Raw genomic sequence first — 68,144 nt, forward strand, 5'->3', positions numbered from 1 at the left:
CCCAAATTTTCTGACAAGCTTACATTTCTACTATAGTATTTTGTTCTTAGGCGTTATACAACATCAGCAATGTACAATAAATGTTTTTTTTTTTTTTTTCAAACACCCAATAGCATGATTGGACTAAAAATCTAGCTAGAAATTTAAACATTAAAGTTCATGCGTTCGAAACATATTCAAGGCTACAGCATCGGAGAGTGTTGTTTCATAACTGTTAACTATTAATTTGTTATGTAACTTCTTAATACTTAAGTTTATTACAACAGGCATTTACATAACATTACACAATTTGGCTCTTATCTCAATCTATGGCCGTATGACACTATGGAACAGTGTCAAAACAAAACTCAGAGATTCAGACATCACGACATTCATCCAATCAGCGACAAGCAGCTGAGTAAATTAAGTGCAAGTTTGCCAGGTTTAAAAAAATCGACTATAGTATACCTAGTCTGGCCCTACTGATCAGCATTTTTTCAGTGTTGCCATACCAGATTTCTTCTCTTATGTTTTCTTTATATTTTCTGTAGATTCTTAACTTTGACTTTTTATTCATTTCTTTCTGCCATGTTTTTCTGTCCCAATTCTTTATTATTTCTCTTAACTGTTTGTCTTTAACTGCTTCAATTTTACTAAGTTTATGTTTAGTTCTTTCATATACTCTTCTACTTGCATTATCCAGGTTTTTATTTTTTCATACTGATTCATTGTTATCTCATAGTCCAAATAAGGAGGTACAAGGTCCTTTACAGCTAGAATAGAAGAAGAAAAGGACCTTGACTACTGGGATAGACTACAATTTTTTAAATGATATAGTCTAGAAAGGAGAAGAGAATGCTGCATGGTAATACAGGCTTCGAAACAGATAGAAGGAATTATCGAAAACATTATGGTGCTAAAAATATCAGAAAGAGCAAGCAGAGGTAGATTAATAGTGCCCAAAACTATACTAGGAAAACTAAGGAAAGCACACGGGACATTAATCCACTAAGCACCAGCATCGATAATGCAGTGTCCATTCAATGTGTTGCCAGCTATTCAAAACTGTCTTTTTTTAGTTTTACATGACTCCAAAAGCATTCAAGTTTTCGCCTATTCTTTCTGTCACCAGTAAAGACGCATTCAATTTCCAAAATCCTTTCCCTTTTTGCACATCGCCTATCCTGAATTTAGCAATGACCATACAATGATCAGAGAAGGCCACAGGCACTGTATCAGTACTTAACATATTATGGAGTAGCTGTTTAGTATATAGGCGATCTATCCAAGAACTATAACCTTTTCTAATGTAGGTATATTTTGGAATGCCTTTACAAGTGCAAGTTACATCTTTTAATCCAACATTTTTTATGAAGGTCTGCAATGATTTTGACACTAAATTATCCTTCCCTGTACTAACATCTCTGTTGGATGTAACACAATTAAAATCCCCTCCGAAAACTACATTTTCAACATTTTTACGAATATAATATAAGATTTTATTGTTAAAAAATTCTTCTCTTTCTTTCTTTGTATCTGTACATGAAGGGGCATAAATATTCACAACTGGAATTTCATGATTTAAACAAGATATTTTAGCTCCTATTATCTGTCCCTCCGTATCCATTTCCTTGCTAATGACAGACAAAGATTTAAACTTATTTATACAAACTGCTGTACCTCCTTTAAGATTATTACTTGGGTTTAACAAAACATCATAGTAATTTGTGAAAAAACTCAGAGCTTTTAAATCCTTCACATTATGCTCTTGCAATAACAAAATATCTATATCATAATACCTAGACAAGGATAACAGCTTCATTTGTTTACCAACGTCATTTAATCCGTTCACATTTAAACACCCAATTGAGAGATTGAAGGCGCAAAATTAGTTAGATTCCAACTTTTTCCTTTTCTGGTCTCTCCATTTTTTCCAATTTTCCTCATCACTATTGTCTTCAGATCTTGAATATTTTTGAGTTCCTATTTTTTTCTTTGAGTTTCTCATCTTGACGTCATTTTCCATCTGAATTTTCCATTTTCCGTTTCCAGGCGCAATTTCCAAATCTCCACCAGTTTCCATTAATCCATCTTCCATATATCCTGCCATCAGTTTGTCCTTCTCTTCCTTGATCAGTTCCGTGTCCCAGGTTAAGAGTTATCTTTCTGTCCTCTTCATGAACGTCCGTAGTCGTCGTGATAACAGTGAACTCACCAGGTGCAGTTTCTTGCGGCATAATCACCACTTCAGACGCTTCCAAACTTAGTCCACTATGTAGTTCCTCATCATCGATAGATATCACCTCCTCCTCCTTATTTGAATCCTTATCCTCACATTCTTTGATTTCTTCACTATCCTCAAGCTGAATATTCATCCTTTCTGTTAAAACATGTAGCTCGTTGTTGCCATTTTCCTCTGTTATACTATTGATATCCTGAACATTATTTCCATTTGGTGTGTCTTCACCAAGTGACTCTTGCCTTTCCTTCTCAAGGTTGTGTACGTTCCCTTGTGTTTCGTTCCCTTGTGTTTCGTTCCCTTGTGTTTCGATCCCTTGTGTTTCATTCCCTTGTGTTTCGTTCCCTTGTGTTTCGTTCCCTTGTGGTTTCGGCAGACTTGGAAAATCCTTCTCATGCTCAAAAATGTTCACGATTCTGTCCAAGGAGCAATCTACAGCAAAATGATTCTCACACTGCCACACTAAGAACATGTCTTTTTCTGTCCGTTGTACATGAAAGAAATAGTATGTCCTCCTACGAAAAGCGCCGATGGAATGTTTTTCTTAATTTCCATTTTAGCCGTCCGTATTCCGTTTAACAGTCCTTTACGTCTGCCGAGTGTGGAAGCAATATCACGTATCCCAATAACTTTCCCGTACGAGCTTAATACATCGCTCAACATACTGTTTTGCATATCATACGGAGCGTACCTTATTGAGACATGTGAAGACACCGCTGAAATTAACTACTTTCACTTCCAGACCATTAGGTAAACAAATGACTTTTTCATCATAATTATTTAGAAAAGTTTCATATACACACTGATTCCGGAACTTCAAGATCACTTTATTACCTCGCATTTCTTGAACACCAATCAAATCTTCAATATCAATTCTCAGCTTTTCAAAAATTACATCATCAACATCATTTACGTTCGGTTTACCCGAAAATATTAAACCAACGGAGTCTTTTCTCCTATTGGGTGGAGTATAGAATGAAGCCATTTTCACTTCGTCCGAACGCTCTTAACGTCACTTCAATTACGTCACAGCCATAGCCGAGGGCATATGGCCTGCCCGGTCTGGCCGGACCAGGAGTATGTTTTGAAAATTTCTTCTCCTATCTACACTAATTTCACTGTATACAAGGTGTCCACACTGTCTATGCTATCCCTGATACTTTAAAGGCTTCATGACATGACCTTAGACATTCATATTGTCCTCGTTCACAGATAAATCGAGAAAAAAAAGGAGCTTGTGAAATGTCAACCTTTGTTTACATTCTGCTCTTCTTCCTCTCGCACAAATTCACGATGAGAAACTTTCAACGTTTCAGATTTGACAATAGATGGCTCCAGTAGTTCCGTTTTTGACAAAAAATATGGAATAATTCCTCTTCAGACAAGAGACTGATTTTGGCCCACGTGGTCACATGATGGGAACCAAATAACCAAATAATCTTAGTTTAATTTCAATATTTGATTTAGAAGATTGATATACTATTTCCTTCGTTCAAGGGATTATTAACGATATGAATGGGTTTTGCAATAATGCAGATATTAACAGCCATTATCCCCAATGCAATCAGTACTGCTAAGAAGCTTATCTTTTTTCTGCAATTAGATAAATTAATTAACCAATACTAATAAAGATTGTTATTGTTTGTAAGGCTTATTGTAATTACAGAATATCAGTATCAAAGCAGAAGGGTTCTGATCTTGAGTTTTGAAATTACTGGGATATTAATGTCCCGTTTTGATGTTTGCAACATGTCAATATCTTTATTTTCTAAATGAAATTGTTCGCAGGTGTTTTTTCCCTACCCTATCTGGGTAGGAGACAAGCCATGTGGGCAATTAAATGCTATACAGAACTCCCTCATAACTCCTTAAGTTACCTTCCCTTTTATGAGTAATGTCCGTCAATCCTTTTATGTTGCATCAAAATCCACATTCTCCCGAGGTTTCAAAGTGTGACACTGTCCAGTGTGACACTATACAGTGCCACACTGTCCAGTGTCACACTGTCCAGTTTCACACTGCCCAGTATCACACTGTCCAGTGCCACACTGCCCAGTGTCACTCTATCCAGTGTCACACTGCCTAGTGCCACACTGCCCAGTGGCAAAGATCTAGTTTGTCACACTGCCCAGTGCCACACTGACAAGTGCCAAAGATCTAGTTTGTTCTATGATGTATAATTAGTATTCTGCTGAATATAATTCCCCCCAGTAGCCCTCAATAGCTAATACTCTACCAAGCAACTCATTCCACCCAAATATATTCATTTTATGAGGATTTGTTTCATCGTTTATCTAAATGTTAAGGATAGAGACCATGAGACATTTTTTTCCATTTGGAATCAGTGCCACTGGGCGTCTTCAACTTTGGTCATCTCAGGTCTTAGACAGCGGTATAGATTGGCATCAGTGCCAATGAGCATTCTGCAATTGTGTATTAGTACCCTTGGTATATCCTTGTGCATTTAAGCAATTAGTCATAGGTGCCTTTTGTCATCAGTGGTCTCGGGCATTCGAAACTCTATGGGTATCTTTGCACTGTGACATCTCAATCCTTTGGGCATCAGTGCCCTTAGTCATCAGGACCTTGAGGTATTGGTGCCCTCGAGCAAATAGGCTTCATTTTGTGCTACTGATATCCTCTCCGGATTTCAAGTCATATTTGCATTTGAGTGCCATTTTCATCTACTTTTTATCCAATTCAAGTTTTTCAGAGAGAGAGAGAGTGAGAGAGAGAGATAGAGAGAGATAAAGTTCTCTGGTGTCGTGATATTAAAAGTCACTGATACCGAGAAAAAGGGAACAGATTCCCTTCTCTGTTGATGTCTGTGTATAAAAGATGTTAACACTGAATTGTCTCTGAGTTCTTTGAAGCCTGTCCTTTACATACTATATCCCTTGTATATCAGAACTTTTGTGCTGATGGATTCTTTAATAATATTATCATTATTTACATTTTTTCATTATTATTATCATTATTATTGTATGCTGGAAGTAAGCCCTCTTTTAAACATGTTTTAGTAAAAATTATTGCAGCATAATTTTCATTATTATTTTTATTATTATTATTATTACTATTATTATTATTATTATTATTATTATTATTATTATTATTATTATTATTATTATTATTATTATTATTATTATTATTATTGTATGCTGGATGGAAATCCTCTTTTAAAAATGTTTTATTAAAAATGACTGCTGCATCAGCTACATTCATTCTATGGAAGTTCTACTCTATTTTTTCTAATTGGGGTTTTCTCGTAGTTGCTTAAACTGGTGTGCAACCCACCGAAGGTTGTTGGCATGTCGAAACTGACATTTATTGCTTCCTGATTTTCGACACCCTTCGGTGGGTTGCTCACCAGTTCAAGCAACTATGAGAAAACCACGGTTAGAAAAGTAGAGAAAAACATCTATAAAAATGAATGCAGCTGATGCGGCAATAATTTTTAATAAAAGTTATTATTATTATCATTATTATTATTTTTATTTTTATTTTTAGATTTTTAGATTTTTAAAGTTTATATTTACTTTATTATTATTTGTATTTATTTTTAGTTGCGTCAACATGCTATGAACTTTGGGAAAATTGTCGTAACTGCACTCAAACAAACGCATGTATATACATTTGTCACTCATACACGGATGACTTATGTTCACTAATATTAAGCCACAAAAAATCGTTTCATATCCAGCTCACTATTCCTCGGGAATAACTTACAGAGTAACTTACACACCCAAGGGAAAATTACAATCGATAAGTGCTTCGTCCCTGGCAGGATTCGAACTGTTGCCTGGTTTAGAAACAGTAATAAACAGTGATTTTGACCACTTGTATCTGTATGTGTGCTCGTGAGATCTTGTCTCACAGACCTTTCAGCTCGTTCGGGTTGTCCCAGGTCCCTTACTCAGTGTGAGGCACCTCTAATGTCTAACCGGAGAATTGCTAATGCATCTTCCGGTATATTTTGCATCTGCCAATCTTGGATGGTCTGCGAGAGAGAGAGACAGAGAGAGACAGAGAGAGACCTTGCCTTACAGACCTTACAGCTTGGTCGGGTTCCCCCAGGTACCTCAGTGTGAGGCACCTCTAATGTCCAACCAAAGAATTGCTAATGCATCTTCCGGTATATTTTGCATCTTCCTATCTTGGATGGTCTGGGAGAGAGAGAGACCTTACAGCTCGTTCGGGTTGCCCCAGGTCCCTCAGTGTCAGGCACCTCTAATGTCTCCCGGAGAATTGCTAATGCATCTTCCGGTATATTTTGCAACTTCCAATCTTGGATGGTCTGAGAGAGAGAGAGAGAGAGAGAGAGAGACCTTACAGCTCGTTCGGGTTACCCCATGTTCCTCAGTGTGAGGCACCTCTAATGTCTAACCAGAGAATTGCTAATGCATCTTCCGGTATATTTTGCATCTGCCAATCTTGGATGGTCTGAGAGAGAGAGAGAGAGAGAGAGAGAGAGAGAGATACCTTACAGCTCGGTTCGGGTTAACACATTTCCTCAGTGTGAGGGCACTCAATTTCTACCAGAGATTGCTAATGCATCTTCCGGTATATTTTGCATCTGCCATCTTGGTGGTCTGAGAGAGAGAGAAAGAGAGAGATAGAGAGAGAGAGAGAGAGAGAGAGAGAGAGAGAGAGAGAGAAATATGATGAGTGTCAATTTCTTCAGATATAATAGGGTCAAAATTCAAAATACCCAGCATGTATGAGTCTCTTTATTCAGAGTCTGACGAGTCATGGGGCAGAAACGGCTACTGCATCAAATCTTCAAATCTTTCAGTCCTCCGGCGGCAGCGTCCTGACAAATCAATGTCGGCTGGCCTTCGATTCCTTATGGACGATCATCTCCACCAGCAGCGCCACGAAGGATATCCCGAATCCCAGAAAAAGGATTAGGAAGATGCCAATCAGATGGACCACGCGGAGCTTCAGCGTTCCGTCGCTCTGGGATGAGAGATTGGACATTTATTATTTTCATTTCTTTGGAGTAATTGGGTTCATCGACGACAAGTGTGTTATTGATAATGGTAATTATCAGTATTGTTTTCAAGATGATAGTAGCTCAAGAGGCGTAACTGTAAGAGTGCTGTTCTATAGTCGTAGGATAGACGACGTATGCACATAGATATGTATATATGTATATACGTATATATTATATATGTATATGTATATTCCTATGTATATATTGTTATCAATACAACAGTGGCTCAAAAGGTGTGACTTTAAAGAGTACTATTTCATAGTCGTAGGTTAGACGACGTACACGCGTAGATATATTATATTTTTATATGTATATACGTATGTATTGTATATATGTATATGTGTATACTTATGTATCTATATATGTGTGTGTGTGTGCAAGTATGCTTACACGTAGGTATAGCCGTATCTAATCTCGTTTTTTTTTCTTTTGTTTACCAATCTCTCTATGGATCTATCGGCTTCAACGTAAAGCGAGGATCCAAGAATTTCCACGTACGTGAATGATAAAGTAGAAAGAAAGAAATGTGGCAGGAGATCTGACACTTTCCTTTCCAAGGAGAAAGTCTGATTGGTCGGACTGACAGAAAGCAGAATCTGACTTTTTATCATGTCATTTCATTAAGAGCGTCTGATTGGGCCTGTGCTTGTATTTTTGACACAGTCTGTTAAGCCTGACTTGTCTTTGCGTCTGTGTGCACCAATCTGCCTGTGGCTCTCCTGGCTTCGAAAAAAATAAATTAAAAAAAGCAAGAAAATAAAAAAGAAAGAATTCTGTGTACGTATATAAAAAACAAGAAAGTAAAAAAAAGGGGGGGGGAAGAATTCTGTGTACTTATACATAAAAAGGCAAGAAAGTAAAAAAAAATTTTTTTAAAGCAAGAATTCTGTGTACGTATACAAAAAAACCAAGAATTCTGTGTACGTATACAAAAAAAGCAAGAATTCTGTGTACCTATACAAGACTGTAATAGTAGATCCATTCATTAAAACCCCCGAATACTTACTGACTGTCTTTTGATTTGGAAACCTTTGTTGGTGCCCTCCTTCATGGCGACCTCCTTCCTGTTTTCCTGCACCGCCCAGTACATGACGTCCCCTGTCCAGTAATCGGTGATCCCAGACTCGAGAAGTCTGTTCATGATCATGTTGAAGCGGTCACGAAACGGCGAGCCTTTCCTGGAATTGAAATAGGTATTTGACGATACGTTCGTCTTTCAAAATATACTCGAGCGGGTCAGGAAATGGTGAGAATTTTCTCATTTTGAAATCGATTATTCTAAGAATGTTTGTCTTTCAAAATATAGGTCTTAAATTCAGCAAGTAACGCGAGCGGGTCACGAAATGGGGAGCTTTCCTTGAAGTCGAAATTGTTTATTTGACGAATGTTTACATTCAAAATAGGTTTCAAATAGGATTACATTTCAAAATATGTCTCAGCAAGTAGTACGAGATGTCACGAAGCTGCGAGCCTTTTTCTGAAGCTGAAAATTTTTATTTTTAAGAAAGTTTGCATTCAGAATAGGTTTTCACTCAGCGAGTAGGACGAAAGGAAAGTAAATGATGGTCATTGGCGCTTTATTTTTAGAACTTGCTTTCTGCTAAATATGAAATAAATATGACCTTAAGTATAAGATAAATTCCAGTGAATTAGAAATTAGTCTTCCTCACGTAATATGACAATATTTTATTTTTTCATTTGCTCCAATTGTTATTTGGGAAAAAATTCTGTATATAAGGAAAACAGCTCGCAGTTTTGTGGCACCTCACAAAAAATAAAAAGTTTATAATACTTTCCGTAGTCACTCTTAATCTTTGACTTAGTTTGCTATATGTTTTATTATTCGACTGTTTTATTCAAAAGGCAAATCATTCACCATACTGCAAAACCTAATTGCTCAAGATACGTATTCGAACAAGGATGTTCATTTGTAAAGCGAATACATATACATAGCTTAAAATTTTCGTGTCAACCTATCTCAAGCTGGACGCTGGTTGGGCTTGGCCTGGATCAGGAGATAATTATACATCTATTCAAAAGCTTAGTTTTTATCAACCTTCTCTATTTTCCTCAGATTTTTTAGTGAATTGGTTTAGTTCAGTCAAAATTATAAATGCCTTAAAAAAATTCTTTGTATTCATGAATGATGTCTTAGTTGATTTCTCGTCTACACAGGTCAGGATATTACTGTCTGTGCCTAAAACGTGGTAAATTTGGAGTTATCAGAATAGCTGCTTTAACTATTCCAAAATGGACTCTTTTTCCTCATTATCATTTTCTTGGATATGTGTTTTTACCTCAATTGATTATGCTTTTCGCCTCCTAAGTATCACCACAGATCTTCAATAACTACCATTGTTAATTATTATTATTTACCAGAAATGAACACGTCGTGTTCATTTGCTGTCTATTAGAAAACGGTCATAGTTATATGAAGCAGTATCCAAATAACACTATTTTGAACGTTATTCCAAACCTGTCATTTAATTGACTACTTAGCAACTGTCGAAGCTTGCAGAAGTTCACAAAAAATGCCGATTTCTTATTGATTCACTGCGTTGGTTTAGAATGGAATATAGAATGTTGGCCCAAGACCAATCGCTGAGACGTATGAGATCATTCAGCGGTGAAAGGGAAATGGATAATCGAAAGCTTTGGAGGGTTTAACAGGAGGAAAACCTCAAAGCAGTTGCACTGAGAAACAGTTGTCAGGAGAGGGTGGAGGTGGAAGAAAGAGACTATGAACGGAGTTACAGTAAAAATGAACGTACCCGTAGCCCCACCCAAAGTAGGGGACTATGCGATAACCTTCCTTACTGACGTAAAAAGGCGTATTCCCAACGTTATCTGTGTAGTAGGAGTCTATCAGAGTGTAGGCCAGCTTCTCGAAAGTGATCATGGCGTATTTGCCTTGGAGGATCTTGTCGAAGGCGATTTCGTAACCGTCGAGGTACTGTCGTGTTTTGGGAAGAAATGATCTTGGATTAATAGTAAGGCATCGTATTCTGTGATTCTGTTTCTCGTCTGCAATACATTTGATTTCTCCAAAGATGGATGATGTGATGTTCACTCTGCTATTTGGTAGGAAATGAAGTTACCAGGAATTTATAAGTTGTGAAGTTCGAGTACCTCTTTATTATAACTCGATACCATTTCATATGGAAGTTCAAAAGATAATTATCAAGCAGAAAGCTTTGACAATTTCGAGGATCGTTTCGACTGAATCTTTAAACGGCAAAATCCAGATCATAGATCAGCGCTTTTTGGAAAAAAAGATTTTTGGACCCGTGTTCTAGAAAATAGTATGTAGGTATAACATATATTCTTCAAAATGGTAATGATTACAAACAGTAAGCTTGAACGCATTACTAAACCCTATAATAAAATGGCAAAAACATTGAGGCCATGGAGATTCTTTTCCGAACTCTTTCAGATACAGTATCAAACAAAGTGTTTATAATAAATCCATACAATTCCAAATTCAAAACACCGTAAGATTTAATGAAACTAGTTGACCTTCATACCTCGATGTGCTTATAGATGGTCTTGGCTACAGGGTCACTGGTCGTCATGAAATAGATGAGGGATACTCCGGTGAGGTATCGAGCCTCCATCCCCCACTGGTATCCTCCTCGTTCGACGAGGTCCCGAAAGCTGTCTAAGGGCTTCGTTTTTCCTTGCACGCCCAGATGAGAGACCAGGGCCGCTTGGAATCCCGTCGTCGACACGAGACTGGCAATCAGCCATACGCCCCATAGGATCTGTAGGATGTTGAGGAATAGAGTTTATCATGCAACCCATAGGATATACAGGATGTTGAGGAACAGAGTATATCATGCAACCCATAGTATGATCTGTAGGATGTTGAGGATTAGAGTATATCATACAACCCATAGGCTCTGTAGGATGTTGAGGAATAGGGTATATCATACCCCCCATATGATCTGAGGATGTTGAGGAATAGAGTACTATATCATACAACCCATAGGATCTGTAGGATGTTGAGGAATAGAGAACTATATCATAAAATCCATAGGCTCTGTAGGATGTTGAGGAATTGAGTATATCATGCAACCCATAGGATCTATAGGATGTTGAGGAATAGAGTACTATATCATACAGCCCATAGGATATGTAGGATGTTGAGTAATAAAGAACTATATCATAAAACCCATAGGCTCTGTAGGATGTTGAGGACTAGAGCATATCATACAACCCAAAAGATCTGTAGGATGTTGTGGAAGGGCGCATATAGAATTTTGGCCCCAAGGCTAAGTGCTAGGATCTATGAGGTCATTCTGCACTGAAAGGAAAATTGATTGTCGAACAGTTTGAAAGGGGTAACAGGAGGAAAACCTCAAAGCAGCTGCATTATGAAACGATTGTTAGAAGAGGGTGGAAAGTAAGATGGAAGAAAGAGAATATGAGCGGAGGTGCAGTGAAAGGAGTGAAAGGGGTTGCAGCTAAGGGACGAAGGAATGAATACAGCACACCGCAGGAGGTGCACTGACGGCACTCTACGCCCCCTAGGGTTAAGTAGGATGTGAAAAGGGGTATATAATGGTGAACTGTAAGAGATGATTTACCGCCCGCACTTAGTAATAATAATAATAATAATAATAATAATAATAATAATAATAATAATAATAATAATAAACTTGCTGACTTTGCATGTTATTAATTTCCTTTCCTGTATGCAAAGTCAAACGTAATAATAAAGTATTTTCATAAGTCGACAAGTTCAGTCATCCATTGAGCTGTAACATTCAAGAATTGCAGAATTGTCAGCCCAAAAATTAATCTAAACACTCGAAGATCATTTACTCCTAAAACTTATGGTCTGTTAGTTCGAATTCTATTCAAGGAGGTTATTAATTATTGTATGTGACTCGATCGAAGACTACTGTTGTAAAATGTGATGAAATTATTGTACGCTGAATGCTTGTACAATTATAAAAAAGAAAAAGGCTATTTAAGTTATTAAGTGCTGTATATAAAAAAATTTAATAGTGTTCCTCAACATAATATGTAATAAAATAATGTAATGTGTACCTTAGATATTTTGAATAAATAAAATAAAAACTCCTGTCAAGAACTTAACTAACCCTTCCGCTCGTGTCAGTGGTGGGATCTCGTGGGGGATCGTCCAAAATCATCGCCCAGCTGAAGAAGAGACTCTTGCCCAATGAGATCGATCGTTCGCCGGTGAAGGAGGATCGAAGACCCTGAAGGAGCCACAGGAAGACAGCCCAGACGACGAGGGTGAAGAGGAAGCAGATCCAGACCTCCACTGGAAAAATGAGAGACATTAAGGAAACAAGTGAAAATTTGCGGCAACTTCGGTGCCACCATCGAGTTTTCTGTGTAGCGCCTAATCAAGGCCTCCGAAAATAGTAATCTAACTTTCGGTGGTCTCGGTATAATGCTGTTTGTTTGTTTGGTTGTATGGTGTTTTTTTTACGTTGCGCGGAACCAGTAACGGTTATTCAGCAACGGGACCCAACGGATTTATACGTGACTTCCGAACCACGTCGAGAGTTGAACTTCTATCACCACAAATACACACATCTCTGACCCCTCAATGGAATGGCCGAGAATTGAACTCGCGGCCACCGAGGTGGCAAGCCAAGACCAAACCGATCACGCCACTGAGGTGCCATAATGCTGTATGAGTCTCGGCCCGTGGAACCTAAACCACGGCCCTGTGGTTGCCTGTCCTATATCGTTGCCAGATGCCCTATGATGGCTAACTTTAACCTTGAATCTAGTTCCTCGTTGGACGAGTAGTTTACGTGCTCGCCTACCGATTTGGTAGTCCCGAGTTCGATTCTCCGCTCCGCCACTGTGGAATCAGAGGAATTTGTTTCTGTTGGTTAGAAATTAATTTCTCCATATAATGTAGTTCGGATTCCACAATAAGCTGTAGGTCCCAGTTGGTTCCTAGCCACGTAAAGATATCTAATCCTTCGGGCCAGACCCAGGAGAGCACTTTTTTTTTCTTGTAAGTGTTTAATCTGTTCAAAATTAGGAAGGTGGTGAACATTACAAACTTCAGAGTCTACTGGTTCCTTTTAACCAGATGCGTACGTAAAGTTAAGTATCTTAGTTTAACCAGACCACTGAGCTGATTAACAGCTCCCCTATGAGGGCTGGCCCGAAGGATTAGATATTTTTACGTGGCTTGGAACCAATTGGTTACCCTGCAACAGGACCTACAGCTTATTGTGGGGTCCGAACCACAATATATCGAGAAATTAATTTCTAACGGCTAGAAACAAATTCCTCTGATTCCTTGTTGGCAGAGCGTGGAATCGAACTGGCGACTACCGAATCAGTAGGCGAGCACGTAAACCACTTGTCCAACGAGGAACTTGATTCAAGGTTAAAGTTAGCCACAATCGTGTATCTGGCAACGATATAGGACAGGCCACCACTGATTGCCTATTGGCAGAGCGTGGAATCGAACTGGCGCCTACCGAATCAGTAGGCGAGCACGTAACCCACTCGTCCAACGAGAAGACGCCACTTACAAGAAAACGGTCGGATAATGATTAGGTACTGAGGCAACAGATCAGGTTTCAGACCCACGACGGACAGGACATCCGAAGTGTACGCCTTTGTTGTATCGATGACGACGTTTCTCTCCGGCGTCGGTGCGACGGTGGTGGTAAAGTCCGCCTTGTTGTACTGGATGGTCCCAATGAGGCCTGTGAAGTTACCCGACTCCGTGGCCACGCCCCATTTCAGATCCCAGGGGGCACGCGTTTCGTACCTGTGGAAGTCACAAGGAGAGAGTGCGATGCTCGAAAAGAAAGTGAATGGTGAAATGCGCAAGGTTTGGAAATTGTTTCAATTATTCCTCTCGTATGATTTAGGTCCAATGATTGCATAGAAATAGTAATAACAAACTGTAAACAAGAATGAGACCTGAAAACTTCAGAATTAGTTGTTTTCGCTCGTTTTATGATTTTGGCGTCTCTTGGTGCATAAAAAAAAGGTAACAAAAGGCAGTGAAGAAGAATGTCTAAAGACAATCAAAATACTAGTATGCTTTGAAGACAGAAGCTAAATATTCACAATATATTCCTGCAAAGTTTCTATTGAAGAATCACATCAACCGTGCATCTGAAGTCTAGGCCAGTCCCTTATGAGGCTCCTGATTGGCTGTTGATAAACCAGTCACAGGGCTGGAAACTCTCAGTCTCTCGAGAGACTTCACATGGATAGGATGTGTCTTCCACCCCTCCTGAGGGATACGTCTTTCAAAGGTATCCCTCAGGAGAGATGGTGGAACATACATCCAACCTATGTAAACTGTCTCGAGAGACAGAGTATACAGCCCTGTGATTGGCTTATCAGCAGCCAATCAGGAGCGTCATAAGGGAATGCGCTATAGACATCAAATGCACGGTTGATGTGAATCTGCTATGGTACGCACGCAGATCACCGACGCCTGAATAAACTGAACTCACGTGAAGTTCATGTGAGCAGCTAAAGTCACGAGCAGCCTCTTATCCAGGGAGTCCAGCAATGTGACAGTCGTCGCAACGTCATCAGAGTCTAACCTCTGAGCATTATATGGAAATGTGGGCATGGTTACTACTCTGAAGAGGTGGCCTTGAGTATCGAGGTGTTGGTCTGAAAGCCGGGAGATTTAGAGGCATTACGTAGTGAATAAATCTGCAAAAGTGTAATAATATTAAATGTGAAAATTTCCTTGATTAAGCTAACAATCTGAGTGTAGATATGTTTAATTAAGAAAATAAGTGAATGTTTTCTTTAAGCTTCATTATTACCAGACATAGTAACTTATGGGGTTGGTAAAATGAGGACAAATTACCCGCTGAAATAATATATATATATATATATATATATATATATATATATATATATATTATATATATATACTATATATTAATATAATATATATATAGATATATATTTATATATACATATATATATATATATCTATATATATATATATATATATATATATATATCTATATATATATATATATATATATATATGTGTGTGTGTGTGTGTGTGTGTGTATTTGATATCGTCTTTTACTAACATTCGTCGATAATGATTTATTCTATGTCCACTTTTGTGAGATAGTAATTAGGCACAATAGTGATAAACAGAGAATGGGAGGAGTGAAAGTGAAAAACACTTACTCTAAGGAATTTGTTCCAGGAACTATTCATAATCATTTGGAATGGTTTTGACAATTCTGCTCTAAAGCCAAGAGCTTTGATGCTTTCAGCAACTCACTGCTTTAGTGAAAAGCTGAAGTTGGAATGATTGGAGAACAAAATTAAAGAAAGAAAGAACCTAAGGGGCCAAAAGTGGTCGCGGCTATATTAGATTCACATCAAAACAGTGCATCTGATGTCTAGGCCCGTCCCTTATGACACTGGATACTCTCAGTCTTTCTCGAGAGTTCACTTAGGCAGGATGTATGTTCCACCTTTCCTGAAGGATACTTTTGAAAGATGTATCCCTCAGGCGAGGCGGAACATACCTCCTGCCTATGTGAACCCTCGAGAGAGACTGAGGAGAGTTTCCAGCTTTGTGACTGGCTTATCAACAGCCAATCAGGAGCGTCGTAAGGGACTGGCCTTGACATCAGATGCACGGGTGATGTGAATCTACTATAGTGGCCGAGGGGAGATTGTAACCTTTTATACAATTTATACTGCCTACGTTGTAGCAAGAGAGGTGAACTAACACCCCTAATCCAACCTCCTCCCCCGGCAAGTTCTTGAAGAGTTGACTTCGTTAGGCCAAGGTAAACCGGCTGAAGTGTATTTCGAAAAACGTTGTGATGAAGTCTGTATTGAGCCTCGGATGCGTCTCCGATTATGACAACCCACGCCTCTGGCCATCTCCAGATTTGCTGAGCGTCCAGAAACCTTGGAAATTCAGTACGTACAACAGCTGAGTTAAATAGCGTTATCTTCTCCAGAAGCAAATGCTAGGCCGATGTGAGAGAACCTAGCACCTAGGCAGGAAATTCTGCTTTAGGTATTTTTTATAGGTCCACCAAATTGACCTAGCTACTTACTTCTTTTTTATTTATTCAAGGGATGAATGTTTACAGAGAAGGCTAGTCTTGAAAACAAATTATTTCGTGCTTATTAACCACTATTCTAGGCTTAAATGCCATCTATTTAACATGAGAACAGTGGTGCGTAATGTGAAAAAGAATGACTCAACACGACTCCACAAAGAACAATGAAAGCAGAACCTTGATCGATGAGCACTTACCTAAACATGACACCCTCTTCCTCAGATGTAAGATCTATGATCACTGCCCTGCATACAGTTATAGCAACTCCCCAGATGGCTGTTCGAAGGTATTTTGAATCTTTATCTTGAAGATTCGTTATGTCTACCACGACCAGTGACTGAGATGCGACTGTGCTGTACCTAAACACGTAAAAATGAAGATGTTAGACATAATATAAAGTAACAATTAACTGATCATTAATCTGCAATGAAAAACCACCCTGTGTAAGAATACTACCACCGTAGGTCCTGCGCGTCGTAAAAGGCCACTAAAAGGACAGATGCTGCCTTGCAGTCTTACTTTTTTAGTTAAAGGTAAGGCCCACCGCCAATAACTATTGAAACTGCTGCCTTGCAGGTGGACATTTTAGTCAAAGGCGAGGCCCACCGCCAATAACTGTGGAAACTGCTGCCTTGCAGTCTTACTTTTTAGTAAAAGGCTAGGCCCACTACCAATAACTGTGGAAACTGCTGCCTTGCAGTCTTACTTTTTAGTAAAAGGCTAGGCCCACTACCAATAACTGTGGAAACTGCTGCCTTGCAGTCTTACTTTTTAGTAAAAGGCTAGGCCCACTACCAATAACTGTGGAAACTGCTGCCTTGCAGTCTTACTTTTTAGTAAAAGGCTAGGCCCACCGCCAATAACTGTGGAAACTGCTGCCTTGCAGGTGGACTTTTTAGTCAAAGGCGAGGCACAGACAATAACTGTGGTTGATGACAGCAAGGGCATGCGGTCGTAAAAACCCCTTTGCCCAGCAATAAACCATGCCTGATGTTGTAAGGAAAAAGGCGCATCAGGCAACCGACCCCGTTGTGTAGGGATAACGGTGGGAAAGAAGAAGAATCTGCAATGAAAAAAAATAGTCCAATTCTGTACTGTGGTACACTAAATTTCTGCGTTGTAAATGAAGCAAACTTTCTCTAGCCTTAAGTGATCAAATGAAACAACCTGAAATGACTTGCCTGATAACGTGAGAAGCAATCGAACGGTGAAGATCAGCAGTGATGAGAACTAGCTGGCATCCCCTGGCATAATGCTCGGCAGCCTGCCACGCCATTTTCCCAATTTCGGACCCCAAAGTCCCAACGCCGTATCCCTCATTAGGAATCGTATGGCTGTCGAGATTTATCGCCTCTCGTTTGTTCTTGGGATATGCTGCAGCTTTCCTTCTTGCAGAGATGTTCATGCTGCCGTTGAACTCCCCTTCAAATTGGAATGGTTTTCGACTGCCGTTCAAATCATCAACTTGGACTTCTCGGAATATTACTAACAGGAATATGAACCGCCAGTTAGTCACCCTAAGGAAATAAGTCAGATAGTGGGTGTTAATGTTCCTTCTTCAAGCACATACGAATTAAAATGTTATCATTAATTCCTCTTAGGAGTTACCTAGCAATAATTTTGAGGGCATGCAATTCTCAACGTGCCATATGACCAGTTCAAAGCCATTTACGCTAACATTGTGATGCGTAAATGAAGACAAATAGTAATACTTACTGTCAAAAATAATATTTGTTCTCTGGAAGTGTATGATGAAGAAAAAAACTGATGGGAGTTAGACAATTTCTAACAAGCGTTGCAATGTATGTCTGATACGAGAAACGATTCGGAGTACACGGCTATGGAATCTTATACACATAATGTATATTTTCACAAACACATACATACATATGTATATATTTATACACACACACACACACACACACACACACACACATATATATATATATATATATATATATATATATATATATATAATATATATATATATATATATATATATATATATATCATATATTTTATATATATATATTATATATATATTATATATATGTGTGTGTGTGTGTGTGTGTGTATACTACATATATACCAACATTCTTTTCAGTTACAGGTTACTCCAGAAGGTACCTATTACCCCTCCGACTTCTGTCAAGTGCTCCGAGATTGGGGTTTTGACCCCATGCCCTGTCCCACAGATGTCCGCGGGGCTTGCTTGTACCCAGGCAGCATCTGGAATCTGTTAATGGTACTCCATTCAAGGAGGCAACTGGTTCAACCTGTTTCTATTGAAACTCCAGGCGTTGTATACAAGTGGATAATAACCGCTTGGGAACAAAATCAATGACAGTTTTGTTATCTAGCGCTGTAGTTAGTGGAGGGCGAGATGGTCATTCATTAAATCCTCATTAGCCAATATCAGAAATGCCTTAGTAAAGAGTTTAAGTGAGCTTTATTAAGACTGTCACCCTCCCAGTGTACTTCTGGATTGCTCTAGACATTTCATCGACCAGACAGCAGCTGCCTTTATTTTTATACCATATTTCTTGGCAGGGACAAGAGCTACCCAAAAGCGATGTCTGACCCAAATATCTCAGAGGAACTAGAAGCTCAGATTTCTCAAAATATTCCACTACCATGTTTTTGTAGTCTTTGGGACTCCTATCTTGTACTCCAATTTAAAATGTAATTTATCTTTGCTTTATCTTTATACGCTAACACGTCTAAGACTATCGGTTACTGTTAAGCTTAAGGCATAGAGGATCACTGATATTCGGAATGGATGATTCTGATGTATAGTATACTCCAAGCATATCATTCGGGTTTATATAGCACTGAGCACTTTTTATCTCTCTCTCTCTCTCTCTCTCTCTCTCTCTCTCTCTGCGTTGCGTTCTGTACAAAAGAAGATAAAGAACTTTTCTTTCTTTTTCTCTCTTGTTTCTGTTGTAGGAAGAATGAGAATCATTGTAATATAACTAAGTTTTTTTTTCTTTACAGTTTGAGCAGCTATGGGTATTGCTTATACTCATGGCTGTTCAAACTGGTCGTATACAGAATTCAATTTCATTACTTGAGTTGTGATAGGTGTAAGAGGTGTGAGGAATAGCTTTAAAAAATAAAAAATAAAAAATAATATATTTTTGCTATCTTCATTCACTAACCCCTCCAGAAGAACCTTAATTACCGGTAAACCTAACTTTCTAACGTTCAAGGATGTTTTGTTCTTACAAAATTGAGCTAAATTGTCATATTTCCGTTTCTTGTAACAACATCTGCCCAGCCAACGTTAAGACTGCAAGCACTTTTATACCTTTCATCTCATTTAAATAAGACGAGTTGCATTATTAACAAATACTTCTTTTATCATTTTAAAAATTATTTTCTCTCCACCAACCATTCCTTCACAGTAATCAATCTTGTGTGTCCTCAGAAGTATTGTTTCTTTTGACGTCTGAAGAATTAAGTAAAACATTTTACTACTCGTTGTTGGAGAGGTCAATGAAACATTCAGATATTAGAATTAATAACACATGTTTATTAGACCGACCTTAAAAACATTACCGTCACGAACGGCTTCTATCTTATTCTTTTAATCAACGTTATTGTATTTCTAGTGACGAGGGAGTGAGTAATTTAATAAATATTTATGTAGGAGAATGTCGGATTTATTATATATGTATATATACATATACATGTGTGTGTATATATATATATATATATATAATATATATATATATATATTATATATATATATATATATATATATATATATATATATCTAATTAATTAGGGTGTCCATAAAGTCCCAGTACCATTACAAGCAATAAATACTCGTAATGGTATTGGGACTGTATGGACACCCTGTATATATATATACATATATATATATATATATATATATATATATATATATATATATATTTATATATAGATAGATAGAGAGATAGATAGATATAGATATATAAAATCAGAACCGCCTGACTTATAAACTTCTACTATCTCTTCCGCCTGATCTTGGTGAAGACGTGCCCCTCCTCCTTCCACCTCCTGATCCACCTGTAGACGGTGGTGGTGCTCACGCCCGTCTCGTATGCAATCCTCTCCACGGACAGCCCGTAGTACCACATCCACACCAGCCGGGCGCGGGCGTTCAGCACCTCCGGGCGGTTCGAGCGTATGTGGTACATTTTTGTCGTTTCTGAAATGGACGGATGGATGGAGGCGCTTTGTAAGTATAGGCCAGAAATCCTTCGTGTTGCGTTTCAAAGACTATATAATTATTCGTTTATAATTATGATAGTTGTGGAGATATATGTTATATGAGCTGTGTCATTAGTCTGGTTTATTATTATTATTATTATTTGCCTTATCCATTTATTATTCAATTATTTATTAATTATTATTATTTATTATATTAGTTATTATTTATTATTACTGTTGCGTTTTAAAGATTATTCGTTTATAATTATGACAGTTGTGGAGGTATATGTTATTTGAGCTGTTTCATTAATCTGGTTTATTATTATTATTATTATTATTATCATTATTATTGCTGTTGCGTTTTGAAGACTATATAATTATTCGTTTATAATTGACAGTTGTGGAGATATATGTTATTTGAGCGGTTTCATTAACTTGGTTTCATATTACTATTATTATTATTACTATCATTAGTGTTTTGTAAGTTTGTCTGTTTGTATGGTGTTTTTACCTTGCATGGAACCAGTGGCTATTCAGCAACGGGACCAACGGCTTTATACGTGACTTCTGAACCACGTCGAGAGTGAACTTCTATCACCAGATATACACATCTCTAACCACTCAATGAAATGGCCGAGAATCGAACTCGCGGCCACCTCGAAAGGGCAAAGACCATACCAACCACGCCACTAAGGAGGCTATTATCATTATTATTCAGTAGATGAAACCTATTCATATTGTACAAGGCCACACCACAGGGGCCACTGACTCGAAATTCAAGCGTCCAAAGAATATGGCGGTATTTTAGTGGTTTCATTAATATAGTTTTATACCTGCTGAGCTATTTATATTGTTCAGTCGCTTACTATGCGTTTTCCTGTTATGAGACGAAATGATAATTGCAGTGGTTGAAGAAATTATTTTCGCGTGTATTTGGTTACGGTTTTAAGAGCAATATCTTTGACGCGCTGTCGACCATCAACCATGGATACATCTTGTTTTGTTAATATTTCTTATGTTTACCGTTGCTGTCTTTTTCATTTTCAATTGGAAGATTGTTTCAACTCGTTTATGGAATACGACGAAACGTGAAATCGAAGCTCTTTTCATAACCAAAAAGCACATTTAGGTCTTCAGAGCACAAATCTTTTTCTAACCTTCCCTATTTTCAATTTTCCTTCTAACTCAACACTAGCCTAAGCTGCCAATCCTGTCTTGTAAGACTTTCCGAGCGAAACGTCTTTTTCGGATTCATAGGAATAAGATGGAGCTTGAGGAAGCCAAATTCGCTCTCAATGATTTTTACCATCCTTAGTCGTAGTAATCTATCCGAGTGAAAAAAAAGGAAAAAAAAAAAGGTATCGTAGCAAACATGATAAGTTTGGGAACATTGAAATCTAACACTGGTTCCATCTTTGATTTGGTAAGAAGGTTGTTGACAATTCTGTATACAAGTTCCTAGTATACTAAACAAGGTGAAACAGTGATTCACCTACATTGCCGTGTTTAGCACTAGCCCCTTGGGAGGCAAATGTATTTCGCCGTGTCCAGTACTAGGCCCCTGGGGAGTCAAATATCCCTAAGTGCATTTGATGCCCCAGTGGCTAGTACTAAGCACGGCGAAACAGTGTAGATGAATCGCTGTTTCACCGTGTTTAGTACTAACTCTTTGGGATCGAATATTCGTAAGTGGATTTATTATTTCACGTATGATTTCGTGAAATCCCTGGATTTCACGTATTCCCTGTAACACACACGCACGCACACACACACTTATATATCATATACGTATGTATGTATGTATGCATACGAACATATGGTGAAGTTATAAAATTAGACCGATGTTTACCTGTGATCTGAAGGACATTCATGAGCATTAAAAACCTGCATACCCGTTAATATATACCGCCGTCTATGTCACATATTATCACCAAACCCGCAGATCTTTTATCTTATACACTGTCATTCCTCTTAAGCTATTTACATTAATTAACAGATATTGCGCTATCGTTCATTTCCTCTGGAAATAAGAAACTACTAATGCTTGCGTTGGTCAAACTCTGCTCAAACCCGAAGCCTATTTTACGAAAAGGAAAAACTTAAGAATGTAGCACATTAATATTCTTTTTCATATGATACCTTTGGAGTGAAAACAACAATGATCATAGGCCTATCCTGGCCATGTAAGATTAAAGAAAAAATCAAAATCGAAGCCTATTTTACGAAAACGAAAAAATTATGAATTTAACACACGAATATTCTTTCTCATATGATACCTTTGAAGTGAAAACAGCTATGGCCTATCCTGGCCATGTAAGATTTTAAGAAAAATGGTATTTGGATTTTGACTGCCTCGAATTCTACCAGTTAAATAATTAAAAAAAAATTAAGAATCTCAACTCATATTCAGAGAGGATTCAAATGCCTGTTGTATCCTATTTGCTTAATTAACAAAAACGCAATAAGTGATGAATTGATCACGTGACCATTCTTTTCCCTTATGACCTCTGAAACAAAAACAGCAATATATATCTCATAGGACTATTCTTATTAGATAAGAGTGAATCAAAGATATGAACTGAAATATAAGATTTACCTGTCTCACATACTACAGCTACAAAAGCAAATCTGAAGATTGTCAACTCATGTTTTAAAGACGAGTCGAATAACTGTTGTATCCAATTTGCGTAAAAAAAAGAAAAAAAAAAAAGTTTAGATTTACAAAAATCGAACATTCTGAACCAGGTATCCTATTTGCGTTAACGAGTTGTATCCAATTTGCGTAAATTTAAAGAAAAAAGTATAGATTTACCCAATTTGCGTAAATTAAAAAAAAAGTGCAGATTTACAAAAACGAACTGAAGAATGTCACCTCACATTCAGAGACAGGTATCCTATTTGCGTTAAAAACGAAGAAAAACAAAAAGTAATAATGAATTTACAAAAAAAGAAAAGCTAAAGAATATATCAACTCACATTCCGAGTCGAGACCAGGTTCAGCTATTGTAGTAAACTTGGTGTTCGGCAAAAGCAACTGACAGGAATCAGGCGAGGACTTGGGAAAGCCCTTTATATAGGACGAGGAATTTCGCACATGTGCTTTGCAACTGAGAGAATAAGATGACACATTCTCCAGTCATTGATTCAGGCAATGGTGCTTCTGCTTTAAAGGTCATTTATCCAATGGCCGGGGCGGGGTCGGTGGGTGGGGGGGGGAGGAAACCTTTGCCGAATAGGACATCCAATGCGGAAAGAATCGTCAATTTTAGAATTTCATATCAGATCGTCTAGTTGTATTTTTCATGGTTTTGAATTATACTCTGCTGATGTTTTTAGACCGTAGTGATTTACGTCCTTTATTTGATGGCTAGAAATTCGCTGTATAATCTATGGCAGTTTTCTCCTAATATCTTTTACATCTGATATTTAATTTTATATATGAAACACATATAGAATATATGTATGCGTGTTTATACATATATATATATATATATATATATATATATATATATATATATATATAAATGTGTATTATATAGACATATACATATGTATGTGTGTTTGTACATATATATATATATGTATCTCTCTCTCTCTCTCTCTCTCTCTCTCTCTCTCTCTCTCTCTCTCTCTCTATATATATATATATATATATATATATATATATATATATATATATATATATATATATATATATATATATATATAGAGAGAGAGAGAGAGAGAGAGAGAGAGAGAGAGAGAGAGATATGTATGTATGTATGAATTATGTATTTGTAATAGTGATAATGCCCTCTTAACCTCTCGAATTCTTTGCGCTCTTTTGGATACGCTTGTCACTACAAAGCCTTAAGATCCACGTGCAAGAAATATGAAGAGATGATGATGCAGTATTCTTCACTTTTACCATTATCATTTTCTCTTATAAGATCAGTTTCTCTTAAAAGATCTTTCAGTAGCCTCATAGGTTCAAATAAGCATTAAAAATGCCTGCAGGTCAGTGTAGGAAGCCTGTGGTTTGTAATATGCGACATGTTAAATTCAGGACTGATTTTTGTCGTGTTGAAGATTTCTTGAAAAAGAACGAAGAGAGAGAGAGACAGACAGAGAGAAAGCTGTTCTTACCTGGTTTAAAAATTGCAGAAGGGATAAAGATCCAAACGACGAATCACGCATATTGCAATAAGCAGTTTCTGCCGAAGTGTATTTTTAAGCCTCCTAATATGCAGGGGACTCACCTGTCAGAAATTGCCTGTCCTACTGAATTTGATTTGCCACAACACTTTAAGCAGATTTAGTCTAATAAGAAGTATTACATCAGTACTGGCAACAGGAAGATTTACACAGTCTTGCAAACTACAATATTGATTGTATCCCTATTAGTAGTATCAAATACAGTAAAATTTAAAATTCATAATATAATTATGCCTTTGGATGAAGTTTAAATGGGATGACAGCGTTGGAGATAAACGATTATTCTAGTATAATGTCAAATTTTACTGCCTGTCAATTTGACCCATGAATAAAGAATGATAATAATTGATTCTGCTTCTAGAGAGTAAAACTGTAAATTCATAGTGGAAAGAAAGGCACATAACTTAGACAAATTGGTCGACTTTATCGCTTAAGTATATAAAAACCACAGCAGTCAGAATTAATATTTCTATTTCTACATATAGTACACATTGTTCTTTGTGAATGCTGCAAAGGTCATTTATCAATCATCAAAGACTGCTGAGAATATTGGGCGTCAATGCACTGTGATCATAAAGTTGTACCGCGTCGCCATATCTGCAAATCTTTAGGGCTTAACTGTAGGAAAAACGTACAAGCAAAAGTAAATATTTCTATTTCTGCATACAGGACGTATTGTATTTAGTAAATGGTGCATAAATCATTTGATAGTCTTGAAGGACAGCCGAGGAAACACGTTTAAAGATTTTAACACAGAGTTTCACATCAGATTGCATGAGTTGCATCATTGTTTACATAATAAACAGCACATAACAATGGTGGCAGGCTGCGCACGTCACAAACTGGTTGGCTATTATTGGCTGTCTAATCTCTCCCTCTACATCTATGGTTGCAGCTATGGGCCGAAGAGGTGTTGCTAAGATCCTTAGGCAATGTTTACAGTGCACCACGCAAGCTGCTCCGACGGCCCAAACCCTTTATATAGAATGTTGTAAAATTCTCCTTGTAAAAGAGTACGAACGATTAGGATGACAGGTAAAAATTATAATAGCTCTGCCGTCAAGTATCAAATGTAGGGACCAGTCTCCATGGCCATATACCCATCTCTCTCTCTCTCTCTCTCTCTCTCTCTCTCTCTCTCTCTCTCTCTCTCTCTCTCTCTCTCGTACTTTTCGGGATGCACTGGAGGCCATCGAACGTTTACCAAATGAAGAAATGTCTAGCACTGAAAAATACGACTTCTGATGAATAAAAAGAAGTTTCTCGTGCCATAAATTAAGAGAGAACTTGACATTTAATGTATAGAATAGGCTATAATAAGTTTGGGATTACTGAACAATTACAGGGATTTCTCCTTTTATGTAGAGTTCTTCATCTCTTTGTACGATCTCATAGATAAACCTAACTGTAGCTATCTTCAGTCACAACGAGAAATAGCAACTAAACCAAAGATTATTATTCATGAACAACAGTAATCGTCGCTTGTCCCTAAAACAGTATTGCATAAGAGGTTAAGCATCATTGTAATTAAATCACTGTTGGTGACGTCACCTGCGTGCGTTGGGTCGTAACACCTCAGAACATTGCTCTGGTACAGAGGCTGCCCTGACATCCCACCCTCGACCATTTCCTCGCATTCCTGAATTTCAGCCAAGTTCAAGGGGAGTATGGCGTCCCAAAACCACAGTCCCGAATCCTCTGTTGAAGGGATGAGATAATCGCGGAATTCTGTTGTCTCTGATGAGGCTTCTTCTAGCAACTTTGGTTGAGTTAATCTTGGATGTCTGGTCGGAAACCTATCGACTTCTGACACTGGAAACCTACTAGCAGTCGACTGGGCTGGATATGACGCCTTTTTTGTTTCGTGGACAGGGTTCCGAATATCCGAAGTTTCCTCGCGAGAATGAAGGGAGGTCCAGGCAAAACTTTGAACTTGATAGTCCGAGATTTTCAGTAACTCCCTCGCCTTAGCCAGATGAGATTCCAACAACGACTTCATGTCCTGGTCGTGAGAGTATTGCAGAATGTATAAGAATGTGCTTTCGCTCCAGTCCATATTGAAATCCGCCGTTGATCCGCGACTATTGGGAAACATATTATCTGCATTTGGTCTCTGTCGACTCTGTGGCAACAACAGCACTCTTGTAATCTTGGATATCTGGAAGAATATGGGTCACGAAATAATCCGGATTAGAAAGAATGAGTCAGGAAAGAAGTGGTTATTTACGTAAAGGAATGGGAAACATAAGTTATTTCATACTTTAGATACTCTCCATTTTCCTACTACCCTAATTTCGCTGCTCTATGACGTTTTCATATTCTTACATCAGCTGTTTGTTTGCCTTCTACGCAAGAAATTCCTCTTCTGAAACCTTGCCTTACCTCCTTGTTTATTCCTTTTTGAACCATGATTTTTGGCTTCTTGTTTTAGGTTCCTTTCGGTCATTCGATTCATCACAACTCCCACCAAAAGGAATTTACTTACGTTTCCGGTCCATTCATTTGTTATGCATAAATCTTCACGAAAGTGTTACCAAAAGTGTTCCTCATAATTATCGACGAGATATTTGATTTTGGACGAGAAGCAATGTAACTTAAGGAGAAGGCGACCTATTGGGTGATAGATTGCTCAGCCTAGTTTCAAATTTCATTCAAACAACATGGCAGGAAATAATCTGTCCTCATACGAGGATTCCCGGACTTTACTGATAAGCTAATACCAATTCCTAACTTATGAAACCAGGATTCCCGGACTTTACCGATAAGCTAATACCAATTCCTAACGTAAGAAACCAGGATTCCCTGACTTCACTGATAAGCTAATACCAATTCCCAAGTTAAGAATCCAGGATTCCCGGACTTTACCGATAAGCTAATACCAATTCCTAACTTAAGAAACCAGGATTCCCTGCCTTTACTGATAAGCTAATAACAATTCCTAACTTGAGAAACCAAACGCCTGTGCAGTGATACTATAGATTTTGGCGGCCAGGTTTATTCATTATTTTGTGGCCCGTTTATTCCTGTATTTTTCTACATGCATTCCAGCACCTTGTAACACTTTGAAAATGACTCACTAGAGAGTCAAAGGCACTTGTAGAATGTTAAGTATATCATAATTTAACCAGACCACTGATCTGATTAACAGCTCTCTACTATGGCTGGCCCGAAGAAGGATTAGATATTTTCACGTGGCTAGGAACCAATTGGTTACCTAGCAACGGGACCTACTGCTTATTATTGTGGGATCCAAATCAGTAGGCGACAACGCCACCTACTCGTCCAACGACGAAAGTAAGCACTTGTATAAATAAGTTTAAATTTAATTCAATATTATAAGTAAGTAAGTATATCTTAGTTTTACAAGACCACTGAACTGATTAACAGCTCTCCTAGGGCTGGCCCGAAAGATTAGATATTTTTACGTAACTAGAACCAATTGGTTACCTAACAACGGGACCCACAGCTTACTGTGGGATCCGAACCACATTATATCGAGAAATGAATTTCTATCACCAGAAATAAATTCCTCTGGTTCCGCGTTGGCCAAACCGAGAATCGAACTTCGGACCACCTGATTGGTAGCCGAGCGCGAAATCCACTCGTACAACGCGGAACTAATTCAATATTATAAAAACCAGTAGTTTTGGTAAGTCGAAATGATAATAATACTAGTTTAGTAGTGCTAGTAGTGAATGTTGTAATTATAGTAGTGCAATAATATCTGCAAAAGTAAACAAATTTCTCTTACAGCAAGACGCCATGAAAATATTGTCAACTTTCAGCTTTGCATAAAAGTATGTTTCGTGCTTTAAGACATGACGGAAACCAGTACTATATGGTACCAGTCATTTATAATTCAAGTCTATAAAAATGAAACGCATCTTAAGAATCGGAAAATAAGAAAAATAAAAATATATTCATTCAGACCTGCAGACTCTCCCTACCTTCTGCAAGAGAGGAATCACTTTCGCATGTAGTTCCAGCAAAATCGCGAAAACGTCGACGGTGTTTCTTGGTGGAAACAATCCGAAAATGTTATATCGACCAAGTGTCCAGGCAGTATAGTCTGAGGAAGAAAAGAAAACGGTTAAATGTCCTTACATGTGATCCACTTGTATTTCTAAAATTTGAAAGTTGTACATGATATCAATTGTTCGGTCTAGAATCCAATAGATCACTAAAAAAATGTCTGATATAATATATTTAATATATATATTATATATATATATATATATATATAGATATATATATATATATATATATATCTCTATAATATATATATATGTGCTTAAAAAATCACAGTAGATGCACGTGACTTCATAAATAAGCGAATACCACGGGAAAATGATAGTCAGAAATCCAAGCGCTTTCGTCTTTATTCAGACATCGTCAAGGAGCTACTGACGATGTCTGAATAAAGACGAAAGCGCTTGGATTTCTGACTATCATTTTCCCGTGGTATTCGTATATATATATATATATAGATATATATATATATATCTATATATATATATATATACTATATATATCTAGAGAGAGAGAGAGCGAGAGAAGAGAGGAGAGAAGAGCGAGTGTGTGTCACAAGGAGTTACAAGGATTAGGATGTCTCAAAAACTTGTTAATCCATCCTAAGAGGAGACATCGTGTGCTCGCTTATCTGTAGGAGCAGGTTTTACTGGGCATTCACAGTCCTAATGATTTTGTTAAGCTTTCTTTTAAACTCTTCTATACTGTTTACCACTTCTGGTGGCAGTTGGAGAATCTCAAACTGCCACCAGAAGTGGTAAACAGTATAGAAGAGTTTAAAAGAAAGCTAAACAAAGTTAAACAAAGAGAGAGAGAGAGAGAGAGAGAGAGAGAGAGAGAGAGAAGAGAGAGATATATATTCATGGAGAGCATATAAATATCAGATGACGAGAATCCTATATGAATCCATTAGGCGTTCTATAAACACAAAATTTAATAGAGTAGTTAGAAGCAAGGACCAGTCGGCTGGTGGATATGAATGAAAAAGTATATATGAACCTTAAGAAGCCCAAAAGAATTCATCTCCCAGGCAGCGTTCCACTTAAAATAAAAAAAAACATTTAGAGAAATTCTTTAGTTAGTGGAAAGATGAAAGACTTCGTCATACCAATGATCAAAAGGTCGGGCGGTTGTTCCTCCAAATTGGCCCACTTCCTCAGCTGCTGAATTTCGGGAATGTCTCCTAAAAAGACCGGCGAATCTTGAAACTTACGAAAACTGTAATATGAAAGAAGTAACATTACTGTGTTTCACATCAGAAATTAAGATGGGGGGGGTGGGGGGCGGGAGTCAGGTTCAGGGAAAACCCAATTAGCGCGGACAGCTGGAAAGGTGGACCTTGTGAGAGAGTGAAGTTATGGTTGTTAGTTGTCATTTAGTATATTTAAGTTTAAAAAGTTTTCTCAATTTAACCGATAAAAGATCAATCCAGACCTTTAGGTTTTTTTTTTTTTTTGGGGGGGGTGGGGTGTCATAGATGTTTTACTTTAATATTCTCGATTGTAAACATTGATGCAATAATTCTTAATGAAACCGACATAAGATCAATCCATACCTTTAGGGTTTTATTTATTTATTTATTTGGTCATAGATGTTTATTTACTTTAACATTCTCGATTGTAAACACTGATGCAATAAGGAAGTTATTTTGAAAACTGGTCACTTTCATGAGCTCAGAGCAAATTACAAATCGGGCAGTAAATGGCCATATTAACCCCATGACCCTAGAAAAATGCTGTTTGTTTAACAATAGCCCTCGTGGTTCCAATAAACCCCCAAGATGAATAATTTGTCCCTTATTCCTGCAAGGTCCATAAGTTGCCCTTCAATCCGAAAAAAATATATATCCCAAAAGACTGCTTTCGACTGACCGGAATCCACTAATCATTCCTGATCCACAGCAGACCCCGTAATGGGGTAGTGCCATCAGTGTACCTCATGCAGTACAACTGTAGGCATTACATAAGGTTCTCTTCTGCGTCCCTTCGGCCAATAGCTGCAACCCCTTTCATTCCTTTTACAGTCCTTCCGTTCATATTCTCGTTTTTTCATCGCATCCACCCTCTCCTAACAATTGTTTCATAGCGCAACTGCTTCGAGGTTTTCCTCCTGTTACAACTTTTCTATTCTCAATTTCCGTTGAAGAGTTGAATGAGGTTATCACGAAGTTATGACAGGTCCCAGCACTTGGCATTTTGTCCAAAATACTATATTCTCCTCTGACCAACAGAAGGACTCATTTGGTGGAAGAGCTTATCAGGCGCCTTATTGTTTTGCTTCCATGATATGCTACACGAGTGTTACCAAACCCCCCAAAGGAGTGTCCTTGGTTAAGCAGTTTCCCAGAGGGGTGCTCTTGGTCAAACAGTAATTCTCGTCCTTCCCCAAATCTCTTGAGGAGCCCTCTCGCTTCACCAGACTCCAGCGGAATGCTCTTTTCAGATCAATCATGATCAAACGTTCCTGGCGTTTACATTTTTTAAACGTTTCCATCTTAAAACGTACTCATTTCTATACCTCTTCATTCCTCGCCCCCATGACCCAGTTCACATAATGGGTGTTTTACTTTTATTATTTCTAACCAAAAGTGGCTTGGAAAAATGGAAAATTAGGGTAGGTCACATGGGCGAATGGTGAATATTTGATTAGGAGGTCAATAAAAAAAAACTCCAAGGAATTGGAATTTTATGATCACTGTCATCCCAGAAAGGATACTGTCAGCAATTTGAATCCTTCCAACGTCAGGAGCCCCCATCACATACTGAATTGCTTCAGACAGTCATGCTAAAAATAGGTTAAGTCAACATAAAGCAACAAATAGAATATCCACATAATAAGTTAGGTCGAGTTGAATAGAGATCGCATCAATTTGTTCTTTACAGATGTATTTAGTGTGCAACTGCTTTATCAACTGTTCCAATTACATATTTACTGTCATTTGTTTTACGTCTGATAAAAACAAATTCAGAGTACAGGACATCAATAGACTCGTCGTTACGACGCCAGCAAGAACTAATTAATCAATCAATCAGAGTACAGACGTGTACGTTTCATTTTCAGTGTATCCAGAGACAAAATTTTGACAATGAATTGAACATGAAATACTGACAAATGTACTTTTCTGATAAGGGTTCCGGGGACTTCCAAGAGGAATGGGAATTATCACAGTTTGTATATTATCAATCGAAACATGAGACAAATGTCGAATCTGAATGAGAATTTCGCTTTAAGGTTCGTCATTTTCTCTGTTTCTCTACCTAATAACTTATATACTTGCGAGGAATTAGTTATACAAACTGCATGATCGGGAGATTTCAACACGCGGGGATAATGATCTTAACGAAAATATGTACACATAATCTTACTATAATGGGCATAATGTCTGTCCGTCCGTTTGTCATTTAATCACGGCCAAACGGCTGGTCCGATGGGCATGAAACTTGGCAAGTTTATAGTGGGGACCCATAAGATAGTTTATAATGGAGTTTCATCCTATCTCCCCCACCCCCCACCCTCCGAAAGGGGTGGGGTTGAGAAGGGATTCCCTGAAACGGAGCTGGTTCTCCCCGTGAAACGAGGCTGGTTACGCCTGCAGACTTACTTACTTCATGAATTTACATACATAATTTCTGTATACATATGTTTGGTAGTGAATAATAATGGTAATGATACAGTGATACGGATATTGGCGCCTGTTGCCAGAAAAGGCCAGGAACAGCTGTCCTTAGAGACTGAATGTGCGTTATGGATGAAAGTTGTGACATGCTTTTAGGAGTCTTCTGCAAAACACAGGGGTCACAACGAGGCCCAGGAGGTAAGTGAGTGTGTTAATCTCTATCGCATTCACTACATCATAACTCCAGGTCTCGATGCGAATCGTCTCTGGGTCTACCTTTTATTTTTTTTCTTCTCGTTTCAAAAGGTTTCCATTGTAGAAAGTTTCTACATCTGAACCTCTATATTTCTCACAGCCAAAACTCCTTCAAATGTTGGGCTGTAATGGTTGAAGATCTCAACATTTGTAGCTAAAACCTGCTGTAGAGGAATAAGAGGCACGATAGTAGATTCACATCAACCGTGTATCTGATTGGCCAGTCACAGGGCTGGAAACTCTCAGTCCCTCTCGAGAGAGCTCATATACGCAGTATGTAAGTTACACCTCTCCTGAGGGATACTTTTGAAAGACGTATCCCTCAGGAGAAGTGGAACATACATATTGCCTATGTGAACTCTCAAGAGAGACTGAGAATTACCAGCCCTGTGACTGGCTTATCAACAGCCAATGAGGAGCGTTGTAAGGGACTAGCCTAGACATCATATGCACGGTTGATGTGAATCTACTACAGTATCAATGAAAAGGGTGGAAATTAAGACGCCTTAAGAATTCGTATAGATATTTAACAGGGTCTAGGTTCCATTCCCCGATATGCCAGCGTGGAATCAGGGGAATTTATTTCTGGCCGTTAGAAATTCATTTCTCGATATAATGTGGTTCGGATCCCACAATAATAAGCTGTAGGTCCCGTTGCTAAGTAACCAATTGGTTCCTAGCAACGTAAAACTATCTAAACCTTCGGGCCAGCCCTAGGAGAACTGTTAATAGGCCAGTGGTCTGGTAAAACTAAGATATGCTTGGCTATTTTACAGGAATGTCATGATTACCCTTCATCTCATGATGGAAGTGAAATAGGTGTTACGAAAATATTTGAATTATTTCATCCCAAGAAAAACCATCAGATATACGATGAATACAGGAAAGGTTAATCTAACACGAAGCAACACAGTGTGAACCATGAGTACCTACGTAATATGGTATACAAAAAGTTTGTTCCCTTTGAATATCAACTGTTACATAGTCTTGATGGCCATACACTGGTCGTAAGAAGGCTGCGGATAGGAAAATGTTTGTTCAGTCGAAATATATTGCAGTCATCAAAACTTGTGCAATAGACGAACATCACAAGATATGTCCTCGTTTCATTTCCTAAAATGGCTCACACAATAGATATTGCAGAAATTAACGAGGAAATTGTTTTCAGTATTTACCATAAGTTTCGTCATTTATAAACTGTGATTTGCGTTACCGAGGAACATACCAATTCCCATATCACTGCAGTATTACCATTGCATGTGCATATTTACGCTGAGATCATTATTTACACGTGTTGAAATCTCCCGATCTAGAAAGTTTGTAAAACTTAATTCCTCACAAGTATGTTATTATTAGGCAAAGAGTCGGAGAAAATGACAAAAATTAAACTTAAAAAGAATCCTCATTAAAAAACGACATTTGTCTCATGTTTCGATTTATAACATTAAAACTGTCATAGTTTTCATGTATATTACAATGATTTAGAATAAATTTCAGTGTTACATAATTTATGACTTTGATGAAAATTTCATATCATGATAATTTTATTGTAAATATGCGCCCGCTTACAACAGAAGCCCTCATCCTATACACAGACTTATATCTTTACAAGACGTTGCTATCTGGACGAGTTAGTGAGATACTGACGTAATTGCAGCCTTTAGTGGGACATTCCTTTAGTGTTTAAACCACGTAAATATTGATATGATTTGGCTACTGTACTTAGTAATGAAATATTCTCATTATGCATTCATTCACGTGTTTATTTGGATATCTCAATAAGCTAAGATAATACAATCATTATCTGTTTCTAGTAAACATTCGGTCTACGTAAAACTTTAAAAGAACAAAGTTATTTTCCCTCCTTGGAGAAGTTGCAGTCGAAGTTGCCAACCTACTACATTCTAAAAGAAGGAATCAGCCGTCAATGTTCCATTTTCTGTGTATTTTAACAAGGTAAAAAATAATAAATGCTTAAAGTTTGTCATTCATACTTATAAATTGTTTTGACAGTCGTCGTATATTTCTCCATGATAACACGAAACTCTTACTTTTTTTGTAGGTATTGTTTACATTTGTTTACATTCCTTGGACACGTTGCAGCCAGAACTACCAACCTACAAGGTTCTAAAAGAAGAAAAACCACGTCAGTGTACAAGCCTTATGTTACTTAGTAAGCTGGCAATGATAAATGAGTAATCTTAGTATTTTCTTTTTTTTTCAAATTGCCCTTAGAATCGTTGATAATATCTCAATGAAAACGCTTCAATGCCTATTATTTTGTTGGTAGTCCTGTACCTACGTAGCACTAAGTTGGGCGAAGGTATTTTTAGTGTGAGTGAAGCTGGTCCTCACTTAAGATCATAACCTTATTATTGACATAATAGTTAGCTAAAATATTCACTTGCGAGCGATCTTTGTTCTCATGAAAAGCTACTCTAGTTATGCCAATGAATTTGAGTCTGTAGTTTGTAAGGAAAAATGAATTATAAAAAAAATCGGAGACCCTTATTCCCCCACGTATTAAAATGCTGTCGTCCTATCAATAGATGGCGTCAGCTCCTCTATTGTGAGCAAAAATATATCGAATTCCCTCTCTAGAGAAAGGGCTAGGTAGTGGCCACGTGGTCGCCCTAATCAATACGGTAGTAACGTACTCTAATGATGAAATTGAATTATGGTTTAAATTTTACGTCATTTGATACAGTTTTATGAGCAAGTGATAATAAATGTAATCTGTAATGTATGTGTCCATTCAACAATAAATTACTGAATACGTGACTGAAATGGAATACCTGAATTTAGTTGTTAAATATAGCAACCATTGTATAATATGAGATGAATTATTCTGTTGATAACTTGTTACTCGTATAATTAACGTAGTGGCTTAATCTAGTATGCCATGAGATAGTGATAATAAATGTAATTTGTAATATATTTGTCCATTCAATAATAAATCACTGAATACGTGATTGAAATGGAATACCTGAATTTAGTTGTTAGATATATCAGCCATTGTATAATGTGCAATGAATTATTCTGTTGATAACTTCTTACTCCTATTATTAACGTTGTGGCTTAGTACGCCATGCATTTGCTCTGTCTTCTGCAATTATAGGGAAATTCGTCAATTATTACAAACCTATTCAAAAACTGTATGTTCTTCCTATTCCTACAAGCTTTTGCAAACGTTATGAAAATGATACTGTAATAGCGACTTCATTGTCACAGTAAATCTATTCTCTCAATGAATTCACTGCCACGATGATTTCATTGTCACAGTGAATTCATAAATAAAGTGATTTCACTGTTATAGTGACATTCGCCTATTTTAAATATTCTGATTAAATTGACTTAAGACGTAGCTAATTGACTAAAAGGAGTGGGAATTCTTACCTAAGAGTTATTCCTAGGCGCGGCAAAGCTGGAATAAAAATTTCAATATCTGTCCACTTATCAGTCGTCATTAGGTCAGCTTTAGCCTCTCTCCAGGGCCGAGTTATGTTCTGGAAAACGAATAAAATAAAACTTGTAGTTAAAAATGCTGAAGAATCATTAAGACACGTGAGTTAATTAGGTAAAATATTTTCTTGAAATCAAACAGACAAACTACTGTGGATTTCTTTTCCCATTATTATTTTTTTTTCTATCACAGTCCTCCAATTCGACTGGGTGGTATTTATAGTGTGGGGTTCCGGGTTGCATCCTGCCTCCTAAGGAGTCCATCACTTTTCTTACTATGTGCGCCGTTGCTAGGATCACACTCTTCTGCATGAGTGCTGGAGCTACTTCAGCCTCTAGTTTTTCCAGATTCCTTTTCAGAAATCTTGGGATCGTGCCTAGTGCTCCTATGATTATGGGTACGATTTCCACTGGCATATCCCATATCCTTCTTATTTCTATTTTCAGATCTTGATACTTATCCATTTTTTCCCTCTCTTTCTCTTCAACTTTGGTGTCCCATGGTATTGTGACATCAATGAGTGATACTTTCTTCTTGATTTTGTCAATCAACGTCACGTCTGGTCTATTAGCACGTACCACCCTATCTGTTCTGATACCATAGTCCCAGAGGATCTTTGCCTGATCGTTTTTTATCTCTCCTTCAGGTTGGTGCTCGTACCACTTATTACTGCAAGGTAGCTGTAGTTTCTTGCACAGGCTCCAGTGGAGGGCTTTTGCTACTGAATCATGCCTCTTTTTGTACTGGTTCTGTGCAAGTGCTGAACATTCACTTGCTAAGTGGTTTATGGTTTCATTTTTCGTATTGCACTTCCTACATATGGGAGAGATGTTATTTCCATCTATCGTTCTTTGAACATATCTGGTTCTTAGGGCCTGATCTTGTGCCGCAGTTATCATTCCTTCAGTTTCCTTCTTTAGCTCTCCCCTCAGTAGCCATTGCCACGTGTCATCGCTGGCTAGTTCTTTAGTCTGCCTCATGTATTGTCCGTTCATTGGTTTGTTGTGCCAGTCCTCTGTTCTGTCTGTCATTCTCCTGTCTCTGTATATTTCTGGGTCTTCGTCTATTTTTATCAGTCCTTCCCATGCACTCTTGAGCCACTCGTCTTCACTGGTTTTCAGATATTTCCCCAGTGTTCTGTTCTCGATGTTGACGCAGTCCTCTGTACTTAGTAGTCCTCTCCCTCCTTCCTTTCATGTTACGTATAGTCTGTCCGTATTTGCTCTTGGGTGTAGTGCTTTGTGTGTTGTCATATGTTTCCTCGTTTTCTGGTCTATGCTGCAAAGTTCTGCCTTCGTCCATTCCACTATTCCTACGCTGTATCTGATTGCTGGCACTGCCCATGTGTTTATGGCTTTTATCATATTTCCGGCGTTGAGTTTTGACTTGAGCATCGCCTCGTGTCTTTGCATATATTCTTTCCTGATCATGTCCTTCATCTCTTGGTGTTTTATATCCCCTCCTTCCATTATTCCCAGGTATTTGTATCCCGTCTCATCTATGTGTTTAATGTTTTTCCCATCTGGTAGCTTTATCCCTTCAGTCCTTGTTACTTTGCCCTATTGTATGTTGACTAAGACACATTTTTCTATTCCAAACTCCATTCTGATGTCCCCAGATACAATCCTTACAGTCAGGAATAGGGTATCTATTTCGTTGATGCTCTTACCATACAGCTTGATGTCGTCCATGAATATCAGATGGTTAATTCTGTTGCCTCTTTTCTTGAGTTGGTTTACATTCCCTATTATTATTATTATTATTATTATTATTATTATTATTATTATTATTATTATTATTATTATTATTATTATTATTATTGTTTACATGGAGCAGACCTTCTTTGATACATGTTTTTTTGAAAGTAATGGCAGTTTTGAAAAGACCCTTTATAAGATTGATTTGTTGGAAACCGTCATTATATTATTATCATTATCATTAATAATAATAATAATAATAATAATAATAATAATAATAATAATAATAATAATAATAATAATAATAATAATAATAATAATTATTATTATTTTTTTTTTTTTTTTTTTTTTTTTTTTTTTTTTTTTTTTTTTTGCTCTACCACAGTCCTCCAATTCGACTGGGTGGTATTTATAGTGTGGGGTTCCGGGTTGCATCCTGCCTCCTTAGGAGTCCATCACTTTTCTTACTATGTGTGCCGTTTCTAGGATCACACTCTTCTGCATGAGTGCTGGAGCTACTTCAGCCTCTAGTTTTTCTAGATTCCTTTTCAGGGATCTTGGGATCGTGCCTAGTGCTCCTATGATTATGGGTACGATTTCCACTGGCATATCCCATATCCTTCTTATTTCTATTTTCAGATCTTGATACTTATCCATTTTTTCCCTCTCTTTCTCTTCAACTCTGGTGTCCCATGGTATTGCGACATCAATGAGTGATACTTTCTTCTTGACTTTGTCAATCAACGTCACGTCTGGTCTGTTTGCACGTATCACCCTATCCGTTCTGATACCATAGTCCCAGAGGATCTTTGCCTGATCGTTTTCTATCACTCCTTCAGGTTGGTGCTCGTACCACTTATTACTACAAGGTAGCTGATGTTTCTTGCACAGGCTCCAGTGGAGGGCTTTTGCCACTGAATCATGCCTCTTTTTGTACTGGTTCTGTGCAAGTGCCGGGCATTCACTTGCTATGTGGTTTATGGTTTCATTTTTCGTATTGCACTTCCTACATATGGGAGAGATGTTATTTCCGTCTATCGTTCTTTGACCATATCTGGTTCTTAGGGCCTGATCTTGTGCCGCTGTTATCATTCCTTCAGTTTCCTTCTTTAGCTCTCCCCTCTGTAGCCATTGCCAATTGTCATCGCTGGCTAGTTCTTTAGTCTGTCTCATGTATTGTCCGTGCATTGGTTTGTTGTGCCAGTCCTCTGTTCTGTCTGTCTTTCTCCTGTCTCTGTATATTTCTGGGTCTTCGTCTACTTTTATTAGTCCTTCTTCCCATGCACTCTTTAGCCATTATTATTAATTATTATTATTATTATTATTATTATTATTATTATTATTATTATTATTATTATGAAAGCTTTTATCTTACCACAAGGCTTCAATCAAGCTGTTCAAAAAAAGAAGCATGACGTATGTAAAAAAAAGTTTCGAACAGTAAAAGCGAAATCTTTTTTAACCTCACCTTTGCTGTAGTGACGAAATGAAACACGTCGTCGTACTGTTCCAGGAAAAGATGTAGAAGATAACGTATCTTGGAGTCCCCAAAGAAATGGATGGAGAGAGATCCCTTGACGTCGATCCGTTTCTGGAAGCAGGTGAAGACCTGGCGTCTGTCTTCGTAGTCTCTGATGGAACAGGGAACGAATGGAAGCGTCCCTTCCACGATTCTGGAAGAAGTTCTCTGTTTAACAGATTTTTTCATTTGATGACTTTTGTGTGTAGGTTCGTTTCCGGAGTAATTGCTTTCTTCCTTCGACTGGAATTCATACTTGGAAGAGGAATCGTAGTCAACAACGCGAGGTAACAGTCCAGCAAGAGGCTGATATTCTTCGCCGAGATATCTTTCTGGCTCTGAATATTTGAGCTTTCGAATTTTCCACAACACGTCGTTGATTTTGCGATACACACCTTTCGCTGGTTCCTCTCCATTAACGTCTACCTTCCTTTGAAGTGCCCTTCCAACCGTCTCACTAGGAGGGATCTTTTCCGAATAAACATATTCAATCTTCTCTTTAGACGCAGGACTATCGATGCTAAAGAGATCTTTACAATGTCTGTACTTCTGGTCTCGTCCGAATGTCTTTATCCTCACCGCGTTTCTCGTCTGGTTGATGCTAGATCGGTCATCAATCGTTGTAGCGTGATTCCTCAAAAATACATTCTCAAGATCATAACAAACACTGATGAATGAAATAGTTGTCAATATCACTACAGGAACAGCCTTCAGCAAGCAGCACTTATTGCCTAACATATTCCAGCGGCCGCCAAATTACTTGCTCTCCATAGATCTCTCTCACAAAATGTTCTATTAGGCAAAAATACGTCTCTCCGATTCACTCTAACGTGCGACGTTCGAAGGAACCACGAATAGGACTGCAGGATTTTGCCACGAAGAGCCAAAATGGCATTAAAATCAGACTTTCCTGCTGCGTGCTATTCGAGACATACCTACCTCGAGGGCACAGATGATTTCCTGCGTACATAGGCAGCGCTGTCTTGCCTGCCTGGTCCCTCGTACCCCTACGCAAGCAAAGAAAAATTTTAGATGTATGTGGTCATCAATTAAGGCGAAATTATTTTTATATATTATTCATTCATTTCGATTGCCTGTTCGTATATTCTTATTCACACCAATGGGAGACCTTTAACACATCTGTCAGCTGATCAGATACCACTAGGCTGTACGTAACTACAAAGAAATACATTCATTATCAAGGGTCGGGGGAAAAGAACCCCTGTGCATGGATGTTTAAAACATCAATTAGATGGAAGCAGGTGATGGAAAGGACTGGCAGTTGCACTGTGACACTTCGGGCCATTGAAGGAAAACACAAACGAAATAGATTTTCCTTAAAAGTGTTGTACACACCGACTGTTCCTGCTATTCGTCGGATTTTTTTTTTTTTCATCTGCCTTTTTTTCTTTTTTCTTATGCACATGATTCCCTTACCGACTTCCTTCTCTCTCTCTCTCTCTCTCTCTCTCGTTCCTCCTCCTTCCTTCTCTTCCCTCATCTCTCTCTCTCTCTCTCTCTCTCTGTGTGTGTGTGTGTGTGTGCGTGTCTTCAAAAGCTATCATGACCTTGATTCCTGACAGTGGCGGATTAAGTTATTATCCATGTGCACAAGGACATTGAAATAAATGCAGAGGGGGTGATTGATAAGTTTGCTTTAGGGGGCAAACATAGTAAACTGGAATTTGTTCTTTAACTTAACTGTTACTGTGGAAACACCTATACTCTGTTTTTTTCCATCTGTCCATCCGCCTGTGGTGTTTGCGCATGGTAACACTGCTTCCCGGGATTTAAATAATATCATATTTCGAATATTAACGGTGTCATTTGCATACAGTAAATTATTAAAACACTTTTCAGTTGCAAATGTACACCTAAATATCGTTTTATTTACCTAAAACTTACACATAGCGTACGTATTTAAAGCCCGGGACGCAGTGTTACCATGCGAAAACACCACAGGCGTATGGACAGATGGAAAAAAACAGAGTATAGTATGTTAGCATGACAAAATTGCTTTAACCAGTTTAGCGTTTGTGAAACATGTCAGTTTAATAGATTACCACTTACCTGTGCCAAAAATGTATATTTTTCTTTTTTACTTTATTGGTAAATTATGCACATTGCTTTGCCTGCTTAACTGCTAGTAAGCAACTAATGCAAGTATAGCAGATCATTTAATATTTATAGTAAATAATGGTATGAATGATCTATATTGCAGTTTCGATCAATAAGTATTCTCTAACTGTTGAAACTGGAATGTATCATACTATATTCACATTTCAGTCACTCAGTAGAGAACTGTAACTGGTTTCCATCTAAAAAGAATTATTGGTTACAGGTTTTTCCTATTAACCACCAGCAAACGTACCAAAACTTGCCCCAAAATGCTTGTGAAATGTTATAAAGCGTTTGGCTCCCCATGGGGGGAATTTACGTAAACGTTACCTGATACGAGATACCTGATAATTGCAAGATGCGTTACTGCTGTAGCATCTGACGGATGACCGATTTACAGTACGTAAAATTAACATTCACATGTAACAATCCTACGGGGGCCCTTGACTTGAATTCAGTCTTCCAAAGAAAATGATTTTCATTTGAAAGACATTACAGAGGATGACAGTAAATACAGAAAGATATCAGTAATCAGAAAAGGGAAAAATTAAGTGACGAATGCAAATGTAAATAGATTAGTAAATTACAAGGGGAACTGTATCAAGGTAGTAATGCATTACATCATAATTCTAACCTGACATTACAATGTCACAGCTAATCGCCGCATACAGACATGCAATGCGTATATCTGATTAATCAAATCCTATGAATTACTACAGCCACTGCTGTTGCTTGGTGACTTTTGTTTAAAAGATGACAAGGGCAAGGCATATCTTTTAATTGGCACCTCACTTCATACATGTAAACAGATCTCGGTGGCATTTTTTAAAAGAGTTTTTCAAAGATAGTTGCCCAGTTGCGTATTTGCATGCTCAGTCGAATATTGCTATAAGAAGACAGACGGGGAAAAATACGCTCTGCATCCCAGAGAAGACCACGGTATATTCTCGAAGGAGATCACAATAAACAAATTAAGTGATCGCAAATTATATCATCAATCTTGCAGGTAAGTGTATTCTAAAATTCCCACCTCATTACAATTAGTATAATAGCAAGTTTCTTGGTGGTCTTAACAATTGTCTGAGATAAAATGACCAGAAAAGGAACGAAGAAGACGATTAGGATATGAATGAAAACTACTCAAGAGCAGCAGTAATCGTCTCCTGTCTCCAAGACACTATTGCACAGGAGATTAAGCAACATCGTTGACAAATCGCCGCTGGTAATTTCACCCGCATGGACCGCGTCGAGACACCTAAGGGCACCGCCCTTGTAAAGAGGCTCTTCGGTCAACCCTCCCTCGACCAACTGCTCGCATTCCTGAATTTCAGCCAAGTTCAAGGGCAGCATGGCGTCCCAAAACCACAGTCCCGAATCCTCTTCTGAAGGGATGAGGTAATCACGAGATGCTGTTGCCTTAGAGGCTTTGTTTACTATAGTTTGTTGGGTTACTCTTGGATGTCTGGTTGATAAAATACCTCCATCAGACGCAGGAGACCCAGTAGTCGACTGGTCTGAATAAGACGCTTCTGAGTTTAAAGAAGATTCATTTTCTGCCTTTGTCGTGCCGTTGGAAGGCTTCCAAATAGTATTTGCTTTTGACTGGGTAGAAAGGGACTCCCATGTAGCATGACCTTCCGAGATTCGCAATATTTCCTTCGTTATAGAGAGGCGAGATTCCAACAACGACTTGAAGTCCAGGTCGAGGTGTTGCAGAATGTACAGGAATGTGCTTTCGCTCCAGTCCAAATTGAAGTCTGCCATGGCGCCGCGAAAGTAGGAAGTAAGTTTCTCCCCATTTGGTCTCATTCGACTCTGCGGCAGCACCAGAACTCTTGTCCTCTTGGATATCTGAAAGAATTTGGGTTATGGAAAAGAATGCGTGGAACGAAAATGAGCTGGAAGAGATAATACTTATGAACAACTTGAAAAAGAATATGGAAAAGATGTCGATTTGTGATCGAAAATGAGCTAGAAGAGAACATACTTATGACCAACTTGAAAACAAATATGATGAATGGTTAGAATAATATCTACCAACGTTTTCATCTTTCGTGTAAAACAAAATCTGAGATAATAGGAGATTAAGTAAAATTTGACAGAAAATTGATATTCAGAATAAATAAATGTACCTTGAAACAAGAATTATACTTTATTGAATATTTAGAAAAGAAAGAATTATAAACATTTAAAAAATGCATCTCCTTACTTTATCCAGGAGGGGAACTACTCTCGCGTGCAATTCTAACAAAATCGCCAGAACGTCGATGGTGTGCCTGTATTCTTCGGCGTAAACTCCGGTATTGTGCAGTTCAAGACTCCAAGCAGTATAGTCTGGAAAAAGATATGTTTGAATATTTTTATATATGATCGATGGAGATAGCTACAGTTCAAGCATTTTCGGTGACATCAATTTTCAATCTGGAGTTTAGACCGCTAAGATTGTGTCTGTTCAAGTCTAATGGGATATCGGCTGATCCAGGCCTTGTAGTCTACTATATGCCGATTTTGATCGAGGCAATAGTAGATTCACATCAACCGTGCATCTGATGATTATCTAGGCCAGCCCTTACGACCTTCCTGATTGGCTGTTGATAAGCCAATCACAGGGCTGGAAACTCTCCTCAGTCTCTCGAGAGAGTTCACATGGGTAGGATCTATGTTCCACCTCTCCTGAGGTATATACGTCTTTCAAAAGTATGCCTCAGGAGAGGTGGAACATACATCCTGCCTCTGTGAACTCTCGAGAGAGACTGAGGAGAATTTCCAGCCCTGTGATTGGCTTATCAACAGCCAATCAGATGCACGGTTGATGTGAATCTACTATAGTGCAGTCAGTGCACCTCACGCTGCATACTGTAGGTATCACTTACGTTTACGTTGGAGCGTCCCTTCTTAGGCCTATAGCTTCCCACCCCTTTCATTCCTTTTGCTGTACCTCCTTTCATATTCTCTTTCTCCCATCTTCCTCTCCTCAACCCTCTCCTAACGATGATTTTATAAGCAGCTGCTTTGAGGTTTTCCTCCCGTGACATCTTTCAAACCTTCTTTACTCTCGATTTCTCTCCCACCGCAGAATGACCTCATTGCGGGGAGCGAACTCAGGTTACCAAATCGGTAGGCGAGCACGTAACCCACTCGTCCAATGAGGAACTAGACGTCTGGTGTATCCCACCGCAGGATGACCTCATTGCGGGGAGCGAACTCAGGTGACCAAATCGGTAGGCGAGCACGTTAACCATTCGTCCAATGAGGAACTAGACATCTGGTGTATCCCACCGCAGGATGACCTCATTGCGGGGAGCGAACTCAGGTTACCAAATCGGTAGGCGAGCACGTAAACCATTCGTCCAATGAGGAACTAGACGTCTGGTGTATATTCCAAAACTTAATAAGTACCTTTCAAAAACTGAATAAGAGGTATACCCATGAAAAAGTTTATATTAGTGTGTAACTCCAAAGATACCTGTTAACTGTCCATTCTAGCACTTAAGAATTGATTAACTGTTACAGAAGGCTTTAAATGAAAGACAAGTTACTCTGTCATACCAAGGATCAGAAGGTCAGGCGGTGGTTCCTCTAAATTGGCCCACTTCCTCAGCTGCTGAATTTCGGGGAGGTCTTCTCGCAGATTCACCGAATCCCTAAACGTACGAAAACTGTAACATGACAAAAGCAACAATATTGTATTTAATATGCGACAGTCAAAAATGATAATGAAAATAAATACGGTATGTGATTAGGAGGAAGTAATGCACATTACTCGGTTATATACAAAATTCTGGTTCAGATGTTCGTTTTCATAAATGATTTTGATAATTACTGTGATTATATTAATTGCAACTATGTTTTTGTTAATTTTGACAATTTTTCTCATGTTGAGAGAAGAGCAAACATCTTTTTTGCCGAGCCTGTTTAGCCACCTGGTGCGACAGCTAATCACAGATCACTCTCCCTGTCACGTGCTTGTTAAAATTTCACTGCCTCACCTTACACTAATTCTCGGTGGTAAACCCAGCTGATTTGCCTGCGATCATAGTATGGCTCCCATGACGTATCAAATGTGAGTCGGATCCTGCGAAAAGGTCAGTTGATTCCAAAACTGCTTGTATTTCTAAACCTTATACTTGTAACCCCTAGGGTTAACTTGGTGGACGAGTATGAGTCTAGCATAATCCTCCATGGATTTTGCATCGTCACGTGCAATAAATTGGATAACTTCAGTCGTGATGACTGAAATTAAAAGCCTCCAATGTATTAGACAGTCTTTATAGCTCTGGCTCACTCCCTTGAGAGAGCTTTGAAAATCATACCAAATTGCACTGTAGACCCGGCAGTTTTCGCGTTTCGCCCTGGTAACTAACAGGCTAAATATGCCCGTGTCTAGTGATATTAAAAAATGATCTAATAATTGGAAATGCCACAGGATTTCCAAGGAGTGAGTAACTAATATGAATGCCAGAAGTCTTCATGCGTATATTTTCTCATATGATGAACTGTCTGTCAGGTTTCTAAGAGCACTTTTGATTCACCTCTGTAACGTCACAAGTTTTACAACGAAGGTGGTACTATATCGTCGAGACTCTTATATATTTGTTGGACAATAAGGGCATGAAGATTATGTACGAGAACCTACACCGGTTCTTGATAACAAGAGTTCTCCCAACCTACTACCCTAGACTTGCTGTAAACTCCACTGTGGGATACATTGGCAAGGGCGTGCATGCACTAACTCAAGTAACTGACAAGCACGGTGGCCGGGTCAGATCCATAAAATAAGTCAGCCGAGTCCAAGAACCCTGTAAATATTTACTCTTACATGACCTGAATGGCATTTTACTTCAAATTTACTTGATGTTTTCCCTTTAGTTTCGAAATCTGTCCTCTGAATCAAAGCAGGAAGAAAGAACTTTATGTAATGTTACTGTAGCGACACCTCGAATCGGCCTTCGGTCAGCTCAGAAAAGTATACAGAAAATTCTTACCGATGGAAAAATAACAGTTAATATTTATGTCAGTGAATTTCACTAAAATAAATAATGTTCGAAAGGAGAATGTATAATTATAATTACCTAAGTGATATTCGTAAGTCTGGCAAGACTGGAGTAACAATTTCGACATCTGACCACTTTTTACCAGCCATAAGGATGCTTCTGGCTTTACTCCAGAGACGAGTCACATTCTGGAAAACATGGAACTGTGTTAAAAATGTTAAAAATGATACATTACAAGGGATCTTTAGATAAAAAGTTTCTTTGACATTTTTATTAATACTTTATTGCTCCTGCTACTTTGAAGAATGTATTATGTATGAAAGCAATTTTCCTTAACTGTGGAAGACTCTAGAGAGAAACACGTACAACTGTCATTTGCCTCATGTGTTCTTTAACTGCTGACTCATGAAAGCATTTCACAGAAATCTTACTTACTATTAGTCACTCCATAAACATGCACAAATATCTCATCATCAGTTCGTCCAGCACTCCTATACGCGACACCATGACCTATATCTTATCTCGCACGTCATCTTAAGCTTCCTAGATGTTAGGGACATTCTTTACCTATGCCTCTTTCACAGCTTGGATAAACATGGCCAATGGAACCCATTTTTCACTTCAGATAATGCACAATGCGTAATATTTTGGTGGTCAACGATATAATCATTTTGTTTATATCCAGACTGAAGTAGGAAGTCAAGAGCAAGGACTATAAAAGTTGATAACCTTCATTCATCATTCCATTCATTACTGTTTTTATTATTAGGAATGATATTCCAGAAAGCTTGATTTCAAAGCCATGAGGGAGGGTTCTATCCGTTACTATAGTAGATTCGCATCATCCGTGCATCTGATGATGTCTAGGCCAGTAACTTACGGCGCTCCTGATTGGCTGTTGATAAGCCAATCACAAAGCTGGAAACTCCCAGTCTCTCTCGAGAGTTCACATAGGCGGGATGTATATGTTCCACCTCTCCTGAGGGATGCTTTTGAAAGACGTATCCTTCAGGAAACGTGGATGTGAATCTTCTATAGGACTTAGCTCAAAGGACTGATCCTACGGTAGGTATAAATCGCTAGAACAGCATGAGTGAAATCTTACTCACAATCAGGGTTGCCGTATTGAGGAATTTCGTCTACGAGTGTGACTTTCTGGTGACATCTGGCAACCCTCCGTGGCTTTTCCGACCACAGGCCGCGACACTGAGGAATAGAACTCTTCGTTTTGCCTTTTTATGTTTTATTATGAAAATAAAGCTATAAAACATACCCTGCTTATTCATAGAAATGAATTTTATTTAAATCTGTTATTTTTCTTCGTCAAAATTACTTTATGTTAAGCTAGTGACATGTAGTTTTTTTTACGTCACGGAAAAAATAATGTTACATCGGAAGATACGCATTCTAACCATTAAAATTTCCTCATTCAAACCATTAAATCATAAATAACGTAAAAAAAAAAATCAGAAGAACTGCTTATGGTAACTGCTAAAAGCCAATGTTGTGAAGAAAAAACGGCATCGCTGTTCACAGTCCCAAACTAATTTAGACTCACCTTCGATACAGTGACGAAATGGAACACGTTGTCGATTTGATTCAATAAGTTGTGTAACAAATTTCGTATCTTGGAGTCGCCAAAGAAATGGATGGAGAGAGAGCCTTGGACGTCGATCCGTCTCTGGAAGCAAGTGAAGACCTGGCGTTTGTCCTCGTAGCCTCTGATGGAACAGGGAACGAATGGAAGCGTCCCTTCTACGATTCTGGAAGAGGTTCTCTGTTGAACATGTTTTGACCTTCGATCAGTTTCGTGCTTCGATTTGTCTCTGGATTGATTTCGTTGTTCCCTCGACTCGCGTTCATTCTCAGAGGATGAATCGTATTCAACAACGCCAGGTAACAATTCAGCCAGAAGGTGATAGGCCTCATTGAGGTATTTCTCGGGCTCTGAATACTTAAAGTTCCGAATCTTCTTCAAGACATCATTGATATCACGATAAATGCCTGTCACTTCTTCCTTTCGCTTCGCTCCTTCCTTTCGATGGAGTACATCTCCAACCGTCTCATTGGGAAGAATCTTTTCCGTATAAATATATTCAATCTTCTCTTCAGGTGCTGGACTCTCGAGGCTAAAGAGAGCTTTACAGTGTCTGAACTTTATCTTCACTGTGTTTCGCGTCCGGCTTACACTAGAAAGGTTCGCGGTTGCTGGAACATAATTCCTTGTAAACTTATTTTCAAAATCGTAACAAATAAGAACAAGCAAGATCGCTGTAAATATCACTAAGGGAACAGCCTTTATCAAACGCAACTTATTTCCTAACATCTTCGAAAAGGATTTCAAATTTTCACTTGACTACTGTTGTCTCAGAAAATAAGCTCTTTGCTCGAAAGACGTTTCTTTTGTCATCTATTGTGTGCCCCGTCCAAAGGTACCCCGTGTACTGCATACCAGACACCCAACGGGTATCGCCACGAAACCTAATGCAATTACAAGCAACCTTTCCTGCTCCGTTCATTACGGTTTGCATGACGGCAGAGCTTCCATCGTCATTTTTTTCCCTTTCTCTCTCTCTCTCTTCCTAATCGCACAAAGAGGATTTTTAAACATATCTCATCCCTGTAGCCTGTAGTTGCAACCATTTTCAGTCCTTGTGCTGTACCTCACTTTATATTTTCTTTGCTCCATCTTACTTTCCACCTCTCACAGTGATGATTTCTCAGTTCAACTACGAGGTTGTCCTCCTGTTACACCTCCCAATCCTTTGTACTCTCAATTTCCATTTCAGTGCTGAATGACCTCATAGGTTCAAGCGCTCCGCCTTTGGCCTGTACTTTATATTCCATTCCATTACTCCAAAACCATATATGATCATTATGTTATCTTAAAGTCATCAGAGTTTAGCTAAATTTCATATGATTTTATTATATACGCAGTTACATATTTTCATCTTACTTTTAAAAAACATCTAACGAAAGTTTCAGCAAGGTATTGTTCGTGAGGCCTCCTATCTTTATAAGAGTAATAAAATCATTGTAATCTGTTTTAGGCCATTTTTCTTTCCTCTACTAGAATACTGTTCTCTGGTGTGGATGTCTGCTTTTGCCAGAGATTTATCTCTTTTCAGATAGAGTGGTTCGTGGTGTAGGTTTCTGTTTCCTAATAATAGCAGCAGTTATTGTGACTTGGACCGTCGGTGGATGGTCTCTTGTTTGTCATGATTCCATAAGTTGTAATCTAACAGAGATCTCTCACATTCACACTTGATATCTGATACCCTTTACCTGCCGAGAGAGAGCAACCAGATTCCCTGCACAGCATCAGCTCCAATATTAATGAAATGTCCCTCGCTGTCGAACTTTAAGTTCATGAGGTCCTTTGTTCCTCCACACACCGCTGGACTGGAACAGCCTCCCTGAAGACGTCGTGCAACTGGAACTTCACAAGTTCAAGCGAAGATGCGATGCATTAATACCCTAATACTATTCTTCTTGGATTTTAATGTATTTTTGTTTATTTATTTAATTATTTGTTTAGTTTGATAAGTGGGATCTCTTCATTCTGTGTTTCTCTTTACCTTCTCTTACTCCCAAATAAGCACTATGTTCCTTGGAAGCTTGAATTTCCAGTCAGTGGCCCCTTTGGTGGGCTTGTTCCTTATGAATTGAGTTCATCTTCTGAATAATAATAATAATAATAATAATAATAATAATAATAATAATAATAATAATAATAATAACCAGCAACTTTCCCGAATGCTAAAAGATTGTACGGTGCCACATACGCAGAAAGATACACAGTAAATCAGGAGTGACACTCTACATCTTGCCAAAGTTTAATGAAACGGAATTAAAGACTCCTTTCCATCATTGTCTCCTATTATTTCAGTTTACGTGTGTGTGTGTGTGTGTGTGTGTGTGTGTGTGTGTGTGTGTTAGCTTCCGTCCGTAATAAATCGTGCAATATTCAATGCCGCGAATTTCCCCCATGAGCCATTATACTCATTGTTCATGTATTTGGTTACTATTACTATAAATTAGATGCTAAATGGTATTATCATAATTAAAGTCTGTATTTTATCAGTGAGTTTTATTCACTGTTTTCATTATTCGGTTTAAATTTGAAATAAAACGTACAGCCAAGACTTTCATCATTTTTATCTATTTTATTTTTTTGTGGGAGGTGTGGGGGGCGTGGGCTGTTCGTTAGGGTATGTCTAAACTACAGTTATACATGTTGTAAACATAGGTCGTCACCTTATCGCATACTTGTTACAAACACGTTAAGTAGAGACATTATTGGGCCAACGTTCAAAATACAATAACATGATTAAAAGGTGATTGAAAGTTCCTAAGTTCATCATTCTTCCATGACATTATATTCACCATGAAAATCTATATAACCAAGTTCTACATATGACGAACTAATCTTTACTCATAGTGGATCTAATGGCAAAAGATGGATGGAGAGAGAGCCATTGACGTCGATCCGTTTTTGGAGGTAAGTGAAGACCTGGCGAAATTTGTCCTCGACGACAACATATTTTTCAAAAACTCAAGTCATAATGGCAATAGGTGACACCTCCTTGTTCTCATTCATTATAACAAATACATTTGAGCTGCATTGATCGTCACCCACCAAATCAAATCAAATCTTTAATTAGTAAAGTTATAAGAGAGCTACAGGTCAAGATGACATCGATTTTGAAAAGTCAAAGGTCAATTTCCCTCAGTAAAATGTGACTTCAAATCATTAGCCAGCTATGGCCAACGAACTGTCTCCTTTGGAGAGGAGACAAACCCCAATCTCAATCATAAATTTAATCAAATCAGCCACCAGCAAGCTCATCGATTAATGGACCGACATTTCTTACAAGTTGTCTACGTCAGATGATAAAGATAAGCTTAAACAAAAAGATCAACTCAGAACTAGAATGTGATCACTGACATAGTTCCACTGCTGAAGGTTCTGCTCAAGAGCAAGAGCCCCGAGTGAGCACCAGGCTGGCTTAAGCTGAGCAGTTCCACTGGTGGTGAATAATTGAAGGAAGGGGCTTAAGCTGTCACAAGGTTACAAATGACAGAAAAGGAAAAAAAAAAAAAAAAAAGATGAAGGGTTCCATTCAATGTAAAAACTTGAGTCAACTAAAGGCCAATGATAATAAAATGAAAAATAATCTGGATCATGTGGAGATGAAACAAGGTGTTCCATGAATCCGACACGGAATTGCGGAGTCTTGTAATGGAACATATTATTTCATATCACAGGGTTCACAATGAAAAATAGGTAAAACAAAAATATCCATGATCCAATTGTCAATAGCATAACTCTAACCATCATTAGAAATGAGTAATACAAATAGTCAAGAAGACAAGTAAAATGTAAACTAAAAAAAAATAGTCATGAACAGCAATAATCTCCTTCTGCTTCTAAAACGGTATTGCATAAGAGGTTGAGCATCATCGTAACTAAGTCACTATTGGTGATGTCCCCTGAATGAGTCGGGTCATTACACCTCCGGGCACTGCCCTTGTAGAAAGGCTGGTTACCATATCCTCTCTCGAACATTTCATGACATTCCCTAATCTCTGCCAAGCTGAAGGGAATTAGGGTATCCCAAAACCACAGTCCTGATTCCTCTGTTGAAGGGATGAGATAATCACGGAATGGCGTAGTCTCAGGAGCTTTCTTCAACTTTTCCCGAGCGACTTGAGGATATCTTGAAAAAATATCCGCATCAGACCCAGGTGACCCCTTTTTCGATTGTGCTGAATACGACAACTTTGAACTCGAGGAAGATTCGTTTTCAGCCTTTTTCACACCTTGGAAAAAATACCAAATAGCAGATGGATTCATGTCAGCAGACTGGGACATCTGAGCTTTGTAATCTTCAACATAGTCTTCTGAGATTCGCAACATTTCTTTTGCTTTAGCCCGGCGAGATTCCAACAAAGGTCTCAATTCAGGTGGTGATAGTGTTTCAGAATGTACAAGAATGTTGCTTCACTCCAGTCCATGTTAAAATCAGCCATTGCACCACGGTAATTCATGAGGAGATTCTCCACATCTAGTTTCATTCGACTTTGTGATAGCACCAGAACCCTTGTCCTCTTGGATATCTGAAAGATGGGCATCATGAAAACAATGCTGATTTTGGAACGAAACTGAGCTAGAAAAGTAAATCGTCATATGCAGTGCTGATAAGAGAATAAAAAAAACTATAACTTTTCGGATCAGCACAGCTAAGTCCTACAAAAAAAGTGATGCAAAAATGTGTTAATTACTGTAATACCTGACAGGACATTAATACGAAGACCCTCAACAATGAACGAGGCAGAGAAAACAAAGGTGTTCCAAGAATAAAATGAAATTGCAAACCTCAAAGGTATCTGCAGAGTTCCTACCTTGTCCAGAAGGGGAACTACCTTTGCGTGCATTTCCAGCAGAACTGCCAAAACGTCAGTGGTGTGTCTGGTTGCCTGTGGAATGACTTTGTCATCGGTGTGCAAGGTAAGAGCCCAGGCAGTATAGTCTGTGAGAGAAGTTTAAATATATATATAATTACATTGCCACTACAAAGCCTTAATTAAGCCCTGTCCACACTGGCAGGCAGTGCCCGACGGGCACACGCTGTTACCATAACCCGTCTCGCTACACTGACTGACCGAGTATGCAGCCAGAATGAGGCGATTATCTGGTAACACGGCTTCAGAAGCGAGAGAAAATATAAACAGTTGGGAGTGCTCGACAAGCATGCCCGCTAGTGTGGACAGGCCATTAGATCTATATGCAAGAATATGGAATAATTCCATTTCAGAGATGCGAAACTAAAGCCTTGTCAAGTCGTTTATTCATGATATACTTAACATCTCTTTAACGTCTCGAATTTTTCCCTTTTCGGATACGATTGACGCTATCAAAGCATGAGACCTATATTTATATCTAAATATGTAAGTCAAGAAATTAAATTGAAAGCATTAAGTGATGAAATATGATATATTTCATACATGATTTGAAAGGTGATTAGGAAACAATCACTGGAGAAAATATCAAACAGTTTCGACTGATGATTTATGAGGAATTGTCAAAAGCGTAAGTCCATTTCTGAAATAATCATCAGAATTATAGGGCGACCTGAAAAACAATAATACGGATTAATACAACAATTGTTACATTAATCTTGTTTCGTTGCTTTGATAGTTCTTAAGATCTAAAAAAGAAACCTTTGACCGGTATGTTATCTACTTAAGATGAACGTTTTTAAGTACTGATACGGAGGGCTTAGTTAAACGTGATTATAATACAACCCATTCTCTATAAAGACATTGAGGACATTTGAAAGATTAGTAATGAAAACCAAAAACAAGGATCACTCTGCTAGCGTAACAATAAAAAAACCATAAGAATCACATGAAGCTCCAAAGAATCTGCTTTCTGGATTATTTGTCATTTAAGAATTTAACAAAAACGTAGCCGAAATCTTTGAATGAAAATTCAAGTCGATCTGTCATACCAATGATCAAAAGGTCTGGTGGCGTTTCCTCATAATTGGCCCACTTCTTCAGCTGCCGAATTTCGGGCAGGTCTCGTCGAATATCCGGCGAATTCATAAACTTACGGAAAATGTAAAAAAATAAATAAAAGCAGCGATATTGTATTTAACAAATAAAGTTCACAAACAATCATGGGAAATAATTGTGAGAAGTGTTATCAGAAGGAAGCAATTCTCGTTACTTGATATATTACAAAATTCTGATTCTGTAAATGTATATTTCATTCAAATACTTAATGTTCTACTTAATTTTACGTCTTAGATCCGGCACAGAAAGGAGAGTATACTTCCCTGAAAGTTATTTGCAAGCGGGGCAAGGCTGGAGTAATTACTTCGAAATCTATCCATTTGAAATCCTTAATTAGGTCACTTTTGGCGTCAGGCCATGGTCGAGTTATATTCTGGAAAAACAGAACTGTGTATACAAATTGCTTTCACTTATGATAGCCTTTTTACCAAGTCTGTTAGGTATCTCCCTATTTTTTTAATTTTCAATTCCTATTATGCCATAATTATGTATGCTATACAGAACAGTTTTAGGTTTCATTTGTATACAACATTCCCACCTCACTTCCCTACAGGTGAGTAAGCTCAACAATTCTTATATTAAGGAGGAGTTATGGAGTTCCATTTGACAAAGTCTGTGTGTGTGTGTGTGTGAGAGAGAGAGAGAGAGAGAGAGAGAGAGTAATTGGTGGTTGGATGGTTAACGACTGTATTGGCTATTGGTGTGTTCTGGGTTGTTTGCTGGTAGAGATCAGAGTTCTGTGTTTTGAGTGAGTGTTTTTAGTCAACTCTGTCTTGGGTTAGAGCCTGTGACAGCCAGTAGTGTTAGCACCAATCAGTAGTGTCATTATAGTCAGCTAAGTTGTGTTTTGTTTGTTGTTTAGTTGTTGTTTTGTTAGTTGATATTGTTGCTTAAGAGTTGTTGTGAAGTGAGGTTTTTGTTGAGTTGTATGTGAGTTCCTGTTGTTATATGTGAGTTGTTATGGTTGAGGATTGTTATTGGTGTTGTTAGTGAGGGTGTGTGTTGTTTGTGCAGTGGTCTTTTGTTGTGTTGTTGAGTTTTTGTTGTTATGTGTGAGGTTGTGGTTGTGTTCCTTGGTTGTTTGTTGTGTTGTTAGGTTGTGGTTGTGTTCCATGGTTGTTGTTGTGGTCCTTGGTTGCTGTGTTGTTGTTCAGTTGTTGGGTTGCAGTCCTTGGGTGTTGTGTTGTTGGGTTGTGGTTCTTGGTTTTTGGTTTGTTGTTAATGTTTCAGCGACCTCGACCAGCAGACAACACAGCATAGCCCGGAGTATCTGGAGTGGTTGGGTAAGTACATGTGTTTTGAGAGTTTTTTTTTGTTTTTTGTGTTTGTGTTTTTTGTTTCTGTGTGTAGGTAGGTCAATTGTCCTGCGTGTAATTTGTTGTGTAAAGAAGAAAGTGTGACTGAGGGTGAGTTGGGCAGCTGGAGCAATTAGGTTTATGTGGGGGGATTTGCCCCCTTGTTTTTTAAGCTTGTGATCCCCCCACAATATAAACTTCACCTTGCCAGTCAATAGACAATTAAAGCTCCTTAATTTTTTTTTCTTTTTTTTTCTTTTTTTGCAAACATCTTACTGCCTTTCTTCTCTGTGATTCGTCGTTTCTCTCGACCTGTTACTTCTCGTCGAATTTATTTCAAAACACCTATCAGGAGTTTAGGTAAACTCATTGAACCCAAATAAAAGCCTTTGAATATTTAATAAAAATGCCGATGCAACTTGGCAAATTCTTTTACTTACATATTGACGCTGATTTAACACCAACTTCTCGACAATGACGAAATGAAACACGTCGTCAGCTTCTTTCAAAAACTGGTGTACAAGAAATCGTATCTTGGAGTCCCCAAAGAAATGGATGGAGAGAGAGCCTTGGACGTCGATCCGTTTTTGGAAGCAGGTGAAGACCTGGCGTTTGTCCTCGTAGCCTCTGATGGAACAGGGAACGAATGGAAGCGTCCCTTCTACGATTCTGGAAGAGGTTCTCTGTTTAACATGTTTTGTCCTTCGATCAGTTTTGCGTTTTGGTTCATTTCTGGATTGATTTTGTTGTTCCTGCGACTCGCGTTCATTCTCGGAGGGTGAATCGTATTCAGCAACGCCAGGTAACAATTCAGACAGGAGGTGATAGGCCTCATCGAGATATTTCTCGGGCTCTGAATATTTTAAGTTCAGAATCTTCTTCAAGACGTCGTTGATATCACGATAAATGCCTGTCACTTCTTCCTTTTTCTTTGTGCCTTCCTTTCGATGGAGTACATCTCCAACCGTTTCATTGGGAAGAATCTTTTCCGTATAAATATATCCAATCTTCTCTTCAGGTGCTGGACTCTCGAGGCTAAAGAGAGCTTTACAGTGTCTGAACTTTATCTTCACTGTGTTTCTCGTCCAGCTTATACTGGAAAGGTTCGCGGTTGCTGGAACATAATTCCTTGTAAATTTATTTTCAAAATCATAACAAATATGGACGAATAAGATCACTGTAAATATCACTAAAGGAACAGCCTTTATCAAGGGCCACGTGTTGCGTAACATCTTCTAAAAGGACTTTAAATTTTTACTTGACTACTGTTCTCTCAGAAAATAAGCTCTTTGTTCGAAAGACGTTTCTTTTGTCATCTATTGTGTGCGTCGTCCAAAGGTACCCCGAGCACTGCACTGTATCGCCACGAAACCTAATGCATTCACAAGCAATCTTTCCTGTTCCGTTCATTACGGCTTTCTTGACGGCAGAGCTTTCGTCATTTTTTGTGCTCTCGTCCTATTCGTCCTGACACTTATACAAAGAGGATTTTAAAACCTATTCGATCCCTGTAGCCTGTAGCTGCAACCTCTTCCAGTCCATGTGTTTTACTTCACTTTATATTTTCTTTGTTTCATCTTACTTTCCACCCTCTCCCGGTAATGATTTCTTAATTCAACTACAAGTGAAAGGCTTCGTTTGTACAGGAAGGTTGGGAATATTCTTCGTTGGTAGATGCTGCCACACTTATTGTGTAAACTGCCCAAGGACCTCTTCCATGATTTAGCAGTTAAAGTAGTATGTGGCAGTGGCTATTGCGTTATGTCAATGAACTATTTGAATTTGAATTTGAGTTGCTATTGCGCCGTTTTTTCTCCCTTGATACATCCAAGATCACACCCACTATTGAGGGAAACTGTTTTCTAACATGACGTATAGTCACTCCTATAATTTCATGGATGTCTCCGAGCATAAAGCTGAATTCCATCCAACCCCTTTCTGGACGACGTGTCTGTATAGTGACGTAAGACGGGCACACACCGGCACTTTCTACTACAGCAGAGTTAGGTAGTTGAACATTTGGCCAGTTTTGCACTCACAGACACCTGTCATCCAGAAAGGGGTGAAATGGAAATCTCTCTCAAATACCCGGACATCCATGAACATATAATGAGTGACTGTTCGTATAAAAAAAAAAAAGAAACACGAGCCATTAGGAATGACAAAGATACCAAAGCTCTCCAAATATTTTCTCTTCCTCAAGGCGCTATAGATCAAATGTCAAGGTAACATTCTTCATCTCAGTAACTCATGTAATGTCTCATTGCGCTTTCAGTATATCAAAAGCGGGTTTATTTTATCTTCCAGGATACAACTCAGCCATGGAGTGAGGCGAAAAGTGTCCTAATGATGGATTACAAGCGAATAGACTTTGAAGTGGTTACTCCAGCCTCGACACGCCTAAGAATGACACTTACAGGTAAGCATACCTGGGTCTTTTATCTAATAACTAAGTCTTCAATTAATTTAGTTAATTAAAACGTTAAATAGTTAGTTTAGAGCGGCATTTGAATGCAGGAATATTTATTACTGTTCCAACATTGAGAATTAATGTTTTTTAAATGCTTCTCTGAGCCGACTTGAGTCTATTTTGAATCCTTCGATTTTACTTTGTCTCTCCACTTTTTTCTGTCCGCCCTCAAATCTTGAAAACAACAGAGGCTGAACGGCTGTAAATTGGTATTTTGAGCATCCACCCTCCAGTCATGAAACAGACCAAATTCCATCCCTCTAGCCTCAGTAGATTTTATTTCATTTAAGGTTAAAGTTAGCCATAATCGTGCGTTGGCATCGATATAGAGATAGCCCACATCGGGCCGTGGTTAATGTTTCATTGGCCGCGGCTCATACAGCATCATTCCGAGACCACCGGAAGACAGATGTATTCTCGATGGTCTTGATTAAACACGATACAGGAAACATGACTGCGCCGAAAAAACTTCGGCACATATTTTACTGGTTGTACACCTGTGGATACAAGAACAATTGCAAAAGTTTTTTGATCAGTATGAGCGGATATCATCATCATTGGTTTTATACATAAACATGGGTTATGCATGCCGAGGGGCAGTGGGCCAGTGGACCATGGACTAGTATCCTGTATGAAAAGCGGGTAACGACAAAAAAAGTTCGGGAACTATAAATGACTTATCACAGCCACTGCTTAAAGTTGACCTTTGTTTGCAAGACGACAACAAATATTTTTTAAACACCCAAGCCATAATGGCAGTAGGTGACACGTCCTTGTTCTCATTCATTATAACAAATACATTTGAGCTGCACGTTTTACACGATTCTTTTATATGATTCATGATCAACATGAATCATATAGAAGCGCTAACATAGTTGCACACTAAATCAAATAAAACCTTTAATTAGTAATGTTATAAGAGAGCTACAGGTCAAGATGACATCGATTTTGAAAAGGTCAAAGGTCAATTTCCCTAGGCAAAATGTGACCTCAAATCATTAGCAAGCTGTGGCCAACGAACTGTCTCCTTTGAGAGGAGACATAACCCAATCTGAATCATAAATTTAATCAAAATAAGCCACCAGCCAGCTTATCGATTAATGGACCGACATTTCTTACAAGTTGTCAACGTCAGATGATAAAGATAAGGTTAAACAAAATGATCAACTCTGAACTAGAATGTGATCACTGCCACAGTTCCACTGCTGAAGGTGCTGCTCAAGAGCAAGAGCCCGAGTCAGCACGAGGCTGGCTGAAGCCTGGTAGGTTCCACTGGTGGTGAATAATTGAAGGAAGGGACTGAAGCTGTCACAAGGTTACAAATGACAGAAAAGGAAAAAAAAAAGATGAAGGGGTCCATTCAAGCTAAATGGTTAATAAGTGGTTAATTCGTTCAGGGAAAAAAACTTCAGTCAACTAAAGGCCAATGATAATAAAATTAAAAATATTCTAGATCATGTGGAGATGAAACAAGGTGTTTCATGAATCTGACACTGAATTCCTGAGTCTTGTAATGAACATATTATTTCATATCACAGGGTTCACAATGTAAAATAGGTAAATGACCACATGATAATTAAATGGGTTTAATCTAGGAACACAGAAGAATACAGGACCAATCCTTGAAAGCTTTTTTTGACCTTATATGTCAGTACAAATCGTCTTTCTTTCTTTCAGGTCAATGTTCAGTTGATGAAGGTGGAATCAAAAGTGCAGACAAATTTTTTTAAATAATTATGATCTAATTGTGAATAGCATAACTCTAACCATCATTAGAAATGAGAAATACAGATAGCCGAGAAGACAAGTAAAATGTAAACTAAAAAAAATATTCATGAACAGCAATAATGTTCTTCTGTTTCTAAAACGGTATTGCATAAGAGGTTGAGCATCATCGTAACTAAGTCACTATTGGTGATGTCTCCTGAGTGCACCGGGTCATAACACCTCCGGGCAGTGCCCTTGTAGAAAGGCTGGTCAGCATATCCTCTTTCGTCGATCATTTCGTGACATTCCCGAATCTCAGCCAAGGTCAAGGGAATTAGGGCGTCCCAAAACCACAGTCCCGAATCCTCTGTCGAAGGGATGAGATAATCACGAAATGGCGTAGTCTCAGCAGCTTTCTTCAACTTTTCCCGAGCGACTTGAGGATATCTTGAAAAAATCTCCGGATCAGACACAGGTGACCCATTTTCCGATTGTGCTGAATACGACAACTTTGAACTCGAGGAAGATTCGTTTTCAGCCTTTTTCGCGCCTTGGTAATGCCAAATAGCAGATGAATTCATGTCAGCAGACTGGGACTCCCAAGCGTTGTAATCTTTAACATAATCTTCTGAGATACGCAACATTTCTTTTGCTTTAGCCTGGCGAGATTCCAACAAAGGCCTCAAGTTCAGGTGGTGATAGTGTTTCAGAAGGTACAAGAATGTGGCTTCACTCCAGTCCACGTTGAAATCAGCCATTATACCACGGTAATCCATGAGAAGATTCTCCACATCTAGTTTCAGTCGACTTTGTGACAGCACCAGAACCCTCGTCCTCTTGGATATCTGAAAGATGGGCATTATGAAAACAATGCTAATTTTGGAACGAAACTGAGCTAGAAAAATAAATCGTCATATGCAGTGCTGATCAGAGAATAAAAGAGATAATTTACATTTTCGATTTGCAAGCTGTGGAAGTCTCTATATATTTATTCTACTGAAGCTTGAATTTCCAGTCAGTGGGCGTTGTAGGCTTGTTTCATATGAATACAGCTTATATTCTAGATGATAATAACAATAATGATAATAATAATAATAATGGAAAAGTAAATCCAGAATAGTTTGTTTGATTTTGCTATTTTGTTATATTTTCAATAACAAAATCAAACAGACATATGAGATTAATAAAGAAAAAAAAGGAAGCTCATACTTCCATTTATCTTGTGTTCTTTTTCTAAAGCTTTAATCAAGCTATCACCCCTCCCCCCACAAAAAAAATATATAACTTTTCGGATCAGCCCAGCTAAGTCATGCAAAAACAGTGATGCAAAAATGTGTTAATTACTGTAATACCTGATAGGATATTAATATGCAGACCCTCAACAATGAACGAGGCAGAGAAAACAAAGGTGTTCCAAGATTAAAAGGAAATTCTAAACCTCAAAGGTACCTGCATAGTTCCTACCTTGTCCAGAAGGGGAACTACCTCTGCGTGCAGTTCCAGCAGAGCATCCAAAACGTCAGTGGTGTGTCTGGTTGCTTGTGGGATAACTGTCTCATCAGTGTGCAAGGTAAGGGACCAGGCAGTATAGTCTGTTGAATATAAGTTTTAAAGTAAATATTAATTCCACCTCACGCCACAAAGACTTCTGAACGTCTCGAATTCTTCACAATTTTCGGACGCACTTGCCGCTACAAAGCCTTAATTAAGCCCTATCCACACTGGCAGGCAGTGCCCGATGGGTACACGCTGTTACCATAACCCGTCTCGCTACACTGACCAGCCGAGTATGGAGACAGAACGAGGCGATCATCTGGTAGCACTGCTTCAGAAGCGATGGAAAATATAAACAGCTGGGAGAGCCTGACGGGCATGCCCGCTAGTGTGGACAAGCCCTTAGTTCTATATATGCAAGAATATGGAATAATTCCTTTTCAGAGATGCAAAACTAAAGCCTTGTCAAGTCGTTTATTCATGATATACTTAACATCTATTTAACGTCTCGAATTTTTCACACTTTTCGGATACGATTGACACTACAAACCCTGAGACTTATATCTATATCTACATATATAAATCAAGAAAAGTGATGAAATATGATATATTTGATACATGATTTGAAAGGTAATTCGGAAACAATCACTGGCGAAAATATCAAACAGTTTCTACTGATGATTTATGAGGAATTGTCAAAAGCCTAAGTCCATTTCTAAAATAATCATTAGAATTATAAGGCGACCTTGAGAACAATAATATGGATTAATACAACAATTGTTATATTAATCTTGTTTCGTTTCTTTAATAGTTCACAAGATCTAAAAAAAGGAAACCTATGACCAGTATGTTATCTATTTAATATGAACGTTTTTAAGTATTGATATAGAGAGCATAGTTAAACGTGATTATAAGACAACCTATTCTGTATAAAGACATTAAGGACATATGAAAGATTAAAACCCTGGATAGGTTTGCTGGGTCGAGCACAACCCGAGGAGTGTTTCAAAAAACATGTTTTTTTCCCATAAATCATCGTCTATCTCGAATCTGAGTGCGATCAACCTGCAAGAGGATACCAGAACACACACTAAAATAAATGTCAAAACTTGTGTTTGCCTTGCCTTTGTCCTTTCCCCTTTTTTGAGTAATAGTTTGTTTTGAACATGTGTGGTATACAAAGGCAAAGTAGTGATTTTCTGTCTAACACTGTTGACTCTGGGATAGTTTTATACTGCTGGAAACTGTTGGAGATGGTGTGTGTACATTATGCATGCCATTGGTTGTGGGTGAGATGCCTTATATTGCCATTTGGTCCAATTTCTTTTGACTGCCAATTTCTCAGTTTTTGCTTTTTTTTTTTTTTTTTTTTTTTTTTGCATTTTCCATAAACAATGGCCAGCAGGCAGTATTCTCTGGGCATGGATGTCATCAACTTACTTCTAATGGAAATATAAAGTGATTTTGAAGATAATTTAGAGGTTTCTGACACCTCTATGGCAAAAACCTCAAGTTTGTGTAACAAAGTGTTGCTCTATGGCAAAAACCTCAAGTTGTGTAACAAAGTTTTGGACGCGGGAATGATGACCTTGAAATGATTACACACAAGAGGGGGAGAGAGGGGGTGGGAAGTAGTGGTTCTCAGGCTTCTCTGGTGACAGATTACATAAACTTATGTCAATAAATCATGACACACTGTAGAGAGAGAGAGAGAAAGAGAGACACACAGAGAGAATAACATTTCTGATATGACTGTAAATTACATCTTAGTGCAGATCTTTTTACATAATTCCGTTCTAGGATAATATGAGTTTATTCTATAAAAAAGAAAATTAGCCGTTTCCTATTTCATTTAGGCACCAGAAAATTTCATGAAATTTTGACAATTTTTTTGGGCCAAAAAAAACATACCCTTTTTTTTCTCTTTTCTGATTTTGACCTCTATGGGACCGACACCTTGTTTGGCAGTCACATATTGTAAATAGTAGTTTTAGGAAGGATTCCCTCAATTTTGTGTAATATCATACTTTGTATTTTTTGTAAATATTTTCATAAATTAATGCTTGAGAGAGAGAGAGAGAGAGAGAGAGAGAGAGAGAGAGAGAGAATAACATTTCTGATAAAAAAGTAAATTACATCTTAGTGCAGATCTTTTTACATAATTCCGTTCTAGGATAATATGAGTTTATTCTATAAAAAAAAAAAATTAGCCGTTTCCTACTTCATTTAGGTACCAAAAAATTTCATGAAATTTTGACAGTTTTTTTGGCCAAAAAAAACATACCCTTTTTTTTCACTTTTCTAATTTTGACCTCTATGGGTCTGACACCTTGTCTGGCAGTCACATATTATAAATAGTAGTTTTAGGAATGATTCCCTCAATTTTTGTTTGTATATATCGTACTTTGTATTTTTTGTAAATATTTTTGTGCGTTATTGTTTGAAAAAGAGAGAGAGAGAGAGAGAGAGAGAGAGAGAGAGAGAGAGAATAACAATTATGATAAAAAAGTAAATTACATCTTAGTGCAGATCTTTTTACATAATTACATTCTAAGATAATATGAGCTTATTCTACAAAAAAAAAATCAGCCATTTCCTATTTCATTTAGGTACCAAAAAAAAGTTTGAAATTTTAGCTTTTTTTGGGGGGGGCCAAAAAAACTTACCCTTTTTTTTCTCTTTTCAGATTTTAACCTCTATAGGTCCAACACCTTTTCTGGCAGTCACATATTGTAAATAATAGTTTTAGGAAAGGTTCCCTCAATTTTTGTGTGTATATAGCGTATTTTGTATTTTTTGTAAATATTTTTGTAAATAATTTTTTGTATATACTTATTATTTTAATATATTTGTAATAAATATTTAATTTGTAGATGGGTATGATTTATCTTCTCAGTAGTGTTCGGCAATGATGAAATTGCTTTTAGAAACTAAAATGTACAGCATAGCTACCATTTTTTAATTTTCACAAATTTTTCGGGGCGCTCTGGTCAAGCTCGACCCCACAAACCTTTAAAGGGGTACCAAAATAGCAAAACCTATCCAGGAAAGGAAAACTAATAGCAGAAATCAGTCTGCTAGCTTAACAATAAAAAATTAACAAATTAAAAGTATCATATGAAGCTGTAATGCATCCGTTTCCTGGCTTATTTGTCATTTAAAAATTTAATAAACTTTACAGAAATCTTTAAATGCAAAGTCAAGTCGATCTGTCATACCAATGATCAGAAGGTTCGGTGGCGTCTCCTCATAATTGGCCCACTTCTTCAGCTGCCGAATTTCGGGCAGGTCTCGTCGGATTTCCGGCGAATTCAAAAATGTGCGAAAACTGTAATAAATAAATAAAAGCAGCGATATTGTATTTAACAAATGAAGTTCACAAACAATAATGGAAAATAATTGTGAGATGTGTTATCAGAAGGAAGCAATGCTCCTTACTTGATATATTACAAAATTCTGTTTTTGTAAATATATATTTCATTCAAATATTTAATGTTCTACTTAATTTTACGTCTTACATCCGGCACAGAAAGGAGAGTATACTTCCCTGAAAGTTATCTGCAGGCGGGGTAAGGCTGGAGTAATTACTTCGAAATCTATCCATTTGTAATCCTTTATTAGGTATCTTTTGGCGTCAGGCCATGGTCCAGTTATATTCTGGAAAAACAGAACTGTGTATACAAATTGCTTTCACTTATGAAACCTTTTTATCATGTCTGTTAGATATCTCCTTTCACTTATGATAGTCTTTTTTTACCACGTCTGTTGGGTATCTCCATATTTTTGACATTTTTAATTCTTATTATGCCATATGTACTGTACAGAACAGCTCTAGCTTCCATTTGTATTCAACATTACCACTTCACTTCCCTACACAAGAGTTAGCTCAACAATCCCTATATAAACTTCACCTTGCCTGTCATAGACAATTCAAGCTCTTTACCAATTTTTTTGCACACATCCTACTGCCTTTCTTGTTTCACCTTCTCTGTGATTCGTCATTTCTCTCGACCTGTTATCCACCCAGGTCCACCCCCCACCCCCATCCGTGGAATTTATTTCAAAATACCTATCAGATTCAGAGTCCATCCTCAAACCCCCGTTATCATTTAATGCTCTTTCTTTATTGCCAATCCTTTTCGTAATTTTCAATGCCAGCTTTCTATTCTTGTGAATACTTTCAAACTAATTTACTGGAGTCTGCATTTTTCTCTTCATTATTCTCAGTTCTTACTATATCATCCACCAACATAACCGTTTACACTTCATTCATAAACTTATTTCCTTACCGTTAAACTTTGAGCTGATCTACTGTTCCTTCAATTATTTCTCACGTCAGTCAGTCTCTGAAAATATATTTTTTTTAAAAGCCGACGGCTAGAAGATCACACCATTGCGTCATAACTACTTTTATAGCAATCCAGTCACTCAAAGAAAACTCATAACATGATTCAATAAAATGGACAAGTAATGCCACAATAGTATTTCTGTTTGATCTTGTTATTTAAAATACAAAGCATTGTACTTTAAATAACAAGATCAAACAGACATATTATTGTAGATTTACTTTTCCAATCCAGTCACTCAACCCGACTGTGTATCAATAAAAAAAAAAGAAAAAAAAAAGCCTGCTTTTTACCATCTATACCGTACATAGGCAGATATAAGTATAGGGCAATAGGCAGTTAAATAAATGATTGACTTTCCAACAATTAATTCCTTTGCAATATTCTATTTTAGTACAAACGGTTAAATCCGGTAACCATTTAAAACAAATGAATCTGACATATTAGGTGGACAATACAGGCAAACACATTAATACGAAAGATATCTGCACAACTAAAACATAAAATGTTAATGTCAGTTCACATAATCCTAATCCGTTTATGTATATTATACTACTAATAAATACATAAACCTTTTCAGAAGTCTCGGTAAAGTCGTTGAGCCCAAATAAAAGCCTTTGAACATTTAATAAAAAATGCCGATGCAACTATAGTAGATTCACATCAACCGTGCATTTGATGTCTAGCCCCGTCCCTTACGACGCTCCTAATTGGCTGTTGATAAGCCAATCACAGGGCTGGAAACTCTCGCCAGTCTCTCTCGAGAGTGTTCACATGGGCAGGATGCACGTTCCACCTCTCCTGAGGTATACGTTTGAAAGACGTATCCCTCTCGAGAGAGAGATTGAGGAGAGTTCCAGCCCTGTGATTGTCTTATCAACAGCCAATCTGGAGTGTCGTAAGGGACGGGCATAGACATCATCAGATGCACGGTTGATGTGAATCTACTATAGACACAAGATTCCGGAAAGCATTCAGTTTACTGTAAGGTTTCTGTGGCAACGTCCGCTACTGGAACCATATTGAAAGGGTCAATCTACTGTTTGAAAACAAGCCTTTGACACTAGAAGTGGATTCTTATTCATTGTAACATTCTATCTTATCCTCACCTTCGCTACAACGACGAAATGAAACACGTCGTTACTTTCTTCCAGGAACCGATGTATAAGGTGACGTATTTTGGAGTCCCCAAAGAAATGGATGGAGAGAGAGCCTTGGACGTCGATCCGTCTCTGGAAGCAAGTGAAGACCTGGCGTTTGTCCTCGTAGCCTCTGATGGAACAAGGAACGAATGGAAGAGTCCCTTCCTCGATTCTGGAAGAGGTTCGTTGTTTAGTATATTTTGTCCTTTGATCAGTTTCGTGTTTAGCTTCGTTTCTGGAATGACTGCTTTTTACCTTCGAGTCGGGTTTATTTTCAGAGGCTGAATCGTATTCAGGAACGCTAGGTAAGAGTTCAGCCAGAGGCTGGTAGTCCTCACCGGAGAAATGTTCAGGCTCTGAATATTTCAACTTTCGAATCTTACTTAAAACGCCGTCGATCTTACGATAGATATCTTCCACTTCTTCCCTCCCTTTCGCATCTTCCTTTCTGTGAAAAACATCTCCATTGGGACGAATCTTTCCTGAATAAATGGCTTCAACTTTCTCCTTAGAAACCGGACGATCGAGGCTAAAGAGAGCTTTACAGAGACTGTACATCCTGACGTTTGTCACTGGGCGCGCCATCATGTCGATCACGCATCCTAGACTTTAGAATCACCGTGCTCTCTCTATGGCTATTTCTGAATGGGTCTTTCATCTCTGCGTAATCGTGAACAGTGACGAAAAACATACAAATTACGGCTGCAACCGGAATCAGCTTACACGAGTAGCTGTTAACAGCGGACCTGTAACGGATATGAAGTACCATGTTGATGTTTTACGGATCTTTCACTAATGTTGACGCTGCTGTTGCAAATAGTAAATCAGAACATAATACCATCATAATTTCCTGATGCTAACGTCAAGGAGACCAAGGGAACACTTTGCTGTTAGTGCAACTTTTCCTTATAGTCTCTTCCTTTCATCCTTCGTAGGATTCTCTGATAAAAGCAAACACCTTCCAATTGAGGAGTTCTGAAATTTCTGAGTTAATGATCACGTATTTCAAAGTGTTGAGCTTTAGTATGCTTTTCTAAAAGAAACAGAAGGCAAAAAGGAAAGATTTTTTGTTGGCAAAATTGGCGGTGGTAGAAGGCAGAAGGGAAGAGGGTAACTACGCCTGTTCTTGATAAAAGAGGAAATACACGAGATTTTCCTCAAACGTCATGAAAAGCACCTCTCTCTCTCTCTCTCTCTCTCTCTCTCTCTCTCTCTCTCTCTCTCTCTCTCCAAGACGTTTATAATCATGAATCCAAATAGTAAATAACTTAGTGACCTTGGTTCATATTCTTTACGAAAAAAAGATAGAAAATAAAAAAGAAGAATGTAAAGAATATGAATCTATAAACACAGAATTCTTCCACTCGTATGAGATATGGCAGAAGATTTATGATTTATTTTCGTACGAACTAAGGTGTAAATACTCCTCATTCTCCAATGAAAACTAAGTAAATAGTGAAATGTAATTATAGTCTGTATATTACGTACTTCCATCGACGGATTCTTCTTACTTTTCATGGGAGATCTAAGTAGCGTTACGAAGTGTCTGCCGACCACAACGAATGGTTAACACTCACTCACACTCATGAGCACAAGACTTCCACACCATTAGCTGTCATTAGTTGAGTCCGAACCTCTTCATTACTGTCATAATCTGCGGTCTAGACATTCCATGAGAATAAGAATATTTGTTGCAGTAGATGTAGATAGAATTGGCCCTTTTTATTATATCTTATTTC

General features: G+C 38.1%; 3 protein-coding genes across 3 annotated transcripts; all 3 read right to left on the bottom strand.

The window, feature by feature from the left end:
- Window positions 1–25,189: 25,189 nt before the first annotated feature.
- Window positions 25,190–40,097, bottom strand: LOC135200599 (uncharacterized). The gene is made up of 5 exons (XM_064229219.1): window positions 39,208–40,097; window positions 35,976–36,085; window positions 29,817–29,926; window positions 28,627–28,748; window positions 25,190–26,837 (listed from the first exon to the last, which is right to left on the bottom strand). The coding sequence occupies exons 1-5, from the start codon at window positions 39,994–39,996 to the stop codon at window positions 26,139–26,141; spliced, it is 1,830 nt and encodes a 609-aa protein (XP_064085289.1). The 5' UTR covers window positions 39,997–40,097; the 3' UTR covers window positions 25,190–26,138.
- A 2,419-nt stretch (window positions 40,098–42,516) lies between these two features.
- On the bottom strand, window positions 42,517–48,696 carry LOC135200726 (uncharacterized). The gene is made up of 5 exons (XM_064229331.1): window positions 47,929–48,696; window positions 46,449–46,558; window positions 44,926–45,035; window positions 43,586–43,710; window positions 42,517–43,227 (listed from the first exon to the last, which is right to left on the bottom strand). The coding sequence occupies exons 1-5, from the start codon at window positions 48,694–48,696 to the stop codon at window positions 42,517–42,519; spliced, it is 1,824 nt and encodes a 607-aa protein (XP_064085401.1).
- A 2,745-nt stretch (window positions 48,697–51,441) lies between these two features.
- LOC135200727 (uncharacterized) lies at window positions 51,442–56,554 on the bottom strand. The gene is given in 6 exon segments (XM_064229332.1): window positions 51,442–52,329; window positions 52,332–52,490; window positions 52,776–52,903; window positions 53,885–54,027; window positions 54,179–54,324; window positions 55,687–56,554. Coding segments are annotated over 6 exon segments (1,926 nt in total). The 5' UTR covers window positions 56,479–56,554; the 3' UTR covers window positions 51,442–51,771.
- Window positions 56,555–68,144: the final 11,590 nt, after the last annotated feature.

This window comes from Macrobrachium nipponense, chromosome 27 (genome assembly GCF_015104395.2).
Source record: "Macrobrachium nipponense isolate FS-2020 chromosome 27, ASM1510439v2, whole genome shotgun sequence".
Lineage (NCBI taxonomy): Eukaryota > Metazoa > Arthropoda > Malacostraca > Decapoda > Palaemonidae > Macrobrachium > Macrobrachium nipponense.

Bases quoted from the DNA above. Each gene is read 5' to 3' on its own strand.
- LOC135200599 (XM_064229219.1), bottom strand. From the start codon at position 39,996: ATGTTAGGCAATAAGTGCTGCTTGCTGAAGGCTGTTCCTGTAGTGATA. The intron at 36,086-39,207 runs GTGAGGTTAAAA...TTCGTTTTCCAG, and splicing joins ATTTCGTCACTACAGCAAAG to AACATAACTCGGCCCTGGAG. The intron at 29,927-35,975 runs GTAAGAATTCCC...TTCATATTACAG, and splicing joins CGCCTAGGAATAACTCTTAG to TTTTCGTAAGTTTCAAGATT.
- LOC135200726 (XM_064229331.1), bottom strand. From the start codon at position 48,696: ATGTTAGGAAATAAGTTGCGTTTGATAAAGGCTGTTCCCTTAGTGATA. The intron at 45,036-46,448 runs GTAATTATAATT...GTCATGTTACAG, and splicing joins GACTTACGAATATCACTTAG to TTTTCGTACGTTTAGGGATT. The intron at 43,711-44,925 runs GTATGACAGAGT...ATCTTTTTCCAG, and splicing joins GCCTGACCTTCTGATCCTTG to ACTATACTGCTTGGAGTCTT.